Source organism: Acomys russatus, chromosome X (assembly GCF_903995435.1).
Source record: "Acomys russatus chromosome X, mAcoRus1.1, whole genome shotgun sequence".
Classification (NCBI taxonomy): domain Eukaryota; kingdom Metazoa; phylum Chordata; class Mammalia; order Rodentia; family Muridae; genus Acomys; species Acomys russatus.
The window spans coordinates 109610411-109682499 of record NC_067169.1 but is presented as its reverse complement, the minus strand read 5'-3'; the positions used below and the strand labels follow the sequence as shown (position 1 = coordinate 109682499).

General features: G+C 39.1%; 2 pseudogenes; both read left to right on the top strand.

Annotated features, from left to right (window-relative positions):
- Positions 1-34006: 34006 nt before the first annotated feature.
- On the top strand, positions 34007-35215 carry LOC127185049 (actin, cytoplasmic 2-like; annotated as a pseudogene).
- A 7810-nt stretch (positions 35216-43025) lies between these two features.
- Positions 43026-63687, top strand: LOC127185468 (40S ribosomal protein S17-like; annotated as a pseudogene).
- The last annotated feature ends 8402 nt before the right edge of the window (positions 63688-72089 follow it).

Below are 72089 nucleotides of genomic sequence, written 5' to 3'. Positions count from 1 at the left end.
GCATGAACATCTAGGTTAATTCCACTCCTTGGTTATTTTGGATTGTGCTGATACAATATAGGGCACAAATTTCTGGTTTTGTTTGGTTTTTGGTTTTGTTTTTTTAAGCGAATCTCACTATATAGTCCAGGCTGACCTCAAACTCCCAGTCCTCCTGCTTCTAACGTCTAAGTACTGCAGTTAGAAACTCACACCTCACTCTACCTGACTTACTTTCGCTTTTACATCTTCTAGATACATTACTAGAAGTGGTAACTGGATCACATAGCAATTCTAGTTTTAGTTTCTTGAGGGAATTCTGCACTGTTTTACACAATCATTGCACCATGTCTTACTACACAAATGATTTCAAGTGACAAAAATAAAGTTTTAGATAGTCACATGTGCCATTTCAGTGGCCTGGTTATTTAAACAAGTTCATGTGAATTAAGTCAAACTATCTTTTCATTCACATTAAATCAACTACTTCAGCAATTTAAAAGAAGCCAACCATTCTCCTGTACAAATTGTTACAGTGGCACTGTAGAGGCCCTTATGTCTGAGAACAATAATACAGATATAAGTACTTTAGAAACATGATTACATGCATACTTGACTAAGACATTCCCATATTGGGCCTTTTCTGGTGCCTATTGCTTTTCATGGTAATGTATACTCTAAAGGTAGTTTAGTTTACTAGTAGTTTTCTAATATCTCTATGTGCTAAAAGATCTAATTACATATTCATGGTCTCTATTACAGGAAGCATCACTAGTCACCTCCCAAATAACACCTTAAGAGATCTTAAGGACTGTATTTTTTAAATCCTAAGACACCAGTTTTGTGCAGGGTGATAGATATGAATCTATTTTCATTTTTCTACATGTAACCATCCAATTAGACCAGCACCATTTGTTGGAGATATTACTGTATGGATTTGGCTTCTTTGTCAAAAATCAAGGGTCCATAAGTATGTGAATTTATTTCTGGGTCTCTGATTTGATTCTACTGATCAATCCGCCTATGTCCATGCTAGTACCAGGCTGTTTTTATTATGTTGCTCTATAGTACAGCTTGAGATCCAGGATGGAGATTCCTCCAGTGTAGGCTCAATTTTCTTAACCAATATATTTTATTAACAACTTAGTAACTGAGCATACATCACTTATAACCTAACTAAAACAATAGGAAAAGAAGATTAAAGAACACAACACTTTCCTGGTAAGTGAAGACTTTCATGGGACATGCCCCTTGGGCTAGTGTCCAGATATAAGTGAGTATATACCATTTGACTCTTTCTGCTTCTGGGTTAACTCGCTCATTATGATCATTTCTAGTTCAATCCATTTGTCCACAAATTTCAGGAATTCCTTGTTTTTAATAGCTGAGTAGTATTCCATAGTGTAAATGTACCACAGTTTCTTTATCCATTCTTCTACTGATGGACACTTAGGCTGTTTCCATGTTCTGGCTATTATGAATAAGGTTGCTATAAACATGGTTGAGCAAAGGTTCTTGTGTGCTGGAGCATCTTCTGGGTATGTTCCAAGGAGTGGAATAGTTGGGTCTTAAGGAAGCCTTATTTCCAGTTTTCTGAGATAGCGCCAGATAGATTTCCAAAGTGGCTGTACTAGTTTGTATTCCCACCAGCAATGAAGGAATGGGAGGATATAAGGGATGGGAGAACAAATGAGATGTAATATGAATAAAGTAATAAAATATATTATAAAAAAAACAACACAACAACAAAACCGTAAGAATATCAGTTCTGAGGAGCGATTCTCCTGGTGTAATCAGCAGGATTTCTTCTGTTGGAACCTGGAGTAACCAGAACCTGGAACCTCAGCAGGAGCCAGAGCCCCTAAGTCTTCCCTCGAGTGATTCTCTCTAGGAGCATCTCAAAGTGGAGCCATGAACAGCCAAAACTATCCCAAGTCTCCAAAAAGCCCCACCTCCAGTTTTCGGCTCATTTATATATCTCCTCCCAGAGTCTGTTCATGGGATTTTTTCAGCTGACAACAATCAAGCTCCAGCAAGAGGTGGTTGATCTTCTAATGGATTAACATCACCTGTTCTCTCACAAAACCATTCCAATCCCACACTTGGGATCCTAAAAAAACAGGTTTATCTCTCCTTCATCCAGAAGATTTATTATTGTACAGGATTGTTTTAGCTATTCTGGATTTTTTGTTTCTTCATATGAAGTTGAGGGTTGATCTTTCAAGGTCAGTAAAAAATTGTGTGGGTATTTTGATGGGAATTGCAGTGAATCAGTAGATTGTCTTTGGCAACATGCCCATATTTACTACGTTGATTCTCCCAATCCACAAGCATGGGAGATCTTTCCATCTTCTGAAATCTTCTTCAAATTCTTTCTTCAGAGATTTGAAGTTTTTCCATATGAAACTTTCACTTTTTTGGTTAGAGTTACACCAAGATACTTTATATTGTTTGTGGCTATTGTAAAGGGTGTAGTTTTCCTAACTTCTTTCTCAGCCTGTTTTGTCATTTGTATACAGGAAGGCTACTAATTTTTTTTTAGGAGATTTTGTATCCAGCCATATTGCTAAAGGTGTTTATCAGCTGTAGGTGTTTCTTGATTAGATTTTGGGGTCACTTATGTATTCTATCATATCATTTGCGAAAAGTGGTATTTGACTTCTTCCTTTCCGATTTCTATCCCCTTGATCTCCTTTAGTTGTCTTATTGATCTAGCTAGGACTTCAAGTACTATATTAAAGAGATACAGAGAGAGTGGACAGGGTTGTCTTGTCCCTGATTTCAGTGGAATTGATTTAAGTTTCTCTACATTTAGTTTTATGTAGGCTATAGGCTTGCTGTATATAGCCTTTATTAAGTTTAGGTAAGTGCCTTGTATCCCTGCTCTCTCCAGGACGTTTAACATGAATAGGTGTTGGATTTTGTTGAATGCGTTTTCAACATCTAAGATGATCATTTTTTTTTTTTCAGTTTGTTTATATGATGAATTACATTGATGGATTTCTGTATAATAAACCACCCCTGCATGCCTGGGATGAAGCCAACTTGGTCATGGTGAATGATAGTTTTGATGTGTTCTTGAATTTGGTTTGTGAGTTTTATTTGAGTATTTTCGCATGAATGTTCATAAAAGAAATTGGCCTGAAATTCTCTTTCTTTTCTGAGTCTTTCTGTGGTTTAGGTACCAAGGTGACTGTGGCCTCATAGAATGATTTTGGTAATGTTCCTTCTGATTCTATTTTGTGGAGTAATTTGAAAAGAATTGGTATTAGCTCTTCTCTGAAGGTCTGATTCAATTCTGCACTGAATCCATCTGTTCCTGGGCTTTTTTGTTGTTGTTGGGATACTTTAGATGACTGCCTCTATTTCCTTGAGTGTTATAAGACTATTCAATTTGTTTACCTGATCGTAATTCAATTTTGATAGTTGATAGCTATCAAGAAAATTGTCCATTTTATTTAGGATTTCAAATTTTGTAGCATATAGGCTTTTGACATAAGACCTGATGATTCTTTGGATTTCCTCAGTGTCTGTCAGTACGTCTCCCTTTTCATTTCTGATTTTGTTGATTTGAATACTTTCTCTCTGCCTTTTAGTTAGTTTGGCTGAAAGTTTGGCGATCTTATTGATTTTCTCAATGAACCAGCTCTTTGTTGATTCTTTGAATTAATTTCTTTGCTTCTAATTTATTGATTTCTGCCCTGAGTTCCTGCCTCACAAATATGTCTATCAAATATATTGGGAAAGAAGGCTGAAGATGAAGCTCCAACATTATAGAGAGTTTTGGGTGACTACTCAGGTAGCAAAATGTCTCTGTCATCTTCGCATTTGTAAAGCTACTAACCTGCTCTCCCAGTACACTCAGGTAATCAACTTTATTCCTTCTCAACTCTCTGATGGAGTTGAAGACCAGGTAGTTTAGTTTTACAATGAAGCTTATCTGTTTAGGGATTAAGATGTTTTTAGGTCTAGATAGATGTTTTAAGTTGATACTGATGAGATATGGTAGTTATTGATTTACATTCAGAATTTCAGACACACCAAGATAGGAAAGATGTTTTCTTCAAGGCTGCCAAATACAAATAGCCAAAACACTAAGATGTGACCTCATGAAACTGAAAAGCTTCTGTAAGGCAAAGGACACTGTCAATAGAACAATACAAATAGCCAAAACACTAAGATGTGACCTCATGAAACTGAAAAGCTTCTGTAAGGCAAAGGACACTGTCAATAGAACAAAGCGACAGCCTACAGGCTGAGAAAAGATCTTCACCACCCCTACATCTGACCAAGGGCTAATATCCAAAATATATAAAGAACTCAAGAAATTAAACACCACCAAACCAAATAACTCAATTGAGAAATGGGGCTTGGAACTAAACAGAGAATTTTCAACAGAGGAATATCAAATGGCTGAGAAACACTTAAAGAAATGCTCAACACCCTTAGTCATCAGAGAAATACAAATCAAAATGACTCTGAGATTCCATCTTACTCCCATCAGAATGGCTAAATCAAAAACTCAAGTGACAGCACATGCTGCCGCTTTCTCAGAAAATTAGGAATAGTGCTACCCCAAGACCCAGCTATTCCACTCCTTGGCATATACTGAAAAGATGCTTTACCACACAACAAGGACATTTGCTCAGCTATGTTCATAGCAATCTTATTCATAATAGCCAGAATCTGGAAACAACCTAGATGTCCCTCAGTTGAAGAATAGATAAAGGAACTGGGGTACATTACACAATGGAATCCTACTCAGCTATTAAAACAAGGATATCTTGAAATTTGCAGGCAAATATATGGGACTAGAAATGATCATCCTGAGTGAGATAGCCCAGACCCAGAAAGACATTCATAGTATACACTTACTATAAGTAGATATTAACTCAACACAAATCTCTCGGAGGGTCTCCACTCAGTGGGGGATTGGGACAGATGCTGTGACTTGCTCTTGGACTCCAGGTGAGAGTGGTATAGAAGAATGGAGATATAGAAGGACCCAGAGGATCCAGGAGCCCCACAAGAAGATGATCAAGGCTGGATGATCTAGACCAAGGGAGGATCTGCACAAACTGCTGTACCAACTAAGGTCAATGCATGCAGTAAATGTGGAGTCCCTGTTCAGATTTAGCTAGCAGACAGCTCATTCTCTGAGGTTGTGAGGAGAGCAGGGACTGCCTCTGACATTAACTCTGTTGCCCCCAGTTTCATCACTTCCCCTTGGTGGGGAGGCCTGGCAGCACTCAGAAGAAGGGAAAGCAGGCTATCTAGATGAGACCTGATAGGCTGTGATCATATGTTGGGGAAGGAGGTCCATCTGCTTCTGTCAGAGCTCTAGGGGAAGGGAATAGAATGAAAGAAGGAGGAGAGAATGGGAAAATACAAGTGATGGGATAACAATTGATATGTAATCTGAATAAAGTATTAAAAATAAAAGCCTACAGCACACCAGACAAGGAGAGAGAGGGAAAAGGTCTATGGACCACATATAACCTTCAGCACACATTCCCAGTATCTCCTCCTACAGTTTCTACAACCACCCACATAGCACCACCACCAGAAGGGAGCTAAGCATTCTATACCTGAGCTTATGGAAGGAATTTCAGAATCAAACCATAACAATGAGCAGTTAGGGGATGAATATACCTCCTTGACATCAATCTCCCAAGCAATGTCAAGAATCACTCAAATTAAGGACAATCATAGAACTGGGGAAATAGCTAATGTGACCATCAGACATAGCAGAACAGATTTTCCTTGCATTAATTTCCCCTCCAAACAGCAGTAAACATATCATGTGCTGGATTTCATGGAAATGTAAAATGGTAGCACACATCTAAAAATTAAAACACTGTTGTGTTCACTCATATCCCATGACCATGTTTATTTGATTTGCTCTATGCATTTATAATCTGTTGCTTTAAGAGCTAAGAAAAATCTAATCGTGTTTGGTAATCATAGCTTTATTAGCAGGAACTCATGTGGTGTTGGATCAAACCGTCTCAACTTCATTCCACTTGCTCCTCATAGATACACCCTACAGAGGAGAGTCTTGAACCATCATAGGAGTTCAAGTCTTGATTCAATCATGGGTTTAGTTAACAACTGAGTGACTTTGGGCAAATTGCTTCCTTTGCAGGAGCCTTGATTTTCTTATTAGTAAAATCAGGATGTAATAATACATGTCTTGAGAGTTGTTATGAGAATAAAATAAATAAGATACTGTATGAAATGCAATTCAACATACAACCTGCTCTTAAAGACTTGATAAATGTAAGGTACCATTGTTAGTAGCAAAACAAACCTGTGCCTAAACACTATTTTTCTAATAGCAATGTAAGACTGAGAAAGATTAAATCAATTCCCAAGATCATACAGCTATTAAGTATCAGAACTGGTGTGTGTGTGTGTGTGTGTGTGTGTGTGTGTGTGTGTGTGTGTGCACATGTGTGTGTCTAGAAACAGACTTGCCTTGGGTGCAGACAAAATACATATTCAGGGATTTTTCATGGTCTGTTCCAAGTTAGAAATTCCTGGTCTTTTATGATCACTATATAACTTAACAAATTAGTACACGAGCTGTAAAAGCTTTAAAATGCTTTTTTCCCCTTTTCTCATAAAGGTTGCTGAGAAGTAGAAATAGAAATAAAAATTGAGTTGACTTTTTTGATCAGTTAGAGTACATAATTATCAAAATACCAAAAGCACTTTGTTACGAGAAAAACAGAGCAAATCCTAGCTACCTTATCACAAGTCAAGAAATATTTGCTACTATTTTTGAATAACAAAAGATATAGGCAGGGTGTTGGAAGCTTAATGTAAAGAATGTGACCTGTAGTAAAGACCCCTTGAGTTTCCTATTACTCTAGGCCATGGTGATTATTTGAATTTGCTTGCAAGCTCTTCATCTGCACAATTAGTTCCACTACCTCAGTACAAGAAATTGAGACCTAATCAAGGAGGTCAAGAGTTAGACAAGATACCCTATGAACATATGGGAGGAAGTTCCCCTCAGTCACAGTCATAGGGGAGAGGAGTAAGGGGAAAATGGGAGGGAGGGAGGAATGGGAGGATACAAGGATGGGGTAACCATTGAGATGTAATATGAATAAATTATATGTAGTTAGTTAGTTAGTTAGTTAGTTAGTTAGTTAGTTAGTTAGACAGACAAGAGTGAGCTCCAGAGGAAAGGATTCTATGTTAACTCCTGCTCTTAGGTGCATCATGGTGGACAGAAGCCATTGAACTGGCTACGAAGGGATGGCCCAGAAGAACAGAGAGGACAGAGTGAGAAAAGGCTTTGGGTAGATACACAGGTATTTCCAAAGCTGTGTGTACTAATGCAGAAGGCTGAAAAGCAGAAAGGGCACTAAACCCCCAGATGAATTAAGCGTAGTTGTTCAGCAAGGGCCGGGTGCCCACCAAAGGCCAACAGTTAGTTGAAGATGTAAGGCAAAATCCTTAGAAAGGGAGGAGTACCAGCAAAACCAACAAACCAACAGAAACATAAAACAAACAGAGCACAAAGCTGACCCAACAAGAAAGAAGGAGCGTGTAGTGCAAACAGAGATGACAGGAGCAGCAGCAAAGCACCTGAGCACAGCCTTCTGAAGCAACCACAGCAGTGAGGGTGGTTCTTCCACAGCACTGTGTGGTCCACACAGAGAGGGCGGGTGGTCCTCCTTTTCTAAGGAGCAGTGCCACATCCAGTCAGGTGCAAAATACCAGGGTAAGTATTGGGCCATGTATTTCTATCTTCATTAACAGAGAAATGCTATGCTGGTATGGTGATCAAGGGCCATCTCCAGCTGTGAATCTGGGTCCAGGGACTACTGGGAAGATCACGTGTAAGGAGAGCTATAAGCATGGAGCAAGTGTTCAAGTGGGGCAGGAATGCTGGAGGAATCCTGGGAGCTGTCCAAGAGCTATAGAAATCCTAAAGAATTCTATTGGGAGAAAGATATCAAGATATTAAGAAGAACCATATTTCTTGCAGACCTCAGAATGTCTAGGGAGATTTCTCAGTGGAGCTTTGTGTTAGAATGCATCAAAGGCCAGTGGTGACAAAGGCCAGCAGACTATCACTAACAAGGTAAGTGCTCAGTGACAACTGGGGAACACTTAACTACCATGTGTCAAGTAAACTACTTGACTCAGTTTTTCTTTTCTGCCCAAGTAACTTTAGCATGGTAAAAGACAAGAAAGGTGGTGAAATAAGCATCACTTGTTTATTCAGATACATACACTCTGCTAATTGTTTAATCTTTAGTCTACTTTGCAAAAGGTTTTCTTCTTAAGATGAAAAAAAATGACTGTATACACATCTTCTTGCCTCTTCCTCTTTATGTTACAAATACATAAAAAATTATGACAGCCTCAGAGAGGAAGTCACTAAATGATAACTTTACAGAAATTCAAAATCTAATTGATTCATTAATACTGACATGTTAATAAATTAATATTAAGTAAGCGTTTAGTATAGATCTCAGGTTACCATCAATGCATATTCTGTTACATTAATTTATAATCCATACTGTATCACCACTACAGATAGAAAGGGTAGCGAGCAGATGGCCTCATGTGCTGTGTGTGTGTGTGTGTGTGTGTGTGTGTGTATGTGTGTGTGTGTGTGTGTGTGTGTTTGCCCATTCTCATATACATTCATGCAGCAGATCCCATCTACATGTCAGCTACTCAAAGGGTCATACATATGCACACATATTGCCATATACAAATGCTCACAAAGTTGTGAACACATTCATGAAATTTTATCATCACACTCACATGTGTACTCAAACAAGTTAAAATATACACACCTTCTATACAGTCACATCTAAGAAGTACTGTGCAAAATGAACCACTTTTCTTCAAGGCACAGAATAACAATGTGAGCTGATGGCTGCTGACTCCACTGTACAGATGAAAACTCTGAAAGTCATGGTAGGACAGATCTTATTCAAGGTTACTTTGTTAATAAATGGAAGAATGTGTCTGATTCAGAAGTGTGCATAGTTGCTTTTAAAATTAGAAATAAAACAATTCACTGTATCTATAGCCTGTTATGGATTTCACTGATTATACCATTATTGTCATTAGCCAAACTGAACACATTTCTTTGAAATATTTCTTCATTTAGTTTTTAAACTATGCAGATATTGTAGAAAATTTAATCCACATGCTTGTGATTCATTTACACCAAAATCCTGCAAATACTATTTCTTAAGAGGTATTTGATGTCAGAAGAAGGCTTTTGAATTTTCCAGTGACATTCTTTAAGCTTTGTATTTTATTAAAAACAGGCAAAACTGTTGTTGCACATTTAGGGAAATTTGGGTTTGAGGGTTTTTTTTTTTTTTTTTTTTTTTTGGTACTCTTCTGGCATTTTGGAGATTGCTATTCATGTTCAATGATTTGAATCAAAATTAACTTGGTTCTTATAAGTCTCTACTGTTTGGAGTGCTGCAATTTTAGCCAATGACATAATTTCTTTTAAAATAATGACATGGTGATTTGTTATCTAGCAAGATTACTAAACTGACAATACAAGCATAAGCATTTAGGCTTTTCTAAAAGAAGTAATAATATTTCAGACCTCTACCATGTTAGTAGTAAATTCTTTGGAAATAAACTCTTCTGGGTATAGGGGTGAGAGGTCACATGTGACATGGATGGACATATTTTCTTGCAAATCCAAAGCTTCCAGAAACGTCACAAATGAGCTCTAAACAAACTCCTTCTGGCCTTCTGAGGATTAATAAGCACCAAATAGTCATCAGCAGTAAGTGTTAACAGCCTTGCTTCCTCTGTCCTCTCTTTTTTGGAAACATAAAAGATACAAATAAACTAATGACCACCAGTCTGAAACATAGAGGGCCCACTGGAAAGTGCTGGGGCAGCTGCCCTGAGATGGGAAACAGTTTACTTCTTCCAAGTGAGTCTGGCAATAAAGCTTATATATATATATTCTTTATATATTTGTGTATATATCCTTATATATACCTTCCTCTTCCCACACCCTCTCAGATGCTATTCTGTGCTCTTTTCCTCTCTCTCTCCCTCCCCCTACCTGTTTCTCTTCCTCATTCTATGCCTATAATATTTCAGCATTGCATAACCCCTCTTTCTTTAGTGTCTATTCCAGGCCATCAAGTAGAGGAGAATCTCGGTATTGTTAATGGCTACTGAAGGATAGATATTCAGATGGCTCTAAGAACTTTTATGTTACAGCTTCCAGTAAGCAATATGGTTCTCCATGACCCTGAACTGTAATAGACAGTGCTTTGAAAATGTTAGTCGAATTCCCCACAAAGTCCCCAGGACTTTTATGAAGATCAATCTGCCCACCTCAGCCACTTCACCCACCCATGTGCTCCAACTTTCACTGGCCCCGAATCCACAATGTTTCTCTTTCTTTCACTCATCTCCTTCAGCAGAAATCTTACCCCTCAAGACTCAGCACAAATACCACTTCTTCCACGAAGCCTTCTTTGATCTCCCCATCTGGAAATGATCGAACTCTCCTTTGAACACCATTGCCCTTTGTACTTCTCTGTTGGCACTTCTCCCATTCCACCTTATATTAGAATTGTAATCCTGCCTCAGATCCCCTGCTAGTCTGTGAACTCTTTGAGGGCACAGAGCAGATTTTATACACTTTGAGATGCCCCAACAATGCCTAGTTCTGCTTAGTTTACTGGTACTCAGTGTACATTTGTATGAATGAGTGAATCCAGGCTAGGTGCCATAGTATATGACATGAAAAGTTGGGAAAGCAAATGAAAGTGTGTCTTTACATGAAATACATGAAAGGATAAAGCCCTGGATTAAAAGGTAGCATGGGCTCATGACTGTTGCTTTGTCAGATATGTTATTATTAGTCTGAGAACTGCCTAAGGGCGAATATAAGCTAAACATGGTATAATTAGTATGCATATAGTTGTTATTAAACATAAAATAAAGCAACATACATTCATAAAACTAATTACATCCCCATGGCTTTTCAAATAACTATATCAACATTTTGGTGGATGACATTTAAGAGACTCAAAATACTCACTCAGCCTTGACAGAATTCATCCATCACCTCAACCTTGTTTGTCTCTAGAAATGTTCAGCGTCAGCTGGTTTGACCATTTCCATCCTCTTTGACCTCATCTCCCATGACTGCTACCTGGTGCCTTTGTAGTCAAAGCTGACTGACAATCAGCAATAAAACTACTCTTTCTAAACAGAGATTAAGACCATGTAAATATAGTCCTGCCCTCAAGCTGTATGCCTAAGTGTTAAACTTAAGGATCCCTGGGCTGCTAGATGATTCACATGAAAAGGGTCTTCCTAGGTTACTTCCAAATCACTTATTTGCTCCTGCTTTTTTTCCTACTGTGTGGAAGAATGTTTCAAAACAAATTAATTCAACCTCTATATGAGCTCAGCAGATTAAGTCATCCTGGACAAAGTGCATCCTGGGATCAGTATAAATCCGCAATAAGGATACAAAGTCCACAGAACTTCTAGACCTCTGGCTACTTCCATGTCAAGTGGTGACACTCTTTTTCATCCTGAAGCCTTGTTCCCTCTCACATTCCTGAATTCCACACTTCCTTATAGCTTTCCAGCTGGCACTGATCCAATACACTGCCCATCTTCCTTTTCCCTAGTAACTCTATTCAATTACATTTTTATTGTTTATTGAGACACAGTATGACCAAGACATGAATGCAGAGTTGAGAGGAAAACTTTTGAGAGTCAGTTTTCTCCTTCTATCGTGTGGGTTTGGGGAGATCAAGTTTATTTCATTTTATAGATGAGAAAACTAAGACCTAAGAATAAGTAATTTACCCAACATAAACTGTTACGAGTATTTTAGCACAGTTAAAAAGAAGAATTTCATTACAATAAAGAGTCCAATGCTGCCATTCCTAAAAACTACTTTTCCTTGAGTTCCCCATCACTGGCTAAACATGACCCGGAACATTTACTCTGCTTTAAGGCCTTTGCTTTCCTGATATCTGGTTACCTCTCTACCTTATTTTCCCCTAGCCGTAGCCCTGCTTATCCTTGTATGTGTTGATCTTCAAACGTCTCAAAACGCTTTTCTCCCTGGTGTCCTATGTCTTTCCCTGTTTCTCCATCTGTCACATTCTTTCTCCCGATAGCTTTGCGGCGTGATCTCACACTGCCTTCCCTGACTCAAATAGCATCTCCAAGATGGCACCAGTCTGCATAAAATCCTGTCATTCCAAACCAGTTGCAGGAACTTCTCATCCACACAAGCCACCTGATGGGTTTTTGTTGTTGTTGTTTTGTTTTGTTTTGTTTCTACCAATAGTCTTCTGGGTAACCTATTTAAGTGTGTTCTAGCTCAGAATTCTAGAAGATCAACTCCAGGGGAGCTGAAACTTTGTTATTATCCACTGTATTCCCAGCACCAAGAGAAATGGCAAGCACATGGTAGTACTTAGTATTTGTTGAATGAGTGCATTACATACAAGGATTCTGCTTACAATATGGACTTCAGAGAACAAGGTCACATAACTGTTTGAAATGAGGGAGATGAATGTGAATACATCCTTTGCTGTCTTTTATTGAACTCTTTCAAGTTTATATGCTAACCTCGAAGCAGGGTTTACTCCAGTGATTGACAATTAGCTTGATTTAGAGAAATCATAGCACTTGGCTCTTGTAAATCCTGACATGACACTTCATGCTCACTGGTAGAGAGCAGTTGTTCCATTCAGAGTGATTTCACAGACCACAGCATCATACCCAGCTTTTTCTTCCCAGGGGAAGCTACAGTGAATCTTTTCTCAAGTGAGAGCTGTTACCAGTTTAGACTTTCTCTTGAACTGTAACAGCCATGCTGGGGACTTCTATCAACCCCTGAGAGATGAGAACCTCCACTGAAGAATCCAGGCTGCATGGGGCTGGCTTGGAACAAACATACTAAGTACAAAGCCATCTGGCCTAGGGCTCCATGTTATCCCGAGGGACTTTCACCAGTAGAAAATCTTTACCAAACGTAATCTGGCTAGAATGTCACAGATTCCTAAAGAATTCCTAAAAACATGCCAATGGAAGTCCTAAATTCCTTAGCACTTAGGATAGGTCAAGCCCTGCATGTGAAGTTCACACTTCACACCAAGATGATACTTCATCTGCACAGGATTTGTTGTTGTTGCTGCTGCTGCTGCTGTTCATTTTGCAAAGTTAAAGACATCGTTTCCCCACTTTTATATGTGAAGAGAATCAAAAACATGTTACTGATGATCATATGGCCAGTGAGTGGCAACTGTGGTATTCATGGAAGACGTCGTGAGAAGTGGAAAGGTCCTCGTTTAGAGTAGGGCTCTAGAAGGGTTTGCTTTTTTATGCTTTATCATGTGGAACTTAAAGTGTCCTCTATAGATAGAGTGTTATTGTCGGCTTTGAGTTTCTTTTAGAGAAAGCAGATGACACGTCGTCACATAATGCTTGTACTCTGAGTGCCCAGCACAGTATCTGGCATGGAGTGAGTGCTCAGCAAATACTGTTGTCTGACTAACTACGTCAAACAAAGTTCCTAGAAATGCAGACACCCACAATTCATTTATCATGACATAATGTGGTTAAGGCCATAGCATAGATCAAAATCATCTTGCCCACATGCACTGGAGGGAAGAGTTGTGCTATAACAATTGTAATTCATAGGAAAATTACTTGAGCATAGTTAAAATCAGGCTAATTGTTCATTTAAAGCACTAAAGCATGAGTTCTGATAACCCCACTCAGCTTTTATCCTCTTGCCTCTTTTCTCTTATTATTTAAGGCTTTTAGTGACATGATCAGCCAGCCCGTGTTTTCAGCAGGCTCTCTTGTGGTGGTTGGAGTGCTGATTACAGGGCGGAAGCAAATGGGAGGCTGGGGGCCAGTTGAGGGGATGCTCACTGCTGTAGGGGAAGAGGGTGGTGAACAAGGGGTGATCATGAGACTGGACAGGAGGGAAGAGGTTAGAGAATAAGGATGATAGTGGAGCTTGAATTTAGTCACAGCTCTCAAGAAAGATCGGGAAAGGTTGGGAGGCATTTAAAAGGTGTTAGAACTACCAGCTATGCCTCAAAGGCTTTAAATGCAAGGTGTGAACAACAACAGACAGATTGGGAGCCAATAATCCCTTTTAGCAGAGAGTGGGGGTACAAGCCATGGTTTGGGTTTGGAGTATCTTCAGTTCATTGGGCCACTGTCTACTCAACATTTATAGATTAGAATTCATTAACAAACTCCCTTTCCCTCCTTGCTTGCAAGGATGCAGAGCCATTGGAAAGACTCAGCCTCAGCATATTTTGATGGTTTTCGCACATAAACGTCCTGAAGGCATGTTGGTCACAACAGCTTTTGCTCAGGGGAGAGAACTTTCTAAGCTGAGCTCCATGTTGTGGGACAGAGTTGGACGGAGAGGGTGCTGCTTTGTCCATTTAGGAAACGCTGCATCCCCATACCTCTCATCACACTCAGAGACAGACTACTCAGTAGTGATATCCTCCAATAATAGGGTACTTTGACACTAAAGTACTTATAAATAAGATTCTATATGAGCAATCAGTTGAAGAAGCAAATAAGATTCTGAGGAGAGCATTAGTCATCTCTGCATTTAATAGGACTTCCCCCAAGGCCGCATGTATGCAAGTGTAGAATTTTAAATAGGTTTTCTTTTTGTACACTTGAAAAATGACAAGACTATGTCTTGTTAAAACTAATGATTTTAGTCGTTCTTTCTAGATGAAAATTAACTTGGAAAGCAAAGGTCCTCAGGTGCTTGCCCTGCATGCTGAAAGAGTTCCCTTAACTTCAGCAACATCTGCTAGTGCATCTGGGGAGCTCAGCTTGGCCCAAAGGCTTTTGAAAGGCAACCAAAAAGGGTCTTGCAGTTCAGGTGCTTCTTCCTAGAAAGACTACACTTGGCTTGCCAAAGTCGACTCGGACTGGCATTCTGCATAATTCCAACTGAATAAATCATAAAGCCCGCTTTCTTTCTTTAGCATTGGTGGCTATTTCTTTGATATGAGGACCGAGAGCATATCGGCAGATGTTAAGAGTTACCTTTGTTTCATCTGTTGAATTGTAGCTTACTTCAAAAAAATCAAGAAGCTGTAATATACTCCTGCCTCTCTGACGAGAAATCCACCAGGGAGACCGTTTCCTCCTTTTCCCTCAATGACAGAAATGTGGGGGACTGTTAATAAAAGTTGGCAGCACTGAAATCCTGAAAATGACTTGAAAGGAGAATTTGCATGGGACACCGCCACCCAAACTCACTCCAGGTGTGGCCATCTCTCTTCAGCTCCTGGACTTCGAGGGGAGGGTCACAAGTCTCTGCTGCAATTCTTATGAGACATCTGGAAAAGGGGATGCCACTGTCTCCTTCGAGCACATCTTTGGGGCTGGGGGGCATATTGCTATACTTTCCCCAATTCCTAACTGTGAAGGTTAAGCAAGATCAAGCATCTAAACCGCATTGCTGTAACTTAGTCTATGTGGAGCAAAGCAGCAAGGTTTTTAGCCCCACAGACTCCCAGCCCTCCCTCATTAATCTGGCTAGTAAAGGTATGAAGGAAATGTCTTTAAAGTTTATCTACAGGAGAATACATTTCAGAAATAATTGTGGGTTCTGAGACACTGTTATAGCTCTAAAGAGGAACCCACTGTAGGTGAATGCATGGGAAAGATTAGCATTACAATCCTATCTGAGGAGCACTAAGGTACATTTCTTTAGACCTTATCCCAACTCAGTTTCAAAAGCCTGAGGGCATTGTTATGGCACTCCGTAAATAAATAGTCGAGTTTTTGTTTTGTTTTGTGTGTGTGTGTGTTTTTTTCATGGCCACTATAACCTTTGGACTACTAAAAACAATTACCTACTGGTTTTAAATTTATGCCAAATCTGCGTTCAAATGAATAATCCAACGTACTTGAGAACAAATGATGATGATGATGATGGTAATGATGATTATGCTAATAATCACCATCGTAATAATAATAGCTGCCATTACTAAGCAATTTACTATGTGCAAGGGACTGTATTAAGCTCTTTGCATGCATTTTTCTTATTTATGCTCCTAACAATACTGAGAAGTAGGTATATAATTATGCTTGTTGTAGAGATGAGAAAGGGAGACTCTAAAAGGTCTAACTAATTTGTTCAAGGTCCTATAACTAGTTGGTGGCTGAGTTAGCACTCAAAGCTCCCTCAGTGGTAGAATATGACCCTGGTATTTCTTGAGGCTCTAGATTCCATTCCTTGCACCAAAGTAGAAGCAAAACAAAATCTGCTGAATACAATTTCCAAGACCAGAGTAATTAATGGGCAAGTCATATCACCTGTATACTACATATGATAATGCAAATAGAAGAGTTTAATCAAAAACCTTCTATGTGTCAAGAACCTGAGTAGTTTATATGAAAATAACCCGACTATAAGCTCCTTTTCCAATTTCAATTGACTTAATTTCCCCTAAAGATGTATTTGTTCTTTTTTTCTTTTTTATTATATTTCTTTTTTTAACATACATTTATATTATTACACATATATACAATAAACTACCTACAGCAAAAAGAACCACAAAACATCAAAAAATTATATAAATGTTACATTTATATTGTTTTGACTATTTGTATTTGGCAACCTTGAAGAAAATGTTTTTCTTATCTTTGTGCATCTAAAATTCTGAATGTAAATCAATATCTATCATATCTCATCTCTATCAACTTAAAACATCTATCTAGACCTAAAAACAGCTTAAGCCCTAAACAAGTAAGCTTAATGTAAAATTAAACTATCTGGTCTTCAACCTCATCAGAGACTTGAGAAGGAATCAAATTAATTACCTGAGTGAACCGGAAGTGCAGGTTAGCAGCTTCCCAAATGAAAAAATGAGAGAGACAATTTACTGCCTGAATAGTCACACAAAACTCAAAGCTCTCTATAATGCTGGGGCATCATCTTCAGCCTTCTGGCCCAGTATATCTGACAAACATTTGTGAGGTAGGAAGTATTGAGGACTTGCTTACCCTCTATTTGTTCTTATATAAATGAACTATTCTAGAAGTTTGAAAATATGGCTCTTTTGCCTAAATTAATCAACAATCACAAAATATCAGAGGAATTAGTAAGAATGTATTGAACAGTGAGTGTTTCTTGAATTCAAAGTATAACAGAATCCCGTGGAATGCTTGCAAAAAACAGAAAACATGATAGGTGTTCAGCTCTAGAGTTCATGTATCTTTGGGTGGCCATGAGAATTACAATTCCTTTCTGTCACTTGTAGGAAGATGGGTTGAACTGAAGTTACCTTGTTAAAAAAAAAAAAGTGAACCAGATGTTTTTTTCTCTCAGAGGTAGAAATTTGATTTTAAAAACGACAACTGAAAATTTTTAGAAAAACTATGTAAGAAGTAATGATGGTGGCATTTAAGGGAAGGCAGTTGAGATAAAGGCTATGAAAGGCTATGATCAGAGGGCAATATATGTATGCATAGAAATGCCCCAGTAAACTCTATGCATACGGAAGGAAAACTGGCATGCACTATAGTCCTGATTAAAAATAGAGAAAAGAGTTGCTGTCATAGAAGTTAGTAGTGAAAGGTTGATGATTGGAGTCTGGGGAGAGTAAGGCAGAAGTTGGGATGGGGAAGGGTGATCAATGAACATGAAGTGGCTACAGATAATAATTATATGCTGAGCATTTCAAAGAATGTTCCTTCCTAACAAACTCCCAGGTGATGCTGTACTTTGGGGGCAAGAAACCACAGCTTGAGATCTCCTGGTGTGCTGTTAAGGGAGCCAGTGGAGAAAATCTTATCAGAGGCAACTAGTCAAAGGTATTGCTTTAGGGTCCAGGCCAGACTCCTTTACCAACTAGTAATGTGACCCTGGGGATGTCATCACCTCTTCAGAAGTATGGTTTCTTCTTCTTCTGCAACACAAAGAATCTAGATTTGATGATTGCTCACATTTTTATTTTTATCTTCTCAGTTCCTCTTTCTCATAAGTAAATAAACCACATAAATGTAGCTCATTTCAAATTCCAACATATGACTTTCATGGCTTGGGAATTTTATGCTATTCACAGTGACAACAAATAGCATAGGCATACACATTGTGTTAAGTAGATTAATCTAAAATACATTATCTTCAGTCTCTCAATATATTCATCAAAGTATGATATTAATAGTATATTGATTAGTAAAGCAACCTTCTAATATATTTATTTATCAAGTACCCACTACATAGTGGGTGCTATACCAGGTATTGAGATCCATTGGTAAACAGAATGGCAAGATTCCTATTCTCACAAAGGTTGTAGCCATACTATTGAAATGAAACCATCTTATTGTTATTTTTGTATTCTTAAATGTATTGATAATGCACATATTGTTATGTGCATGCAGATGAGAGTGGAAGGCATGTAGAAGTACAAGCCAGGGGACACTGCAGAGTCAGTTCCCTCTGTGAATCTTTATATGGGATCCAGGGATTCAGATCACCAGACTTTTGTTGCAAGTGCCTTTACCTGTTGAGCCATGTTACTGGCCCATGGAAATGCAAACATTTAGATAAAAATGAAAAAATTAACATTACTAGATGTCTAATATATATTCCTACTAAAATATATGATGTGCTTTCATTTTCTGATTAAACAAACAGATGCGTAAATCTTAAATATATGTCTGCATTCATTGATTACATCCAGAATTTGTGTAAGAGCAAATTTATACTAAGAAAGTACATTGTAAAGTAAATAGCTACTCAACATTATGCCTGCCTGCACTTGACAGGAAGTAAGCTACAAATTCATCCTATCTCCCTTTATTTTTACATAAAGATTCTAGAACCAAGTGTGATAGCTTATGCTTGTAATTACAGCAGCCTAGACACTGAGGCAGGAGGACTATCAGAAATTTGATGACAGCTTGAATTGTACGTTAAGTTCAAAGTCAGCCTGCACTGTTGAATAAGACCCTGTCTCAAAAAATAATTCCTGTCTTTAAAAAAGAATGCAAATATATTTATGCTTGTTTTCCCATATTACAGTCTTTTCATAAACTCATTTTGCATACAAATAGGGTTTATAACATACCATTAACCATTTTAGCACCTATCCTTTCCTATCTGAAAATGCAAAGTGTGCATAAAGTGTTTCACAATGCCCTTCTCTCTCTTCTGGACCGGTTTATTAAGCCATTTTACTCACAGACACAAGAGGACAATGCTATACTTCTACTTCCTCTCTGAAATATAAGTATTTATCCTATTGAATTCAGGGCATTATTTTGAGTGTTGAAATCTTATACTATGACGAATCATTATTTTTTAATCCAATATTATGGCACTGGCTTAGAATGGCTATCCAGCAAAATGGATCCATGGAACATTTTCTTTTAGAAAATAATTTTGCAAAGAAATGCGCAAACACAGTGAGCCTAACAAGCCCTCCGTCAGAAACAGCCATGCAGTGCTTTAGCTAATGCCTGGCAGTAAGGTTTCTTTCCACATGTGTGCCTACTGCCCAACTGGCTGTAATAAGGAAAGAGCCACGGTGGTGATTCTTCCTGCACTGGACTTGGCAGTTTCTGTGATTAGTATCCAGGGTTTTATTCCAACTGTGTTGGTGTTAAAAACTTCAAAGCAAATCCAAAGCCCAGTATTTAGGGGAATATATTTTAAAGAAATACTCACTAGCAATTAGCCTAAATGGTAATGAAAATCATCATATATTTTCAATGATGAAAGATCTCAGTAGGGGCTCCTAATGGATGACAGGTGCCAGGGTGAGAGGCGGCCAGTGGGAGGAGGGTAAAGCCTGTTTCACAGTCAGCTGGAGAGAACACAGCTCACCCTGAAAAACTGGACTTTGAACACAAACAGAGGCAGTCCAGTCTCGTCTATTTCATTCAGAAAGCTGCTGTTGAGAATTAAGTCATCCGAACCCTTCTGGGAAGAATGAACCGGCTACAGCAAGTTCATGGTCCCTTTTGCTCTCTTGGCATAGCTGCTGAGGGCCTTAACATTAACCACTAATAGATGGGGAATGAGCTTGGGGGAATCCGTGCATATTTCTTTTGAAAGGCTAGTATGATTACTCCTGGAACATTCCTTTCACTAGAACCTGAGTGCCATTTGGACTGGGCTAGAGGAATTTTTACTGATGTGTTCCAAGCATTTGAAATGGTGCCTTTCACACATGGTTGTTAAGAAATATTGAATGAATGAGCAAATGGATCTTATAATTGTAAGACTAATACTATAATCCTTTGTCTGGATCTCATCTTTTTTTTTTCAATTTTTCTTCTATGACAGTTCTTTCGAGAAGTACTCCCATGCCTGTCTGCCACACCAATACACTCCTTTACTCAATATTTTTGTTAGCATTATAGTTTATTGAGCTTATTAGGGTTGTAGAGAAACATGAAAATCGCTATCAACATCATACAATTTCTTTTTCGTTGTTATTATTTTTTTGATTGAGTCTAACTAGCTCAGGCGTCCTGGAACTCACAGAGATCTTCCTATCTATGTCTCTGCCCACCACCCCAGTGCTGAAATTAAAGGGGTCTGCCACAATCCCCAGCTAGTATAACAGTTCAAGACCTGTGGTACCTATGTATGTAGTAGGCATGCAAATAAGAAGCAGAACCTGGATAACACCTAGAAGCCTCCATCAGCCATCACTCCATCACAATACAAACAGCTGCCTGACTGCATAAACTGGGTTATCCTGTAGGTAAATCAATACTGTGCTACGTCCTCCTTATTATGGTTTCTATTGCGCAGTACTTTCTTCATATTGAGAGACGTGGCTTCATTCATCCACATTGCCATACAGTACTTGCATATATTGTCATTTATTTAGCGAATATGCTGTTAATAAGCAATTGTGCTATTTCTTTTTTTTTAATTGTGCTATTTCTATTCAGAAACAATATGAACAAGGTTGTTGTGAATATGTTTCTGCTTGTGATTTTGTATGAACACTAATTTTATTTTATTTTTAAGGTGCTATTTATTTATTTTATGTATGAATGCTCAATATGCATATACACCTATATGCCAGAAGAGGGCATCAGACTCCAGTATAGATGGTTGTGAACCATCATGTGGTTGCTGGGGATTGAACTCAGGACTGCTGGAGGAGCAGACAGTGCTCTTATCTGTTGAGCCATCTCTCTAGCCCCTGAACACTAATTTTAAATAATACTTAGGTTTTCCCCGTTTTAATAGTGGGCATGCAACTTATTCTTTGCAATTTTTCTACTCGTGTCTTTTACATGTTAAGAAGGATTAGTCTGGCCAGTTACCATAAATTCAGTTCTTCCAGCAGGAATTAACCCTGTAATTATACCAGACTGAAAAAGACTAGCTAGTTCTTGCTATATGGTCACAACTCATTCAATAAGCACTCATATTTTTTAAGGAGTCGAGTATTCATGCAACCAGAATGTTGTTGGTTATCTAAGTATGTCAATGTTTGGCACCACACACATGTTATTGGCTAAAGCATTGTGTTATCTGGGTGGCAACACATGGATGATTCTGAGTTAAGCTGCTACTGCTACTACTACACATTAAAATATAGGTCAATGAAGGGATAATGAGCTGGTTCACAGTGTAAAGGCGACTGCCCTGATACGAAGCTTGACAACCTGAGTTTAATCCCTGGAACCTACATGGTGAAAGGAAATAACAGATTCCCACAGGTTGTCCTCTGGCCTCCACATGTGTGTCATGGGGCATTTGTAGACACATGCGCATAGATAGATAGCTGTATAGATGAAATTTTCTTAACTTATTTTAAATGTACAGTTTGGCAGCATTAAGTACATTCCCAGTTATACAATCATCCTCCCAAACTGAAACTGGATACCTAAAATGTCTTATGTACCCAGTCCATTTGCTCCAGCCTCTGGTAATCACTACTCACGTTTTTGTCTCTGAATTTGACTACTCTCTGAAACTCATAAAAGTCATCCTGTGCTTATCATTTTGTACCTAGCATAGTTCACTTAGCATAATGCCTTCAAGGCTCATCCATAATGTTCCATATGGCTAGTTTTCCTTCCCCTTTAAAGCTGAATAATATCATATTGCATATTTGTATGTCACTGTTTTATCCATTTGCTTGGTTTCCATCCTTTACTGATTATAAATGCTGCTGCTATCAAGATGATAATATAGTCATTTTCATGTTCAAAGGGCCACTGTGGTTATTGTATGAAATTAGACAGTAAATAAGAGTTGAAGCTGGAGGCCAGTTAGGAGACTACATTAAAAAATCATGATTGTATGGTAGAAAGTGACAATTCACCAAGAAAAAGGTAGCAATCTGAAAAAAAAAAAAAAAAAAAAAAGAAGCAGACAGTTTCCAGTGCTTTATTTCTTCCCAGACTAGCATCTGGCATTATGCAATTCATGTCTCTCAACTTTATGTGGAATTTCAGTGGTGTGTTCTCAGTGTGTCCCCTAAAGTTCATATATTGAGAACTTAATCTCATATGGAACCATAGTGAGATATGGGTCCTAGTGGACACTTTTTAGGTCATAAAGTTCATGCCCTTATCAATGGATTGATGTTTCCATAGGAATATTTTGCAGTAAACAGATTCACTCTTTTTTTTTTTCTTTTGCCATATTCCTCTCTGCTGTGATAGTTTCCCTGGAAAGGCTATTTCTACTCATCTTAGGTGGAAAGCAATAGCAGACCAAAAACCTATTCCATTCAGGTTCAGTTTGATAAAGTAATGAGATTTATTAGAGTTGCTTAAAGAAATATGGATGATTCTGGCAGTTACAACACCATAAAGCCCACCCAAGCATGGGTGACAAGTCACAGAAAGCTGCATCTCTGCCATTCCCTGCAAGTTCAACTATTCCACTAAAGAGCATCCTTTGCCTGCAGTGATTACTTCCTGCTTATTTAACCTCAGGGAAGGGCCTCTTGAGTCTTATGAGTTTCATGTGTTTCCTGCATCTTTTAAGTGTCTTGTTTGTTTCAAGTTTCATGATGCTCATGAACCTATCCCCTCTGTCTAGGAGAAAATCTTTCAATCAAGGACAAACAGCTACATATACAACACTCTGCCCAAGAAGAGAAAATAATTCAATGTATCATCTTGGAAGCAGGCAGTGAGGGCTGTAACCTACTACACTTACTTTTGAGATGGGGTTTCTTTGTGTAGCCCTGGCTGCCCTGAAACTCACTTTGTAGACCAGGCTGGCCTTGAACTCAGAGATCCATCTGCTTCTGCCTTCTGAGTGATTGGATTAGGGGAATGTACCACCACTGCCAGGGTACACCTTCTTATCCTCCAAAAATGAGAATAAATTTTTATCCTTCATAAATTACTCAGTCTCTGCTATTATATAATAATAACTTATAAACACACACACACACACACACACAGAGAGAGAGAGAGAGAGAGAGAGAGAGAGAGAGAGAGTCTGAAAGTGTCCATTCACAAAGAGCAACTTTAATGTCATGAAAGGTGCCTAGTGAGTATCAAGTGCATTGTGATGGCTATATCTAGAATTAACTAAATCCCAAATGATTGAACATATCTGTGAGGGATATTTTTCCTAATTAAAATTTTTGAATTAGAAGATCTACTTCTAATCTGTATCTTTGAGGTAAGAAGATCCACCGTTAATCTGGGCCACACTTTCTGCTGACAGCCTATAGAAAGGACATGAAAGAAGGAAGCTTGTTCTCTCTGCCTGCTTGCTCTTGCTCTGAATAGCAAATCCATTTTTTTCACTGGGATTAGAGCCCACTTCTTAGGAATTCCAGCATATACTGAAAACCAGCTGAGACATCCAGCCTCACAGACTAAACAACTAACAGGTTCTTAGACCTTCTATTGATAGACAGCCATTGTTGGACTAGCTGGCCCATAGCCTATAATCCATTCTAATAAATTCCATAGATAGATAGATAGATAGATAGATAGATAGATAGATAGATAATAAGAAAGGGCTCATGACCTGTGAGTCATGACCATTTGGGGGTAAAATGACCCTTTCACAGGGATAGACTAAGATCATCAGGAAACACAGATATTTCTGGGTGTGGTGATGCAAACCTTTAATCCCAGTGCTCAGGGGAGGGGGATAGAGGCAAGTAGATCTCTGTGGGTTTGAGGCCAGCCTGGTCTACAAAGCAAGTACCAGGACAGTCAGAGATCCACAGAGAAACTCTGCCCTAAAAATCAAAAAAAAAAAAAAAAAAAAAAAAAAAAAAAAAAAAAAAAAAAAAGAAAGAAAAGAAAAAAGAAAGAAAGAAAACACAGAGATTACATTATGATTCATAACAGTAGCAAAATTATAGTAATGAACAACAATATGAACAAAAATAATTTTATGGTTGGGAGTCAGCACATTAGGAACAGTATTAAAGCATCACAGCATTAGGAAGGTTGAGAACCACTGCTCTAGAGAAACAGAACTTAAAGAATGAATATCTCTATGACGATAGATAGATAGATAGATAGATAGATAGATAGATAGATAGATAGATAGATCATGGATCATAGATAAATATATTATAAATAGATAGACAGACAGATAGACTCCTTCTGTGCATTCTGTTCCTAGAGAACCATGACTAACACACAAACCTACATTAAGTAGATTCGGCATTTCATGCTTTTTGATTTCTCAGATGACCTTACTGGGGTATGCTGTCTGCTTTCTGGCTACTGTGACTGTGGGTATTTTTCTTTCCCTTACCACAAGTTCGTTAGAGCACTGTTCCCTTCCAATAATCACTTGATAAATGCTGTAGACTGATGATGGCTGAGAAAGTTTGTATCTTAGATAATAGGAAAACTGGTCCAGAATGAGGCATTTATACGTGCGTAGCTTTATGTTTTGTTTCTCTTCTTTCAGGGACCTCCTGTGTTATTACTAGCCTTCCCAATTTTCAGAGAAAACTAGTATGCCATATGACTACACACAGTTGAGGTTATTCGTGTAGACCGTTAACTACCAGTAAGAAATACCTGATTAGGCCATTCATGCTGATCCTACAACAGAGAAGCCACAAGATGGGAACTCTCTTTCTCATCAATTCTGCTCATAACCATACTGCAAAAAGATGTGCAATATTTTGAAAACATCAACTGCCTGGCATCTGTTTTAAGAAAGCTCATAAGCACATCCACAATGACAAAAGTCTTGTGTTATTTTCTTTCTTTTCTTGCCAAAACAATACATTATAAAATATAGACTATTAGGGTGGGGTCACATTAAGCTACAAGTACATGTAAACATTATAAGATCAAGAAGGGGCCCAGAGATGAAGAAAACAGGAAGACTAACAGATGTGGAGATGAGCTTAGAACACCCACTTATTATTATAGTTACCACTGCAAACTTCACAGAGGTTACGCATGCAAAGAATTTCCTAGAGTGGGGTTTACATGTTGGTGTCTGTGTCATATAAGGAACATAGCACAGGAAATTTGGAATTGGAATAACTCTACTGATAAAGCGACTTCTGAGAGCTAACTCTTGAGACATCTATCAGCCATCATATAACTTATCCAGTCTTCATCTACTGGTAAATTGTGCTTGGTAGATACTGTTATGCCTTGTACTGTGTTAATATCTGACATGTAACAAATATAATCACCAAGCATCCCTATGACATAGATATTGTTTTTGTTACCAATCTAGAGATGAGAAAAGCTGAAGTTTGGGACCTGGTAGAGTTAATAATATTTAAGCCCAGTTTTGTCTGAGGCCAAAACTGGTGACCTTAAATACCATATAATAAACACAGCATGGGAAAGCAACAGCAGAAATCCAGGGTCTAAACTAAGGACCCAGAAAACTAGAACTGAATGTCAGCAACACTGAAGCACTATGAGTAATTCAGAGAGCTCCAAGGAACTTTGTGAGAGGCCGCACTCACATTCGCCATTACAAGATGGCGCTGACATCCTGTGTCCCAAACTGGTAAACAAGTAATCTGCGCATGTGCGAAGGAACTTTCCACTTGTTGTGCTCTGCCTCTCCCGTGGCGTCATATCGCCTGATGAGTAACAGCCAATCAGGGACTGACACATCCTAAGCGGAGAACAGTTTCCTATATAAGGGATGGGTTTCTGCTGTTTGGGGTCTCCATTTTTACTTGTCGTAAGCTTATGCTCTCCCTCTTAAGACGCATTAAAGCTTTACTGCAGAAGGATCCTCTGTGTGCAGCGTAGTTCTTGCTGGCGAGACGGTAACGCGAGTCACAGAACTTGGTTCCTAAAGAACATAATCCTTACAGCAGCCAACTGAGAGCTCAACACAGGAGTGCTACTAGGGAAGCACTAGATAGCCTGAGATGGTGAACCTTCAATAGCAGGAGCAAGGCACTCCTTAGTGGAGCAATTAATGGATTGAGGCCACTGGTGTTATGCTCACAGAGAAACTGTGGGGGGGGGGGCGGGAAGCTGGTAACTTCGCTATTATACAGACAACCATAGCCATTCACCCATTTGTCACCTGACAGAATGTGAAGAGGCTACAAATTGGGTGAAGATTCAAAGAATACTGCTACCAAGAGAAAGGGGTTGACTGTCTAACTCCTTACCGTTACAATGTATCCACGGCTTTAAAAGGAAAAAGTACCTGGCAGGTAGTAGCTATTCAATAAATGCCTGCTGGATTCAGGTTGTTAAGAATGAATCAATGCCACAGGCCAGGATGCTATGCTGAACTACATAGTTGATGTCTTCACGTTTTAGATATACAGAATCTGACCTCTTGATCTCCTCTGTTGCAATGTTGTTTACCATGGGCCAGAAGCCAGGCAAAAGGACCAGAGAGACACAAGTTGTGAGAGAGATGGCTCAGTGCACTTGCTAGTCTTTCAGAGGACCCAGGTTCAAATTCCATCACCCACACGGTGATTCATAACCATCTATAACTCCAGTCCCTAGGGATCCAGTGTTGGCCTCTTTGGTCATCAAACACACATGCATAGCATAGGCATATATGCAGGGAAGACACTAATATACATAAAATAAGTAATTAAATAAAATTGAAAACGGCGGGATTTGGGCTTCTGTCAGTTAGCTGGAAGAATATGACCAAAAGCTGTAAGAATTTTTCCATGCCATCTCAATCAGTGTATTGATGGAGCTTCTCTAAGTGTGACACCCTGCATGAGAACTAGTTAGAGAAGAGCCCGCCAACTGACAGAAGGCATACAGCATAAGATAGAAGCAAGAGATAAAAGTTTGGTTCAAAATCTTTAATTTGAAATTATTTTATTTTTTATTTCTGTATGTGGCTGATTTGTCTGAATGTATGCATATATATCCATTGCATGCCTGGTGCAATAGAGGCCAGGAGAGGGTAGGGGATACCCTAGGAGTTGCAGGTGATTTTAAGCACCTACATGAATACTTGGAATGGGTTCTCTGAAGGTGTAGCCAGTTATCTTAATTGCTGAGTCTCAGTCCCAAAATGTTGAAACTTTAAGATTATTACTATAGCCTAACACTGCCTGCTCTAACTAATAATAGCCTACTTTTCAGAAAAGATAATCTTTACAGCAGGTTCCCATTGGCAAGAGTCATGGGAAGTCATTCCTGATTACCTGCGATCCGTAGTCCATTCTGGTTAATACTGCCCACCTCTACATTTACACCACGGTTCCTGGTTTCTTGTTGATCAGCTCTTCCCTCTGTGTAATTCATTTTCCCCCTGATTTCATCCAAATTGTATTATAGCTACTAAAAATGGTGTTAAGTATTATCCTTAGAGTTTTTCCAGATTTTACTGATGATTTTGTAATGACAAATAGAAAGAATATTTTTTGAGCCAGGGTCTCATGTGTCCCAAGCTGGTTGTGATTCACTATGTAGCTAACCATGACCTCAAACTTCTAATCCTCCTGCCTCCATCTCCTATGTTCTGTGATTCCAGGCATGTTCCTATCCACACCTAGTTTGTAGGATGCTAGAGAAGGAACCCAGGACTTCAATAATATTCCATATGCAACTGAGCCTATCCTCAGCCCCCAGAGCAGTAGTTGAAGCATTAAATAAGCAATAGCATAAGTTTCCTTAATATAGCCTCTCTCAAAGGATGTTAATGCTCAGAGTAAATGTTTGGGAAGAGTCTAGACTCTTCAGCATCACTGTGAACACACTTAACGATCAACCCTCCTATAAGTGACATTTGTCAGTGCCTAACTCATCATGTCTACAAAACACAGGGAGTGTTTGATTATATTGTGGGTAGACATATCTACTGAAACTATAAGAGCTACCATAACACAGTCGAAGCTACAAAGTACTTCTTCAATCAGATCTGGCTGATAAACAGGGAGTAGCAGAAATCATCCAAGCCAGATGAGGAGAAGCTAAGAAGGGTATTGTGGTGTTTTGAATGAGAATGGCCCCAATAGGCTCTTGAATACTTAGCCCCACCCCCACCCTCCCCCCACTCGCAGTTGGTAAAAGTGTTTGGGAAGGATTAGGAGGTGTGACCTTGTTGGAGGAAATGTGTTACTGGGGATGGACTTTGAGGTTTCAAAAGCCCTCACCATTCCCAGTTAGCTAGCTCTGTCTCTTGGTTGTGTCTCAAGGTGTGAGCTCCCAGCTACTGCTCCAGTGCCATGCCTGTCTGCCTGCTGCCCTGCTCACCCTAACTCTTAATTCTCTGAAACTCTAAGCCCTAAAGAAATGTTTTCTACTATAAATTGCCTTGGTTATGGTTTCTTGGCACAGCAAAAGAAAAGTAACTAAGTCAAGTATCGATCAGACAATAAAGAATATTTTCATCACTTGGGAGGACAGCAAGGACAATTTTCTGAAAAACTGAGTATTTCTGGGCCACCTAGTCTATAACAGTTAAGTCCCAAGTATATTTGAGATAATGTTTTGTTGAGCCTTCCTAACAGTCTTACAAGGGAGATGTTAAGATTCTGTAGAGATTAAAATATCGACACTATGGTTCGAAAGCTTTGTGAAATTTGCCAGGGTTTCCTTGGCTTATCGGTTTGCTGGGCTGAGATTCATGCCTAATTCCCCCTGTTCTCAGAATCCATGATCTTTGCTCCCTCCACTGGGCAGACCATAGGGTCTTTGCCTTAGGAACATACACTTATACAGTAAAGAGGGACTGTGTTAACATTTGTCCCAAATAGCTAGCTCAATTGTTGCCCAAGGCAGTGTGGAGGAATAAAAAGAGATGCTCTGTCAGCTGAGGGTGTGGGAGGAGATGTGATGAGGAAGAGATTCAGGAGCAGACCCTGGAACTTAGTCATTCTCATGAATCACTAAAGGTGCAGAGAAGGTACTGGGTCACTGGTGGGTTGAATCCATCCTCAACAAAGGAAGCAGTGCCATATGGGAATTTTCAGAAGACGTTTCAAATGAAAAACAAACACCTCTTCAAAAAAATGTCTATATTACATTTGCTGATAGTTCTGTTTCAGAAGTTCAGAGAGCTGACCTCCAAAGGAAAGGACAACAGACCCAAACAAAAAAACCAAAGGCATTGCTAATCAGCCATCTGCACTGATGGGATAGGAAAATAAATGAAAGCAAAGCAAAACAAAACACAACAAAAACGCCTTAAACAAAAACGTCTTCTTTTGAGACAGGAGGAAAACTCTGGCTTCCCAAAGCCATGTCCATGTTTTCCGTATTTATGCTATGATGTGACTGGGACCTCATGCCCTGATAGGGGGTGGGGGCGTTCCGTTTCATGCTTTGTGATTTAATCTGTCTCCATCACTTCCCAGAGTCTGACAGGAATCAGCTTAAAATGCCAGAGCTTGACTTCAGCCAAGTGACGCCCACCTCCCAAGCCACAACATCATGGTGTAGCCTCCTCACAGGCAAGGAAACAGTCAATAAGGAAATACCATAGTTAGGTTCTTTGCAACTTGCTGGAAGTGTGGCTGGCGCTTCATTTCCTGATCGCTCAGGTGGAAATTGTAAAAACAATTAAGAGCTATGACTAATCACCAAATCAAAGCAGGTTGCCCGACTCATTTGCAATTGCGCACTGAATTCTGTGTGCCAACAAACAAAGACTTGGGGAGTTTATTATTTAAACCAATTAAAAGCTCCAGGCAAAGTGAGGAGTCAATTTGTGGCCACGTGGTGGGAGAACAGAAGTTGGAGGAGCCTGAGGAATTTTGGGAGCAGAGCCATATGGCCAAAATCGAAATGAAGCACCCAGAATCACTAGCAATGTCTGCATAGAAAGCAATTTCAGACTAAAACGCATCACCTAGAAAAAACAGACTTGTGCACTGCACATGCGTCCACCCTACCCTCCCTGCACTCCAGCTGCTCTGCAACGCCGGTAGTCCTAGCCAACAGTAAAAGAAAAATCAAACTGACTAAAATCTGAACCCTGTTCAGCAAGAGACATGGCTAAATTTCCTGTCCAGCATTTGGGCTTTTATGTATTTTAGGGCTACCTAGAGAGTTCTTAAAGGCCCAGATGATGAAAATCGGCTGCCCTGCCCTTCTTCCCAAATGAGGTGCACAGTCCATCTGGAGAGGGCACTCGCACACTCGAAGGAAGCTGTGGGCCATAAAATGGAAAGTAAAGAATTAAAAACTGGAGTCATTTGGTAGCAGTTATAAAAAATAAATAAATAAGGTAGCACAATACGGGCAGTTACTTCAGCAAATTAGCTTTACAGAATGGATGTTACAGAACAAGCCTTCGCTTTTTTACATACCCATGAGATAGTTTTTCTTTCTTTTTCCTTTTTCTTTCTTTGTTCTTTCTGAGAGAGAGAGAGAGAGAGAGAGAGAGAGAGAGAGAGAGACAGAGAGTCAGAGCGTCTAGCGCATTCCAGGCTGACCTCAGACTTGCTATGGAAGTAAAGATGACCTTGAACTTTTACTCCTCTGGCTCCAGCTCCTATATGCTCCGATTCCAGGTGTGCACCTCCACGGCCAGTTTATGAGATGCTGAGGCTGGAACCCAGGCCTTCTTGCATGCTAGGCAAGCACTCTAGCAGTGGCTCTACAGAAGCAGCTCTTCCATCGGGCAGTTCTTACTCTCATTTTTCTTCTGGCCTGTGAGTTGCTTATGGATCATTGTCTTCCAAGCATCCACTCTCCTCCACCCCAGCATTTTCTAGAAGTCTAATTATGCTTGTGCTTTCAGGGACCTGGTTTCATCTCCCTCCTAGTTCCCACCAAAGCAATCACTTTCAGCACCCCTTTATAGAAGAAGGAAGAAAACTTGTACCAGTATCTGGCTGACAAACACTGAAGCTAAGTCAGATGGCAGTAGCTGTCTACTGCCATGCTGTCAATTAAAAGTAAGGCCCTAAGAGTAAGTCATTTTATACATGTACAGTCAGAATGGTTCATGGCATGCCAACAGATAAATTAAGTCAAATGAATATACTTTAAAAAGATAGAATCACATTCCTAAAAATGTCTGGCTCTATCAATAATTCTAATATTATTAAGGCGTACTTGATAGTGTAATCACTACGTGGCTCTAGTATTCTACTATTTGAACTTGAACTCTACAGGGTTCAAATAGAACGATTCCTACTAGATTCCCTACCAGTTGTTCTCCTTAAACTGTCATTTTGTCCCACATTGGGCATCTAGTCTTGATCTCATTTCATTTCTACAAGTTGGCAGCAGCATCACAAGCTAACATTTCAGATGTTATTCAGATTAGACCAACCTTGAGTATTTAGGTTAAAAAAGAAAAGAAAAGGACCATAATAAGGGTCTGCAGAATGGCTCAGCAGGCTAAGGTACTTGCTGCCAACTCTGACATTCTGAGTTCAATTCCCATGCCCCACATGGATGCACTCAGTGGAGTGCACAAGTGTGTGTGTGGACATGAAGGAACACACACAATTAACTAATTAATTAATGGACTAGAGCTAAGAAAACTATAACAAGCTAAAAAGCACAAAAAATGCTAGATCTGTGAGCTCAAAGTTTTACTCTTCTTAGGTGGGGCTAAGAAGTCCTTTTAAATGAGCTTCTTGGCTCTCCAATGAAACTTATCAGGTATGCTAAAGATTATCAGGTATGCTAAAGATTTAAATCATATGATAAACTGGGTATAAACTGTAAATGTTCCTTTGGTAAGTCAATATGACTGGGAATAGTATGTCTCAGGCACTAACTGAAGCATTTTGAGTAGATTTCAAGAGATGATAAAGAAATATGGTCCTGTCTGAAGACATCCCGTGAAGTATAAGCAGATGCAGGTTTTGGAGCAGCTCTGAATCTGCTTAAGAGCATCAAGAACTTGGCCTAATTCCAAAGATGGAGTACCAACTGGCCACCTAGGGCTTTCAAGTATGATAGGCATTACAACTGCCAAACAAGATGTAGTTCTTCTCCAAAAGACATGGGTATACCTGAGGAATACAAAACCTAGTCCCTTTGAAATTAGACACTACCATGTCACTTGATTCAGCCAATGATGGGAGAAGGAAATATTATATTAACTTCTAACCAGAAGCATTTCTTTTTCTGATTTCCCAGAGTTCTCTTGCCTTGAGCTTTTATTTCTTTTTTATTTAAATTTCTCATATAATATATGTTGATTAGTTTGCCCTCCCCCAATCCCAACTCATCTTAGATCCTCCTCATCTCCTTACCCACTCAACTTTATACCTTTCCCATTTCCTCTCTTCCACTCTCTGTCTCCTTCCCTCTCTCTCACTCTCTTAAAAAAAATACAAAATGAAAATAACTGACAAACATGAAAAGTCAAAATAAGCAAAAGACTAATAAGTCAAAACATGCCAAAACTAAAGTAAAATGATACAAAAGTAGAATCTGTTTTGTGTTGGTCAACAACTTTTGAGTATGTGTCCTGTTTTAGAGTGCAGTTGAACACACTTGACTGGAGAAAAAACTGATTTTCCCTTTTTGAGAAGGTATCAGTTACAGATAGCTTCTTGGTTAAAAGTAACACCCTGTGTACATTTTACCCTTTCAGTGCCTCATCTGGCTTGAACCTGTGAAGGTCTTGTATATGCAGAGAGTCTTGTGAGTCCATGTATGCATCATACCTATTATGTCAGGAAGACACTGTTTTGTTAGTGTCATCCACACTACCTCTGGCTCTTACACTCTTTCCAAGAAGCCTCCTTTTTCACATAGAACCCTGAGCCCTGAGGGGAAGGGATTGATAAAGCCATTTCTCTTAGAACTGGGTGCTCTAAAGTATTTCACTCTCTGCACACTGTCCAGCTGTGGAACGCTGTGCTAATCCCTGTCTACCACAAGAAGAAACTTCTCTAATGAGGGTTGAGCAAGGATCTGATCGATGACCGATATGTCATTAGGAGTCATTTTATTGTTGTGCTCCTTTAGCAGAATAATAGCATTAGGTTTTTCCCTAGGCCCATGGCCTATCTAGTCTCTGACTCTTCCACCTTGACATAGTCAGGTGTGAGCCCCAAAGTGATCAGCCCTGAAATCTTATACATTTAACTAATATTATATGTACTGTGCATTGGGCATGCTTATCAGATCAAAGGCTTTTCTCATGGAATCACTGGGGTCATTTAAGTAATAAAATCATGTCATCCGATTGAATATTTTTTTACTTGTATCACTCTATTTTCCCTCTTCTCTTATTGCTCTAGCTAACACATTGAGCACTATAAACAAGAAGGGAGTGAGTGGGCAGTGAGCACCCTTGTCTCATTTTTGTACATTTTATAAGAAAAGCTCCTACTCTTTAGTCATTTAGTGCAAAGCTGGACACAAGTCGGTCCTACAGAGCCTTTGTTATTCTCCTATTCCTAGTTGCTTCAGGGCTTTCATCAGGAGGGGGTGTTGGACTTTGCCAAAGGCCTTTTGCTTTGCATCTATTGAGGTAATCATGTGATTCCTGTTCTACTTACATGCTGAGTTGCATGTGTTAATTTTCATATGTCAAAACATCATCGTCTCACACTTTGCCGCCGCCTCACCATGCTTGTCTTTCTGCTGCTCCGTCGCCCCATCCTTCGTTGATCACAATGGAAGAAGAAATCAAATCGCTGTGCTCATCATTGATGATGGATGTGGCATGTGCAAAGCTGGCTTTGCTGGCGACTCGATGCCCCCAGGGCCGTGTTTCCTTCCATCGTTCGTTGCCCCTGACACCAGAGCTTCATGGGCCAGAAAGATTCCTACGGGGGTGATGAGGCCCAGAGCAAGCGAGGTATCCTGACCCTGCAGTACTCATCGAGCATGGCATTGCCACCAACTGGGATGACATGGAGAAGATAAGGCACCACACCTTCTACAGTGAACTATGTGTGACCCCTGAGGAGCACCTGGTGTGTCTGACCGAGGCCCCTGTGAACTCCAAAGCCAACAGAGAGAAGATGACACAGATAATATTTGAAACCTTTAGTACCCTGTCCATGTACATAACCATTCAGGCGGTGCTATCCTTGTATGCATCTGGGAGCACCACTGGCATTGTCATGGATTCTGGTGATGGGGTCACACCTACAGTGCCCAATCTATGAGGGCTACGCCCTTATCCATGCCATCTTGTGTCTGAATCTGGCTGGCTGGGACCTAAAGGACTACATCATGAAGATCCTGATTGAGTGGGGCTACAGCTTTACCACCACGGCTGAGCGGGAAATTCTGCGTGGCATTAAGGAGAAGCTTGCTATGTGGCCCTACATTTTGAGTAAAAATGGCTACTGCTGTATCCTCCTCCTTCTTGGAAAAGAGCTATGAGTTGCCTGATGTGCAGGGGATCACCATCAGCGATTCTGGTGTCCAGAGGCGCTCTTCCAGCCTTCCTTCCTGGGCATGGAGTCATGTGACATCCATAAGACTACCTTCAACTCCATCATGAAGAGTGATATGGACATCCTCAAGGATCTGTATGCCGTCACAGTGCTGACTGGTGGCACCACCATGTATCCAGGCATTGCTGACAAGATGCTGACAAGCTCACCACCCTAGCACCCAGCACAACGAAGAATAAGATCAATGGTCTTCCTGAGTGCAAGTACTCAGTCTGGATTGGTGGCTTCATCTTGGTCTCCCTGTCCACCTTCCAGCAGATGGGGATCAGCAAGCAGGAGTATGACAAGTTGGGCCCCTCCATCGTCCACCACAAATGCTTCTAGATGGACTGAGCAGGTGCCAGGCATCTGCTGCATGAGCTGATTCTGAAGTTCAGATTTGCCCTGGCAAATGTACACACCTCATGCTAGCCTCATGAAATTGAAATAATCCCTTGAAAAGAAATTTTTTCTTGAAGCTTGTATCCAATATCCACACTGGATTGTAGAACTCGTTGCTGATTTTGACCTTGTATTCAAGTTAACTGTTCCCTTGGTATATGTTTAATACCCTGTGCCTATCTTGATGTAGCCATTAGTCCATGTGGCTCAGTCACTTGGTGGCTGAGGAGAGCACGCTGTGGAAGAGAAATCCCCAGCGTAGTGAATCAGTGTGAGCAGCAGGTAGTGATCTGTGCAGGGTATGAACCAACAGCTGACTTCCAAGATTTCTTGAGGCTGGCAAGAGTTACTGATCCAGTTACCAATTCCATCTTGTCGGTGTAACAGGGTGGGAAAATCCGAGCCTTAAGACCATTCTGGTTTTTTCCCCTTCCTGATGCCCATGGGTTGTTACTTGCCTTTAGTTGGGGAAGTTTGCATTGGCACCTGTAAATGTATCATCCTTTTAATTTATGTAAGGTTTTTTTGTACTCAATTCTTTAAGAAATGACAAATTTTGGTTTCCTACTTTTCAGTGAGAACATTAGGCCCCAGTAACAAGTCATTGTATAAAGAAAAATAAAAGTGCTGCAGTAAATGAAAACAAAACAAAACAAAACATCACTGTATTCATAGAATGAAATCAACTTGACAATAGAGTATGCTGTCTTTAGTCTGTTCTTGAATTCAGTTTGCAAGTATTTTATGGAGAATTTTTATGTCTATGTTCAGTAGCCAAATTGGTGTGTAGTTTTCTTTCTTCCCGTGCCCTTATCTGGTTTTGTTATCAGTATAGCACTAGTTTTGTTTTAAGTTGGGTTTTGTTCCTTCTCCTTCTGTTTTATGAGACAGTTTTAGGAGTGTTGGTGTTAGCACTTCCTTAAAAGTCTGTTAGAATTCAGCAGTCAATCTGTCTGGTCCTGGTCTTTACTTCGTTGAGAAACTTTTATTACTGCTTCCATCTCCTTGTTTACTACAGATCTTTACAGTTGTTTATATCCTTTTATTAAATTTTGTGGGTCATATGCATCTAGGAACTTATCCATTTCTTCTATATTCTCCAGGATTTTTTGAATATAAACTTTCAATATATTCCTTAATGAGCCTTTGGATTTTATTAGTATCTGCTGCAATGTCACCCTTTCATCTTTGCTTCCATTAACCTGAATCTTCTTTCTTTGGATTAGTTTGACCAGAATGCTGCCAAACGTTCTTGTAAAGAACTAGATATTAAGTTTGCTGATTCTATATGTTATTTTAACCTCTACTACATTAATTTCTGTCCTGATATTTATTATTTCCTCAACCTAGGGTTTTGAGGTTTGATTTGTTCTTATTTGTCCAAGAGTTGAGTTAGAACTATAAACTTGCCATTTATTGAAGAATTGAATTGTGCTAAATCATGAGTACATTGTGTAGATAAGCAATATTGAACAGTATAAAGCACACACTGACCAACCAGTCAACCATTCATAACCTCCAAGAGTGCCCAGGCCTGGTGATGCATACTGTCAGTCTCAACCTAAAGGAAACCCTAAAGAGAGCAACATCTTAGCTCAAACCCCAAGTGATTCTTTTACATTCTCTATGACCTTGTATTATAAAAATTCAGCAAACAGAAAAGCATATCTTATGGCTGATTTAGCTCAGATCAGTATTAAGATGGATTCCATAATCTTCTTTTTTTTTAACTCGATCTGAAAAATACTCCAGAAAAATGGACTTGCTGCATGCAGTTCCCTTTTTATGTTTTTCCAAGTCAAAGTCTGCCTAGAAGCAGAAATGTCCACTATTATTTACCTGAAATTCTTTTTTAAATTTATTCTTCTCTCATATAATACATCCTGACTGCAGTTCCCCCCTCTCCATTCCTCCTAGCCACTCTCCCTCTCCTCCCCCCTAGACCTACTCCTCTTTAATTTCCCTTCCCATAGCAGCATGCCTCCCAGAGATATCAATCAAGCACAGCATAACAAGATGCAGTGAGAAACATTTTTTTCTTTCTCAACAACTGAAATAATTTTTAATGCAGTTCCACATATCAAAACAAAGGTCTTGCCCATGCCAGGAAATCCTCTATTACTTATCTGCACCCTCAGGCCTAGAACCATATTTTCAGTATTGCCTTGGCTACAAGGAAGCTCAAAACTAAATTTCACATAAGTTATTGAGTTTTTAAGAGAGACTCACTCATGAAGTCAAATCACCTCCACAATGTGACTCTCCCTGTAAGGCCCAGTCCTAAGAGCTTGCAGGTTTGCTCCCATCTCTCTACAGTCTTCAGAAGAAAGCTGGCTGTCATGCTATTCGAGAGTGTTGGGATGGTCTTCAGAGATATAAGTATATTGTTTATCAGGCTGAAGTTATAGAGAGTTAGACTATAAATTCAAAAGTAATCCAGTCGTGTTTATTCTTGTAACATCAGACTATGACAGGAAAAGTCAATAAGGCAGAGTAGGTAACACAATGCAAAGGAAGATTTACCCTGATTTTTAAAAAAATATCTATGTTCATAGATGAACTTGACATTTTTAGGAGATCACAAAATCTCCACAAATGGAAGGGATAGAGGCAAAATATACATATAGTGAACACATAAGCTCAATGGCTTTCTAAACCTCAAGAGCTTCTAAACCTGTGTTTCTCAAGTTAAGAAATGCTATAAAAATGCAGAGCACAAGTGACCAAATGGTACCCAGGCCCAACTGGTACACCTGAGGTTCAGGTAGCAGAGCATACCATTGTAAGAGCCCTAGGAATAGGAAGTTTGCTGTATTGTTGTGTCTCCTAGAAATGTCAGAGAAGCTACACCATGACATCTCATGTATTGAGGAATGTATGTGTGTGTGAATAAATTCCATGTATATATATTTAAAGATGTGGAGGGTATGAATTTGAGAAGGAGTATATTAGAAGGGTTGGAGGTGAGGGAAATGGTAAAATGACAGTTTAATGTTTCTAAGTGTAAAAATGGTATCTCAATCTCCGTGCTATTAATATTTACAACAGATAATTCTTTATTGAGAGTAAGGGGGCTTCTGTGTCTATATAATGTATGACTTTTATTAATGTCTGCTGCACACACTCCAAGGTGTCAAAAAATATATCCTTAGACTCTGGCCAGTTTTATTTCCTGTTATTTGGAAATTTGATACATGTATACAATATATTTAGAAAATATCTTCCCTTCCTTATTCTCCAATTACTCACAGGTACACATCCTATATCATCTTTTTTATTATTTTAAATTTTCAAAGTCAAAATTGCCATTCATTGGAAAGCATTGAATTGGGATACTCTTCCCCCACAGTCCATCAGCCATAACAATAATCCCAGGACTTACCAACAATATGCCTTAGTAGGTAAAGGTATCTATTGACAAGACTGAAGGCCTGAGTTTGAGAACCCCTCAGGCACCCCCCATAATGGAAGGAGGTAACTGACTCCTGAAAGTTTATTGCCATACTTGTGTCAAGACGTGTGGGCATGTGTGCTTGTGCACACTCACACTCATGCACCAGTGGGCACACACACACACACACACACAGAGTAAATAAATGTAAAATAAATAAGTAAAATGTACTCATATGTAAAAGATAGTAATCATAATAGTTGTCATTACTGTAAATCTACTATGTGTTAGCGGTTATCTGTGCACAGTCTCATTTTATCCTCACCACTGCCTTGCTAGGGATCATTTCCCATGGATACAGAGATGGAAGGAAAGCCTGAAGAGGCCACAAATACTATGTAGTAAAAAAAAAATTAGCTAAGAAACAAAGCCAGAGATACAAGTCTCTTACTCTATGCAGTGATAAAGTATTCAAGCAGGATCAACAGCCCACAGGGTACCGTCAATCTTGGTTCTGCCCATCAAGCAAGTCATGGTTGGCACTTTCGAAGGGTTGGGGTTCTAATGTAAATTTCTGAAGCTCAAAAGACACACCTATTTTTTCTTCCATATGGATCTGTTCAGTGGCTGCTGGACCATTTATACCTTCTCCCACTTGGGTGCCAACAGAAGCGAGAGGGTGAGACATCTGGAGCCAATGAAGTACAGCGATTGCACCAAAGGGAAATACCAAAGCAGTGGCAATCAATGAAAGGGGGGGGGGAAGTGTCAATGCTGGGCAGGCCACACAGCTACCACAGTGAGCAACAGAAGAAACAGCCTGGCGACTGCTTGAGTACTTCTCTGGTATGACCCTGGTCTGCTTCACTGAGCAGAAAATATTTTGTAACCAGTTTGAGTTTTCTCAAGGCACTTTGGCGTTTTCTGACTTCATGTCATGAAGGACTAGGTAAATCAGTTTTGGGTGGTTGTTCTTGTTGTTGTTGTTGTTCTTGTTCTTGTTGCTGCTGCTTCTATTGTTGTTATTTGGTCTGGTTGGGTTGGGTTGGTTTTTTTTTTCAATGATGCTCATGAAAAGTAAATATCACAGGAACTCCTCATGTGCTCAAACTTGGATTTTACACAGAGAAATTGATGTGTGAACCAGTGTTGCTATTTAATGTGGCTTCTATCAAAGTGTTCATAAAACCTGGAGCTGCAGCTGGCCCCCATTAGGTAGTTTCTTGGTGAAAGTTTTCCAAGGAAAACTTTTTTTTTTAACAACTTCATAAAGCCAGGCACAGAAGGGCAGTGCAGCAACTGGCTGAACGACATGGGATTTTTTATCTTTGGCTGAAATGTTAAGTGGGAGTGGGGGGCTTTTTCTGTCTATTTCTGGCAGAAAAACTGGAAGGCAGTTTTAAAAAAAACTCCATTTTGGGTCTTGCGTGACTTCAGTCATTTCTGCATGAATTCAACCTTCTATAGACTAGGCATTGTGCCAAATGCTGGGAAAACCAAAAAATAAAGAGCATGGGTCAAAACAAAAACAACTACTTCAAGGCAGTCTGTGGTGAGCGGTTCAACAATAGCACTTGTAAAGCTATCTAGAAACATGCTGGTTGCCAAGTAGGTGCTCAGGAAATGTGTATCCTTTTTCTACTCCATATTTAAGGAAATAAGAATGATTCAATAATATGGTCATCAACTTTTCAAAGCTCTAACAGATGACCTGAAATAGTCAACTTTATAACACAAAGGTTCCTCTTGGCTCGCAGATGTAAAGCTTTTCGTCCTTTTGGTTTGCTGTATTTCTTTGGACCTGCTGAGATACATTGTGGAGAAAGCACATGGCAGAACAAAACTGCCCACTTCACGATTGGGAGGTTAGAGAAATAAGAGGGAGCAAGTGAAGGGACTGTCATTCCATTCAGCACCAAGCTGCCAATAAACAGAAAACCTCCCACTTTTGACAGATTTCACCTGATCCCAACAGCACCAAGCTGAGGACCAATCTTCTAACACTGACTTTTGATGGATACTAGCGATCTAGACACAGCAGAGGATAATCACATATTTATTCTACAAAACAACCAGGAACCTCACATTAAAGGTTATATTTGTTGCCAATTTGAGAGCATGTCAGTTTGAAAGGTCAGTTGTCAGATAAACAACCAGATGACTATATCAGTTCTAAAAATAACAACACTGTATACGTGTGTGTGTGTACTCTGCTCTCAAAAGACTTCAGCTGAGGAAATCTTATACATACATTGAGAAAGAGACATTCCCATCCAACACACTCTCTTCCTTTGGGTTAGCTACAGAGCTGTGTCAGGATTAGCCATTCAACTAAACAACACTTTTATTCAACCAGCACAAGTAAGAGCAGTGCCTGTAAGGCACCAAGGACAAACTGAAGTACTACACCACTGAACTCCAACTTAAGGAAACAGTGAAGTTATTGGGCTTACATACCATGGCTGACAGGTTACTTACAGGAGTGAGGGTGACTACAAACCAGCTGCACCAACAAAACCTCTCACCCCAGCATGAATGACAGCTTCCCCCATAGCTGAAAATATGAAGTCTCCCCCTTTGGTTAACCTTACACATACTATACACTCCAGAATTTCTGCCTCAGTTGCACCTAAGAGCAAGAGCCTGGGTGCAATTAAGGCAGAATCACCTTCAAACGGCAGGAGTGGCTGGAATCTCAGGAGAGGATCCGAGAACCCTCCCACTCCCACTTCAGTGAAGAAGCATCAGCAGTTAGTAAGAGCAATCTCTGAAATCTTCTGCAAGTGTTCTGATGAAGATGATGGCTGGCAAAGATCTCTAAAAGCATCGCAACTGAAGAAGTAGGAACCACTTCTTTTGGATGGACAAGAAATGAACCTGGTTAGTAGAAACACTGTTCAGAGGATTTGTGGGAGATTAAAATCACAGTACAGAGCAGGCAGTGGTGACACACTCCTTTAATCCCAGCACTCTGGAGGCAGAGTAGGAAGATCTCTGAGTTAGAGGCCAGCTTGGTCTACAGAGCAAGTTCTAGGACAGCTGGGGATTACACATAGAAACCTTGTATTGAAAAACAAATCTGTGGATCACAGTCAATGGCACAATCTGAAAGTGTTCATAATTCAAGCTAAAATGTCATGAGCAGCCAGATTTATTCTACTAGGTGATCTGAGTACTTTAGCATCAGATCCCTAAACCCATAGCAAAGAGTTCTGAGAGTTGGTAACCTTTGCAATACACCTCCAAGTTCCATCATCCTCATCTTTACAAATGAACAAATTGAAGTTCAGAACTATTATGGAAGCACCTCAGAGTCATGTACCTTGGTAAAGTTGTAAGGGAGTGATTCCAACTCCAGTCTTTTGACTCTGATGTTCAATACGATAAATTCAAAGAACCAGTAAGGCTTTAACGGAAGATAAAATTAGCATCTTGGCACTCTCCTTTTAGCAACACAACTAATTAAAAGGCTAGGAAAAGGTGACAGTTCAACAGCTTTGCCTTCTTGTGGCTCATATCCAGCTATGACACTTTCTCCTCCTGGCCTTATCTTGGGCTCTCTACTGAATGGACTGACTGGCTTGTCTGGTACCATGTAGACATAGTGTATATGTCATAGGTAGAAGGAACCTCTCCCCAAATTTGCAAATGCAATAAACATGACTTTAAACTTAAGGAAATCCAAAACACATGGCTCTCATAAAAATGGCATGGGAGAAATTAACAACAGGTTATCAGAGAGTCACAACTAGCCTCTATCATAAAAAACAAAAACAAAAAACAAAAACTGAAGGATATTGTAATGACACAAACTACAGGGGGGAAAGGTAGAAGGTACATAGCTACCTGGTGAGTAAGCAGAGCTTCACAAGCTCTTTAAAATGCCTCATCATTAAACCATGCACTGGGTTTTCAGGCTAATCTGCTTCACATGTTATTAGTAATATGTATATTAAAATGAATCAATCAGCTAATTACTTTAGGGATGGGGAAATTAGTAGCTTACACTCTCGGGTGAGGGTTTTATTTATTTAACTGGTAAGATGAAGATCCTAATGCAGGCCTTTACTACTCAGGGACTGAGTCATGCAAGAGCTTCCTGTGTGATAGCCCTTACTGTGTAGTATACAGCGTTGAGGCTGCTTTTGTATGTGAGGACTCAGCCAAATACACACAGAAAGAAAGAAAGAAAGAAAGAAAGAAAGAAAGAAAGAAATACGGCTTTGAACATGCTGCCAAGCGTCACTACCTAAATCCAATCCCTGGGACTGACATGATAGAAAGAAAGAAGCAACTCCTTCAAGTTGTTCTCTGACCTCCACACACATAGACACACACACACACACTAAAATTTTTTAATGTTAAAAATTGCTCTTGAAAGTGTATAAACTTTTTCTTCTTGTAATCATTCTCTAACGCATGCGTTCTGCCTATGTCCTTGATGTCGTGTTAGATCCTAGAGTCCTGTAGAGATGGGGCTGCAGCTGCAGCTTAGTGGCAAAGTGCCAACCACTGACCTCACAGGTGCAAAGCCCTGGGTTCTCACAGGAGCACTGAAATCAATCGATCAATCAGCCAAATATAAACAGAGTACACTGGAAGATGAAGGTAAGTAATGCCATTTTATATAATGGACTGGAGCAGCTACAGATTTGAGCTTCTACTCAGTGAGGGAAAGAGACCTGAAACCAGAAAGTTCCCCCATAGGCCAGGGCCCAACAGTATAGTGTGTCTTGATCAGAATTCCCTGATGCTAGAATTCAATCTACAATCCTAGAAAGCAAATGACATCCAGCCACCCAGACGTAAGAGGACATGTTCATAGTATTAGTCCCACATATGTTCAGAAGCTCACAATGGCCCCCGGAGTAAGTGTCTCCACTGATGGCTGATATTGCAAACTCTGCTCCCTCCCTTTCGCCAATCTCTTTCTCATATTCACAGGCATTGACCCTCTGTCCCAACCAGGAAGGCTTGCTTCCACATGGATCCCCTCGACTCAGGCTGCTTGCTGCTGGCTTCACTCTTGCTTCAGGCTGTGCCTCTCAAGGGAAATCCTTCCCCTTGCTTCTTCCCATCAATATCCACTTCTGGCTCAGGCTCCATTTTCTCTAACTGGTCTTTCATGACTGTTCTAGCTGCATTCATCTTCTCTTGTAAAGGCCAGCAGCATTTCTCATTTGTGTCTCTGTGTTTAGCAAGCAGGAAGGTGAGCAGTTTTACAGATGGCTCCTTTTGGTAAATAAACTCAGTTCCCTGAAGGACCATTTACAAAGCAGTGCTCGCTTCTGGGACTTATGGTGGCACTAACAAATAGCATGTTACTCACTAAGTACATTCCTTTAAAAATAGAGCTAACAACTAAAGGTATTTTTAAAAGCTGGTGAGGCATAGCACAGCTATGTATGTCATATTTGGGATAACCGGGTTTGTTTCCCTTCACATTTTTTGTTTTTGTATTTTCCATTTCTTTCATGTTCTGAGGATTCCTGGGGACAGTAACACTTGTAAAATTAGGTTGAAAACAGACGTGACAACATGAATACAATCTATGCATTTGCTGATCACGGCTGGATATTTCCCAATCTGCTCACACATGGAGCACAGACCTAATTTACCCAACTCAACTTAACCCTCTGGTAACACAGACGCATCATAGGTGCCTTTGACCCAGATCAGCACTGAGGACTGATCTAGACATATGCTAATTAAGATTTCATTAATGACAAAAATACCCTGCCTTTGAGGGATGCCTTGGTGAAACAGGAGGGAGATTAAAAAGACAATTACATTTCTTAAATCGCCTCTGTTGTTCTCTATGAAATATTTTAAGGCTGATTTGGTTCAATTCCACCTTTCAAAAACTCTCACTTGGGGGAAAATGGGAATATGAAAATAATCACTTCTCAAAGCAACTTTAAGCTGTTCTAACAGAGACTCGGCATGAGCAAAGCAGCTAATGTCTTCAGCCATGCTGTCTGGCTTCTCCCCTCTGTAGTACCTAAATCATTTAAAGTGATGAAAGGAAAATAGACTCAAATTGTACCTACACACAAAAGCTCATCAGAAATTTAGAAAATCATGTCCAACACTTATGAGCAGATTACCAACCTGCATTTGATCGCAGTCCAACATCTGTGACTTTTACTACCAATTGTGGCCTCTGCTTCAGTGTCATATAACCATGTAGAGTTGCTAGAGTGTGCTGGGGAAGCATAATCACCCAGCAGCTGGACATCATTCCAATGATGGCAATGTTTTTCAGCTCAATGACATTCGCTGTCATTGGCAATGGGTATTTATTTACTTACCTCTATTAATTTGGGTTTCTTTCACCCTAAAAAAAGAAGGTCTCGAGCTCCGAATGCTTAGCTAGACAAGCAACTGCTCAAAGAAGTGCAGAGTAACAGGCTTGTTGGTCTCTGTGGCAGGCCACACATAATCACCACCGAATAGAAAATTACACCTGCCAGCCTCATCTTCTATAATTGATTCCACCACTAACAATGTCAGTGGCAATCTACACTTCGAGGCCTCAGTGTGAGAAAATACTCATACATGGCTAAACATCTTGGTGACTTAATTGCCTGTCATACTGCCAAGCCTCCTGTGTTCTACCAATTTCCACAGCAACAGACTGGAAGAGATAAGGACCATTTAATAACCAAAAGTGAATTGATAACCTTGACTTCCTTCCACAGACTTTTTGAGAAATTTGTAGCATCGTAATTCGAAATAAACACTCACAGAACCCAGAGGTGAAGGAGAAACCTAAAAGATAATTTTTTTTGCATTAAAACTAGATATATGAGCCAGGACTGGTGGCACATACCTGTAATCCCAGCTCTCGGGAGGCAGAGGCAAGCAGATCTCTGTGAGTTCAAGGCCAGCCTGGTCTACAAAGTGACTCCAGGACAGCCAGGGTTGTTACACAAAGAAACCCTGTCTCAAAACACCAAAACCAAAATAAAATGTATCCTCTGAACTTTCATTTTTAAAATATTCTAATTATGATTATGAACAAAGAGGAAAAATTCATACTTGAACATACAGAAAAAAGCACTGGAAATCTATTGAACACTGGAAATTTCTTGAGTGGTCTGGAGGGAAGAACAGTGGAAATGTGGAGGCCACAACACTAGAGACCAATGCGCATCCATAAATCCTTGGAATAAAGATAGAAAGTAGGGGCTAGTGTTGTAATTAATAAGTAATTATTTCCAGTAATTAATAAGATGATAAAATTATGTAATAATATTATGGTCTCAAAATACAAGAGATAAAACTTTTAAATAATACAGTGACTAGTTGAAAGTTGACAAGAAGCCCACAGAGTCACCAAACTTTTCTTAAGAGTAAATAAATTTGCTCTCTTTTGCAGACAAAAGAACTCCCACATCCAATCATTCATTTCTGTTTAATAAGTTAGGATGTTTGAGAGCCAGTTCTCAAAGCCCATTCATTTATTAATACATCTAATTATTCTCTCATTCAACATATGTGTGAGTACTGTCTATGGACAGATGCTATAATAGGTGACATGACACAGTGGAAGACAGTGAACTTCATGAATATGATACTGACTCAGACTCTAGTGATTAAGGAAGGTTTTCCTGAGGTCATGAGCTGAGTCTTGTCGTATGAGTGGAGTGTGTTAGCCACCTTTGTGAAGGGCTTGGCACCTGTCACAGATCAAGCAGTGGGATAACAGCAGATTTTACTTAAGAAGAAAGAAGAAACTAGACCCCAGAGAGTTTCAATGTGATACTGAAGATTAGATGCTTACCTGCAGAATACTGAAGAAGCAGTATAGAAGTGGGTTTGGGCATAAGTTTTTAAAGTGCTTTAGGGACACAAGATATGAGGCTCATCTAACCACAGTGTTAAGAATAAGTGTTAAGAGCCAGATACTATGGTAAGTGTCACAAGCCAGATTCACAAAGACAAATACTGAGTGGGTTTGATCATATATATAAAAATCTAGATTTTAAAAAATGAAAATAACCTAGGGGAGGGGAATAGGGTGAAAGCAGGAGTGAGGGAGGAATGGGAGAATACAAGTGATGGAATAACAATTTAGTTGTAATCTGAATAAATTAATAAAATTAAAATTAAAAATTAAAAAAGAATACTAAAAAAATGAAAATAAAAGCTAGACATGGTGACACATATATTTAACACCAGCACTTGAATGCAAAGGCAGTTAGATCTCTGTGAGTTCAAGGCCAGTATGGTCTATATATTGAGTCTAGGAAAGCCAGGGATATATAAAGAGTGACCCTCTCTCAAAAAGAGAAAAAAGAAAGATAGCAAAGGAGGAAGGAAGGAAAGGGAAAAGAGAAGGAGCTTTTTTGGCAAGCAAAAGTTGACCAGAAGGAAGAAGAAATAGTGATTAATCAATATGATAAAAGATGTATAATATACATCTGTGAATATATCACAACAAAATCAATTAGCATAATTAATATATACTAATAAAAACTTTTAAATAGAAAATAGTAAAATATGGAAGTGTACTTCCACAAGAGTCTGATGGGTTTTGTTTATTTGTTTGTTCTGGTGAATTACCCTTTCCTCGACTTAAGAATCTCACTCTGTGGTTTTTTTTTTGGTTTTTTTTTATTCTTGTTAGATCTCAATGGTTATCCCATCCCTTGTATCCTCCCATTCCTCCCTCCCCCCCCCCATTTTCCCATTATTCCCCTCCCCTATGACTGTTCCTGAGGGGAATTACCTCCCCCTGTATATGCTCATAGGGTATCAAGTCTCTTCTTGGCAACCTGCTGTCCTTCCTCTGAGTGCCACCAGGTCTCCCCCTCCAGGGGACATGGTCAAATGTGAGGCACCAGAGTACGTGAGAAAGTCATATCCCACTCTCCACTCAACTGTGGAGAATATTCTGACCATTGGCTAGATCTGGGTAGGGGTTTAAAGTTTACCACCTGTATTGTCCTTGGCTGGTGCCTTAGTTTGAGCGGGACCCCTGGGCCCAAATCTGTAGTGTGCTCTTTCATAGTTTTACACCAGCTTCTTTGCTGGTGTCACTTTTTTTCTGTCACATCTGTTGATTCTTCCTTTTTCCACTACTACCAGCATGTCATGGGCTATTTTTGTTCTGTAACCTTTCCCCTGATTTTCTGGAAGACTCTATAGAATTGATGCAGCTTCTTTCTAAAATGCTTAGTAGACGCTGGGGGGAGGATAAAATAACAATGTTCATGTTTTTTTTTTTATACAGTGCTACTCAGATTATCTTTTTTCTCTTCCTCCTTCTGTTCTTCCTCCTTATCCTTTTTCTTTCTTCTGTTCCACCACTTTCTCTTCTTTCTTCTTCTTGGTGATGATGTAAATGCAAGCTCTGCAGTGCTCTTTCACTGAGCTCCACATCCAGTCCTCTCCCTTTCTTGAATGAGTTTTTATAGTGTGCAGCTTTGAAAATTTTTAGTGATTTGCTTAAGTTGTTAAATGTGTTAAACGTTTTCATCCCATTCTTGTATTAGCACTTGACTATCTCTAGAATATGTCGTCTCTGACTACTTATATTGCCTATTTGTCCATCTGATTAATTGGGCTCGTTAGAGCTCTACAATTTTTTATTAACGATATCCAAAAGCCAGCCCCGACTCCAATTGTTGTCCTTATTGCTAGTTCTCCTTTCTTTGGCATCTCCACTTAATCTTTATTACATCCAATTTTTTTCACTTGTGCTTAATTTGTTCTTCTCTTTCCAGAATCTTAAATGTGAAGCTGAGGTCAACTTGAAATATTTCTTCTTTTGTAATTATGAATAGTTAGCACTGTAAATTACTCTCTAACTACAATCCCACTATGTTGCATTTTCATTTAATTGAAACTACTTACTATTTTTTCCCCTTTGGATTTTTTTCTTTGACCTTTGGGTCACATAGAAATATGTTACCTGGGTTTCAATTTTGTAGATTTTTTTCCCCTGTAACATTTTATAGCTGTTTCTTATTTTAATCCCATCATAGATAGTATACTTTATATGATTTGAGTAATTTTGATTTACAAAGACTTATTTTATATTTCAAATTCGATGAATAGTTTGCTTAAAGCTTTCTGCATACTTAAAAGAATGCATTTCTGCTGCTGTTGGATAAAGAGTTTTGTGAATATCACTGAAATTGAAGTGTTTCATACTGCTTTCCAATATTTTATACTATTGAGAAGGAATAACTACAAATGTAGATTATTCTATTCCCCCTTCTAGTTTTATCATGATTTTCTCTATGGACATAGAAACTGTTTTTAATAAATTCATTTACATACAATTTTTATGTTCCTTGATTAAATAGCCCACTTTTCAGAAAACTGTCTTTTTTACTTATAATTGTTTGCTGTTAAAAATCCAATTAACATGGGGCTGAAGAGATAGCTCAGCAGTCGAGAGCATTTGCATCTGTTACGCAGAAGCCCTGTTCAGATCCCAGCACCCACATGGCAGTGCTTGTGGTTTACTATCTACTCTAATGGCTTAGTAGCTATATTCTAGCTTATTGGGTATATTGTTGTTGGTTCCTTATTTTGTTTGTTTGTTTTTTGTTTGTTTGTTTATTTGGCTTGGTTTTTCAAGACAGGATATCTGTGTAGCCCTAGATATCCTGGAACTGGCTCTGCAGACCAGGCTAGCCTCAAACTAAGAGTTCCACCTACCTCCCAAGAGGTGAGATTAAAGGTCTGGAGACCACCACCTGCCTCTAGTTTTAATGCCACTGCAGACAGAGAATATATTTTCTATTATGTAAGTATTTTTTTGTTTATTGAGACTTATTTTTGTCTGAAATTTGATGAATACTTAGATATAAGCTCTTTTTTTTAATAAAAGATAATTTATTCAGGTTAATCCAAGGTCCATGTTCCAAATGATTCTAAGTTTTATAGTAACAGATCAAAAATAATTATAAATCAAGACATTTTAAAATATATTAGTAAGAAACATCAAGTATGCCATTTTTAGTTAATAGTCACAATGCTATTTTCATGGGAGCTTTGTTAGAGATGATCATATATCTAGTTAATTTACAGTGTACCTTCAAAGAATATTAGATTACCTTAGGCATTGTATTTATATGTACCCCATTCAAACCCGGTGCTTGTCTTCCCATTTATATAATCAAAGTTTATGTTTTTATTATGTAATTGACTTCTATATATGTTTTGAAGGATTTAGCATTTATGATTTATGTATGTGTGAGAGACAAAGAGACCGAGAGAATGAGAGGGCATGCCATAGTCTTCATGTAGAAGTCAGAGGACAACCTGCTGCAGTTGGTTCTGTTTCCCCCTTGTTGAGGCAGGATCCCCCCTGTTTGGCTACTGTGTTTTATCTTCCAAGTGAGCAGGCCGACCCGCACCTAGACTCTTCTCCTGTCTACACCTTTTACTTCACAATAGAAACTGTGGGATTACAGATGCTTGCTACTACATCTGATTCTTTACATGGCTTCCAAGGATCGAACTCTGGTCATCAGGTGTGTGTAGCAAGTACCTTTACCCACAGACCCATCTCCCTTGGCTCCACATGTGTTAGAAACCTCACCGCACATTATTATCTTTTGTCTTTAGTCTACTATATTTTATATAGATTTAGTTATGTTTATTTGTTTATTTATTCATTAATTCTTATTTGTGTGTGTGTGTGTGTGTGTGTGTGTGTGTGTGTGTGTGTGTGTGTGTGTGTGTGTGTCTGCATGGTTCCTGTGCAGAGGTCAGAGAACAATCTGAGGAATGCATGCAGCCCTCAGATATTAAACTTAAGTTGTGAGTTTATACTCATATTTGCCACACAGTTATAATAGCAGTATTTTGTTTGTTCTTTTGTGTAAATGTAGATTCTATCTGATATTTCTTCCCCACACCCTAGACCCCAGACCCCAGACCCCAGACCCCCAGACCCTGACACATGAAATATTTTCTAAATTTATTGTCCTGTTCATGTGCTGGTACGCTCTTTTACAACCTTTATAGGTATGATAAGATTGCTATTTCATCTTCATTTTTAAAATATGTTTTGATGGATATGTAGTATAGATTTGTATTCTAGATTCCAATTTGATTTCCTTTCTTTAGCATGTTATAATTTTGATGTCACCCATATTTTTCTCTTTCCTCTGGATAATTTTAGAAATTTTTTTTCTTCACCACTTGTTTTGAAAGTTTTGATTGTGATATGCCTTAAGATGATTTTAATTGCTTATTTTTTTTTAACTTGAATTTAGGATTTGCTTATCTTACTGTTTCTTCAGATGTCTAAACACTTGTATCCACTATGGAAATGTCTTACAAGAACCTCAACAAATCTTTTTGATATAACAGTACTAACTATACTTTACAGACAACTAAATTAAAGCTTGGAGTTTGTTTGGGAATCTTTTCCTACTCCCCACTTTTTTAAAAATTATTTTTATTAATTTATTCTTGTTACATCTCAATGTTTATCCCATCCCTTGTATCCTCCCATTCTTCCCTGCCCCCCCCCCCATTTTCCCATTATTCCCCTCCCCTATGACTGTTCCTGAGGGGAATTACCTCCCCCTGTATATGTTCATAGGGTATCAAGTCTCTTCTTGGCAACCTGCTGTCCTTCCTCTGAGTGCCACTAGGTCTCCCCCTCGAGGGGACATGGTCAAATGTGAGGCACCAGAGTACATGAGAAAGTCATATCCCACTCTCCACTGAACTGTGGAGAATGTTCTGACCATTGGCTGGATCTAGGTAGGGGTTTAAAGTTTACCACCTGTATTGTCCTTGGCTGGTGCCTTAGTTTGAGCGGGACCCCTGGGCCCAAATCTGCCTATCATAATGTTCTACTTGTAGGTTTCTAGGACCCTTTGGATCCTTCTACTTTGCTATTCTCCCATGCTTCTCTCATTTAGAGTCCCAATAGGATGCCCTCCCCTCTGTCCCAGTTTCCTGGTAAGTGAAGGCTTTCGTGGGACATGCCCCTTGGGCTAGTATGCAGATATAAGTGAATATATACCATTTGACTCTTTCTGCTTCTGGGTTAACTCACTCATTATGATCACGTCTAGCTCAATCCATTTATCCACAAATTTCGGGAATTCCTTGTTTTTAATAGCTGAGTCGTATTCCATAGTGTATATGTACCACAGTTTCTTTATCCATTCTTCTACTGATGGACACTTAGGCTGTTTCCATGTTCTGGCTATTATGAATAAGGCTGCTATGAACATGGTTGAGCAAAATTTTTTATTGTGTGCTGGAGCATCTTCTGGGTATATTCCAAGGAGTGGAATAGCTGGGTCTTGAGGAAGCCCTATTCCCATTTTTCTGAGATAGCACCAGATAGATTTCCAAAGTGGCTGTACTAGTTTGCATTCCCACCAGCAATGAAGGAGTGTTCCTCTCTCCCCACATCCTCGACACCATGTGGTGTCACTTGAGTTTTTGATCTTAGCCATTCTGATGGGTGTAAGATGGAATCTCAGAGTTGTTTTGATTTGCATTTCCCTGATGACTAAAGAGGTTGAGCATTTCTTTAAGTGTTTCTCAGCCATTTGATATTCCTCTGTTGAGAATTCTCTGTTTAGTTCCAAGCCCCATTTCTCAATTGGGTTATTTGGTTTGGTGGTATTTAATTTCTTGAGTTCTTTATATATTTTGGATATTAGACCTTTGTCAGATGTAGGGTTGGTGAAGATCTTTTCCCAGTCTGTAGGCTGTCGCTTTGTTCTCTTGACAGTGTCTCCTGACTTACAGAAGCTTCTCAGCCTCATGAGGTCCCATTTATTAATGGTTGACATTAAGGCCTGGGCCGTTGGTGTTCTATTCAGGAAGTTGTCTCCTGTGCCAATATGGTCCAGGCTCTTCCCCACTTTTTCCTCTAAGTGATTTAGTGTCTCTGGTTTTATGTTGAGGTCTTTAATCCACTTGGATTTGAGTTTTGTGCAAGGTGACAAATATGGGTCCAGTTGCATTTTTTTACACACAGACCTTCAGTTAAACCAGCACCATTTGTTGAAGATGCTATCCTTTTTCCATTGAATGGATTTGGCTTCTTTGTCAAAAATCAAGTGACCATATGTGTGTGGATTCATATCTGGGTCTTCGATTCGATTCCACTGATCAACCAGCCTGTTGCTGTGCCAGTACCATGCTGTTTTAATTACTATTGATTTATAGTACAGTTTGAGATCAGGCATGGAGATTCCTCTGGAGCACCTTTTATTGTACAAGATTGTTTTAGCTATTCTGGGTTTTTTGTTTTTCCATATGAAGTTCAGAATTGAACTTTCAATGTCTTTAAAAAATTGTGTAGGTATTTTGATAGGGATTACATTGAATCTGTAGATTGCTTTTGGTAGGATGGCCATTTTTACTATGTTAATTCTCCCGATCCATGAGCAAGGAAGATCATTCCATCTTCTCAGGTCATCTTCAATCTCTTTCTTCAGAGTTTTGAAATTTTTTTCCAACAAGTCCTTCACTTGCTTAGTTAGGGTAACTCCTAGATATTTTATATTGCTTGTGGCTAATGTGACGGGTGTGGCTTTCCTCATTTCTTCCTCTGCAAGCTTGTCATTTGTGTATAGGAAGGCTACAGACTTTTTTTGAGTTAATTTTGTATCCAGCCAATTTGCTGAAGGTGTTTATCAGGTGTAGGAATTCTCTGGTGGAATTTTGAGGGTCACTTATGTACACTATCATATCATCTGCAAGTAGGGATAATTTGACTTCCTCTTTTCCCATTTGGATACCCTTGATCTCCTTTTGTTTTCTTATTGCTCTGGCTAGAACTCCCAGTACTATATTGAAGCTACTCCCCACTTTTTAATAGCCTATTTAGATATTAATTCATCAGTGGATTCATTCAATAGAGCGTGCATGATCCAATCACCTCTCAAGAAGCTGCCAGCTAAGCCAGGTGCAATTGTGGATGCCTTTAATTTCAGCACTCAGGAAGAGTATATGGTTGTCTCTCTGAGCATAACACAGTGACTTCCAGGCAGCCAGGCCCACATAGGGAGACCATCTGTCAGCAACACAAACAAAAAGCACCCATCAGCCAGCAATCACACCTTTAATATATGACACTCCCCAGGGCCGGTTTAGAGTTGAGCCGTAACAGCCGTCATTATCCTACTCTTCCTGCTATACTTTCAATGTCTTCTCCTAAATCCATACAGTAGAAGCTTACTCCTAATGTCACAGTGCTGGCAAGTGAGGCCTAATAGGAAACATTATGTCATCAGACTCCATCATCACCAGCTGGACTGATGCCTCTATAAGAAAGGCTAGCGTGTAAAAACATTTCTCTTTCCTGTTGTTTGGGTGAATGAGGACACAGAGTTCAAGACACCATTTTGGAAGCAGAATTATCAAGCTATAGCCTGTTATTAACCTGATCCTAGATTTCTCCACTTCCAGAGCCACTAAGAACAAATTTGTGTTTTTCATGGGTTATCCGTGTCAGGAATTCCTTCTAGAAACACAAAATGGATCAGTATTATTGGTGTGATTGATCAGATTCCTGGATACTGATTAGATTTGACTTTTGGGTAGGTAAGATCTTTAGAAAGTTAATAAGCAAAATCCTAACAGGAACAAAAAATTCAGTGCTCTGATATTGCTCCCCAAAGCTGCTTGGACCTGGCAGAATGTATCAGTTGAAAGGTAAAAGTTCTGAGGTGTGGTTTTATATGAGAGAAAAATCAGTTAGATAAAAAGAAAACAAATCTCTAAACCAGTGCTTCTCTACCTTCCTAAAACCCTTGACTATGGTCCCTCATATTGTGGTGACCCCTAACCATAAAACTATTTTCATTGCTACTTCATAACTGTAATTTTGCTACTGTTATAAATCTTAATGTGAATATCTGATATGCAGGATATCTGATATGCAACCCCTGTGGAAGTTGCAACTCATAGGTTGAGAACCACTGTTCCAGACTGTTCCATCAATGGTCACTTGAGTTTTACATTGAGATTTAAAGTTTCTCAGGCAGGCATAGTGGCCTTTGTGATATCCAGGCCAGCCTGGTCTATATAACCCTGAGGACAGCCAGAGCTACAAAAAAGATATTCTGTCTAAAAAATAAAATAAAGTTCAAAACTCAACTCATACTAAAATATAAATATTATTGGTTTTCTAGCTTTGTGCTGCATCTAGATGTCTCTTGGGACCTTATGAAGAGCAAAAAGCCGTTCACTGTTTCTTCTCAGACAACACTCATAAAACCAGACATCAAAGATATGAACTAGGGAGAACAAAACTAACATTGCTTGTTACTAGCATTTCATCTATGTCCTTGGTCCTTTTTTTTTTTTTTTTTTTTTTTTTCATTTGGTTTCTGTAGATCTTCTGGTTTCGGGGTCTGTGGATTTCAGATTTCTAATCTTCTTCTCCATTTAGCTGTCCTTATCCTGCTGCTTCTGGCTCTGTGCCTGTGTGCCTTATCTGGCTCATGCCTCTTGATTGGTTCTAAAGTTTTTATCTACAGGCTTCTACTGTGCCTTTCCTAATCACATCTGACCCACAGATTTATTCTTGCCTTTATTATCTCTATTCACCATTACTCCGAATTCACTAGCAGCTTATAGAGAGTTGTAAATTTGAGTCACCTCTCCCTATGTGGCCCAGTTTAGTAATTAGCCTATTCCTGTATTATCTTTTACCCTGTATTTCCAGTCTAATTCCAATCTTATCTGGCCCTTGTTCTTCACGTTGATGTCCAAAACTTTTTGGAAATTCTTCCAGTTCAGATTATACTAGACCAAACATAGTCTGAAAGTACCACATTCCTGAAACCAAGGTCAGATACTTGATGTTCGTTTTATCACAGAGAAAATAAAGGATATGCACTTAATTTCTTAAGGAGTGTATACTTTTCTGAAAACTTTACATACTCTTCAGCTAGAACTGTCACATCTTCAGTCAACACTCTTGTGTGGCCTGGGAGAACAGTAGGAACAAAGAATGAGTGTTGAGTTTAGCCGAAGGACCCCTCACAATGCATGCTTACCTTCCAGCTTATCAGCTTTTACCATAGCTTCCTCCATAGCTTCCTGGGAAATGGTTAAAGTTGCCTGCTAAACTCTGCTAGAATCCTAGTGGTCTCCTTTAAAGCACTAGCTCTTTCATGTGACCTGTGAAGACCTCAGCAAACTGGAAAGGCTGAGACAAGAAGCGCTGGGTTTTAGCTTCTTGTAGGGAGATTGCTGTAATTTCAAGGCCAGCCTGGTGTACAAAATGAGTCCAGAACAGCCAAGGCTACACAGAGAAACCCTGGCTTAAAAAAAAGGAAGGAAAGAAGGAAGGAAGAAATAAAGAAAAGAAAAGAAAATCATCCACACCCAGAATGGCAAGGATGTCCTGGAGGGATCTGAAATCCTGCAAGGATTTTTCATCACCGTTCAGGCAACATCATATGCTCATTGCCAACAATATTGGGATCCATATTAAGTGAGGTGGAATCCAAAGGAACCACAACTGGAAAGATCCCCAACTCAGCAGTAGCCCAAGACACAGCACAGCAGTAGCATCCAAACAGGCAAAGGTAGTTTCAGAGGCAATTGAGTCATAAGGAGGCACATATAGATAAGCCTGCACAGAGGTGATAGATCCCTTCTTGATGGTGGTGATTCTTGCCTGTATTGTGCCCATATCAATGACTAGGATAGGGTAGTAGTGAGCAGAAGAAGGGATTCTTCCCAGTAAGGCAGACATGTCTGAGTCAGCCTGGGTGAAGTGAAAGATGTGTTTAATAAATAGCAGAATATCTTTTTCTTTAATTAATTAAATAATAAATAAATAAATAAATAAATAAATAATTTTACATCCCAACCTCAGTTTCTCCTCCCTCCTCTCCTCCTGTCCCTCCCTCATCCCTCCTTTTCCTCCCCATCCATCCATTTCTCTTCAGAAAAGGACAGCCCTTCTGTGTATATCAAGCAACCATGGTTTATCAAGTTGCAGAAAGACTAGGCATCTTCCCTCCTATTAAGGCTAGACAAGGCAGCCCATCAGGAGGAAAGGGTTCCAGAGGAAGGTAACAGAGGCAGAAAGAGCCCCGCTCTCACTATTGGGAGTCCTACCTGAAGACCAAACACAATTGCAAAAGCAGTACCTAGTCCTAGCTGCCATCTCTCCAGCCCTGAAGATACAACTTGATATGCTGTTGAGAGCATATATCTTAAAACATGTCTAAGTGACATCAGTCTGCACTATCATTTCTGTAGAGATAATACAATAGAATAATAGTTGGCATCTATTACAAATGCAACTGAGAATGCATACACTAAAGCCACTCTTTAAATTCCACCAGGACCAATTTGTATGTGAGGGACTCCTGTTCATGGAAAATGCCTCTTGAGACCTGAGTAAGAGACTTGAATTCCCTATACCAGATTGTTCAAAGTATCGGAACATCCTGTTTTTTCAATATTAAAGAAGTATGATGTTGATTGTGATTATTTCATTATAAACAATTATTTCCATTATCATCACACCAAAAGGGGGTACCAAAGGATCTCCTAGATATCCTAAAATCTATACCTCATCAGTGAAATGAATAGATACATTTACTTTCTAGTTAGCCAGAAGACAGATGTTGCCTTTAGTGAAATTTCTGGAATAAGAATCAAATGATTTTACAACAATGGGACTGTGTATGTTCTGGCTTACAATGTAATACTTATTAAAGGAGAAAATATAGTTCTTTTTTCATATTATCATTATGTGAGCCCTGAAGGAAGGAACAAAACTGATTAATGACAAGCATAAATATTAGGAAATCATTCTGTAAGCAAGCCACACATTCTAATTGTCCAGTTACCAAATAGTTCACAAATAAGATTTTGCTTTGTATTACTGCTTGTATGGTAGCAAATAGTGTTATCTAGCTCATTGAGGAAAGGGTAATTACTCTTCCAGCCTATGCCTTTGAAGCAATGTCTCTTAATCAAGCCTGGTAAGGCTCATCTTGCTGTTGTGCTTGCTTGGGTCTCCTGTCTCTGTCTTCTGGGCCTATAATAACAGGTGAGCCACCATGCCCACCCAGCGTTTTACATGGGTTCTGAGGAGTTGAACTCCAGTTCTCTTGTTGGCATACCAAGCACTTTAGTTGATCAGCAGCACCTCCTCATCTTAGTTAGTTTTTTTTTAATTATTATTCATTGCTGTAAAGAGGCACCAAGACCACAGCCACTCTTATAAAAGGAAACATTTAATTAGGGCTGTTTTACACTTTCAGAGGTTTAGTCCTTTATCATGAAGGCGAGAAGCATGGCAGTGTGCAGGCATACATAGTGCTGGAGAAGGGGCTGAGAGTTCTACATCTTTCTCAATGGTAGCAGAAGGAGATTGTAAGACACACTGGGCCTAGCTTGAGCATAGGAGACCTCAAAACCCACCCCCCGCAGTGACACACTTTCTCCAACAATGTCACACCTACTTCAACAAGGCTACACCTCCTAAAAGTGTCACTCCCTATGGGCCAAGCATTCAAACGCATCAGTCTATGGTAGTCATGCCTATTCAAACCACCACACACACCTAGACCATATTTAAATTCCAACCTTGAAAACAGAACGAAAAATATTGGTACTATTCTACAATTTTGTCTTCTCAGTGTTAGATCCCAAATTAGATTCAGTCCAATTCCTCAGTAGTTCTGACTTTGGGGTTGTGATTAAGTACACACACTCAAGCCAGCTCATCTGTGTTTAAAACGCCAAACCTGGCATTTAATCAGGCTATTTAAATGTTCTATGTCTTATTTTGCTTGTTGGGGACTGTAATTGTAATTGTACAGCATGCCTATTTCAAAAGTGTGAATCTTAAATGGGTTAAATGTTTTGGAAAGTCCTTAACACATGTTAATCAAAGAAGGAAAAAATGAGAACATATAACCAAAAACCGAACACCAACTGAAATTTTTACTGTCAAACAAAAATATCAGTCTGTCATAGATGTAATGTGCAATGGATTCCAGGTAGATGAACAAACATAGGATGGGATTTTTTGTTTTGTTTTGTTTTTCAAGACAGGGTCTCTCTGTGTAGCCTTGGCTGTCCTGGACTCAATTTGTAGACCAGGCTGGCCTTCAACTCACAAAGATCCACTTGCATCTGCCTCCCTGAGTGCTGGGATTAAAGGTGTGTGCCACCACATCTAGCTTGGGAAGGGACTTTGAATGCCCAAATTGCAAATCATCTCAATCACACATTAAGTATGCTATATATGGGAGCTGGAGAGATGGCACAGTGGTTAAGAACATTGAGTAATTTTCTGAAGGACCTGGTTTCAATGCCCAGTGCCCATATGGCGGCTCATAATTGTCTGTAAATCCAAGATCTGATACTCTCACACACTCATACATGCAGATAAAACACCTATGCACATAAAAAATTTTAAAAAATAATCCTACATATAATGCTGAATGGTTGGTTGGAGTTCTCTGAACAAACTGGTTAGCACTGTGTATGTGTGTTGTGGTTCTGTTTTCCTAGGTTTTATGTCTGAAGTCTATGCTTCAGAATTTATGACATCTTGTTATCATGCATCTAGTTGAACATGCTGTGTTTTCAGTATACTAGATATACCCAATAGGGTCCTTAAAACATTACCCAGTACTTCATAATGCTAATTATGATAGTTGCATCAAAGCTACTAAACATGGCTATATTTTACTCATAAACTTATTCAGTTATCTGGCAATGTTTTGATGACTGTGAGTGATATTTCCAAAAGCACTCCTGTCTCTAGTTCAGGGCTTACAAAAGAAAGATGCAAATGACTGCTTTGTGTTGATATTCAAAGTGCTGTTGTCAAGAACCTTAAAAGAAGCAGCCAAAATATTAACTTGAAGCATAGGGCCAAGAACAGAGAGTGGTGCCCCCAGATTAGATCTAATACTGAAGGGCATCTGCCTTCTCCTAGGGTCATGTACAATTGGAATGCTAGTGTTAGACTCAGAATCGGAACTCAAAAGGAGAATTTTCACTTCAATTGTCTCTTACCAATAGTGCGCTCAGCCAATCATCTTGATCATGATAAATTTGATTTTAGAATGCTTCTGATCCTCAATTCTAGCAGTCATTTTATTGTGGCTGGGGATTGGGCAGGCTATTGATATGTAGCGTAGGCTAGACTTGAACTTGCAACCTGTTGTAGTTCTGGGATTATAGGCATGTATCAAAATGCTTGGCTTAAACTCTTGGCCTTCATTTATTTCTTTATTTTGATATTTTAAAGATACATAGCTTGTGAGTGACACTTAAGGCTTTAAGCTGAGGAGTAGATTCACTAATGTACCTTTTGTTCTTTCCTCCTTACATATTTCCATATTCCTCTTTCTTTCTTATCAACCCCTGTCTCCAAATCTAAGAATGGAAGATAAAGGAAAAGAGAGACATCCCTGAGCCCAACCTTGTTTTCCCTCTAAATAAGACCAATAATAATTTATAACCAACTCCCATTAAAAATAACCCTCTATAGCCCAAGAAAGCAAACAAAAACCTACCCAACTCCCCTTAAAAAATGGGGCATCATTCTTTTATGGTTTCTTCTGGCTACTTTGTGATGAATAATACCTTTGTAGGGGCCCGATAAGTTTAATTTTAGATACAATGGTATTGAATTAAAATATAATATTATTCTTCACACACAGTGTATATATATATATATGTGTGTGTGTATATATATATATATATATATATATTTCTATTCTAATATGAGGTATTGTACCTATATAACTCAATTATAATACAAGGTTTACTTTCAATTCTTTGAAAGTGCTATTGCAAGCTGTTTGGGATGAGTAAGTTATACAAGTTAATTGTTAGTTGATTAAATCATGGTGATATCAATTAGTAGTCAGTCTACTTTTATCACAAGAATATACATCTTAGGTGCAACAGATAGATATGATTCTATAGAAAGATAAGGTAAAGTAGTTAAACAAGATCTTCAAAGACCTCAGAGACATGCAGAATATGGAATTTAAAGATTTTTTTTTATTATTTTAAAGATTCACTGACAATGGGACAGGTTAACTCCTGGCAACACCCAGCCTACCTCAAAAAGGATGATGAGCATCAAAGAACCTCCTTATGGAGATGGCTTCAAATGCAGCAAACAAGCCACTGGGCAAAATGTCCTCGTTTCTACCACAGACAAAATTCTGCCTTATAAAGGGCAAGCTTGAATGCAGGCAGAGTAGAAGGCCAGACTCTGCCAAGACAGGGTAAGCAAGTCCTCAATAGTTCCTGCCTCACAAATACGTCTGTCAGATATACTGGGCCAGAAGGCTGAAGATGATGCGCCAACATTATAGAGAGTGTTAGGTGACTATTCAGGTGACAAACTGTCTCTGTCATCTTCTCATTTGGAAAGCTACTAACCTGCACTCCCTGTATACTCAGGAAATTAATTTTATTCCTTCTCAAGTCTCTCATGAGGTTGAAGACCAGATAGTTTAGTCTTATATTTAAGCTTAGTTGTTTAGGAGTTAAGATGTTTTTAGGTCTAGATAGATGTTTTAAGTTGATAATAATGAGATATGATAGATATTGATTTATATTCAGAATTTTAGATGCACCAAGGTAGCAAAGATGTTTTCTTTAAGGCAGCCAAATACAAATAGCCAAAACACTAAGAATGTAACATTTATATAATTCCTGATTGTTTCATGGTTCTTCTTGCTGTAGGTAATTTAATGTATATATGTGTAATGATATAAATGTATATGTAAAAATGAAAAAATATTTAATAAAAAATATATAGTTTGCAGTGGCTAACCTGAAACTCCTGCCTCAATTTCCAAAGTATGATATTGCAAAGCATGAATCACAAAACCAGGCCTTAAATTCTTAGATTTTCATTCCAAATTTGGAATTTAATATAATTCCTTAATGCTATGATTGTTTACAAGTTTGAAATATATTAATATCTTTTTTCCACTTGGATATATACCCTGGTTCACAGTACCTTTTGTACCATAAATTAATTGGAATAAGGTGGCCCTCTTCCTGTGGTGTCAGAGTTCAGACTCTCCCTTAGCTTATATTAAAATAATTCAGCATAAAGACTTTTCTTTAAATTTGCAGACTATTTTGGCTATTGTCTCTTTCATGTTAGATTCCTATCTAATGAAAGGAATGGAGCAGAAATAAAAGTATGGGTTTGACGAAGATGAGTGAAGCATATTCCTGTTGCTTGCTCTGGGCTTTCTCTGTTGAATCACTCTCTCCCTCGGTCTGGAAGAAGCCAAAGCAGAATAGAGAGTCAAGGCTTCCTGTGAACAGCCATTTCTGTGTGGCTTCTTGGAAATGGACTGTCTAGTCTCAGTCACATCTTCAACTCACATGTTGCCTATGAATCTGTGCGTAACCACACATGCCACATCTATATGAGATGGGCAAAAGCTAACACATTTTGCAAACGTAAAACAAACCTGCATATATGACCAAGAAACTAGAGAGAGAGAGAGAGAGAGAGAGAGAGAGAGAGAGAGAGAGAGAGAGAGAGAGCAACAACAACAAAATACTGTTGGGCTAAGGCCTAGCATACGTGAGAAGCTGTGTTCAAACCCCAAGAAAAATCATTTCCTTAAAAAAAGAACAAAAGAAAGAAAGAGAGAAAGAAAGAAAGAAAGAAAAGTTTGATGTAATGATGGGAGCCTTTACTTCCAGCATTTGCAAGGCAGAAATCAGCCTTATCCAAACAGTGAGTTCCAGCGGCCGAGGGCTATACAGTGAGGAGGAAGAAGAGAGAGGAAAAGACCAGAAAACACTTCTAAATTCATCATATTTCATTAGTCAAATGCCAGAAAAGAAAAAAATCTTTAAAGCAACTAGAAAAAAAGCCAGTATTTCAGATATAAGGTTAAGAGCCTCTCATGAGAAATTACAGTAGACATTGGATAACATATTCAAATGCGGGTGTAAGGCAGTGCAGGAGAGCACTCAATCTAGGAGGGAAAACTATCCTCAATAATGAAGGGTAAATTTAGAACCCACTACAATAAGCAAAATTCCAAGAAGCCGCCATTAAGGAAATGATGACAAATAGTTTCTCCCTGAAACTTGGTTACATTGAGAAGACTTCAATACAGAAAAAGTAATGTAAAAAGCTGAGAATTATTATTTTTCTCCTCTGAACTACTTTAGCAAACACATAATTTTTACAGTGAAAATTGTAATGCATTGGGAGACTTATAATGTGTGCATGTCATTCAACAATATCACTGGAGTAGAAAGGAAGCCAGGTTATAATGAACAATAGGAAAGTATACTACTGTAAGGTTTCTATATTTTATATGAAATAATTTGTTATTAAATCTCAATGGGTTGGTTTATATAAGGAATTTATGAAGAACCCTAGAGGAAAAAAAAAGAAAAATAAAACTGCTGCAAAGAAAATTTCATTAATATTGAGTTTAAAACAAAAAAATATACTTAATATAAAAAGAAAAAATATGAGTGAAAAATAGCAAATTTCAGATATCCATATGAATAAGTACAAAGGCACAACTCTCATAACTAACAACAGTTTGTCAAATTGTCAGGATTTGCCAAAGGAAAAAATTTATAACGACAAAAAGTTAGATAGATAAATGGATGATAGATAGATAGATAGATCTAGATAGATAAAATATCACTAAGAAGGGGAGAAATTAAATAAAAAACACTGCTGTTTTCTGTAGTCTATAGTTACACAGTCTTAAAACTTAGTGGCCTCCTCTTTTACTAAGACCCGCCAGCGTGGACCTGGTTCGCACCAAGACTGGGAAGAAGGAGGCCTGGGTTATCATTGAGAAGTACTACATGTGTCTGGGTAGTGACTTCCACACCAACAAGCACGTGTGCAAGGAGATCGCCATTATCCCCAGCAAGAAATTCCGCCACAAGATAGCGAGCTATGCCTACATCTGAGGAAGCAGATTCAGAGAGGCCCTGTGAGAGGTGTCTTTATCAAGTTGCAGGAATGGTAATTATGTTCCCGGTGTCTCAGCCCTAGACCAGGAGATCACTGAGGTATATCCTGACACCAAGGAAACGCTGAGGCTTCTGGACTTTGGCAATTTCTTCAACCTGCAGGTCACTCAGCCTACAGTTGAGATGAATTTCAAATCAACGCACAGAGATGCTTAAATCTGTTCTGTCATAGTTTCAATAAACATGAAAACAAGAAAAAAAATTTGATGGCCCAATATGCTGAAGTTCCAAATAGATAATCAGACTAAAAGTATAAAGTAGAAAGCTGGAAAATAAACCATGATATTATACATAGGAAAGCTGGACTCAGAGGAAGGTAAAAAGATGGGTCTTGTACTGATCTTACAATGGACTAGGATTCAGTTCCCAATAATCCCAGTTGCAGGGGATCTGGCTCCCTCTTCTAACTTCCTCAGGAACCTGTACTTATATGCATATACTCTCCTACACAGACACAAAGATATACACAAAATATTGCTTCTACAAAAGTTAATAAAAATAAATCTTTTTTAAAAAAGCTGGATTGACTACATTAATACAATTGTAGATAAAATTTAAGGAAAAGAACACTGATAAAGCCAAAGGCAGAAATGTTATAACAACAAACGAGTTAATTCATTAAGAATATATAAAAATTGTAAATTTGCACAAGTTTAAAATTCAACAGAATGTCTGAGCAGCAGTATGAGAAAACATTTTTAGGTGAAAATATATTTTATCTTATAACCATGGCAGTGGTTGTATTTGTCAAAATTTGTCAGTTGTTCACTTAAAATTGATTATTAAGTGTTGATTTATAGAATGTGTACTTTAGTGAAAAGTAATGAAAAGAAAAAGAAGTATAGAGCTAATTATATAATATATACATTAAGTAAGTCTTAAATATACACCCTAGGGACAGTTAGTTTTCATTTAAAGTGTCCTAATCAGAAACCCACACTCCAGGGAAGATTAGTGAGTGTTTGAAGGGCTCTAATCAGGAATCCACACCCCTTACATGACTATAGCAAGTGCTTTTAAAATCTTCTCCAAATATGCACCCGAGTGTTCATTATTTAACATAAGGGCTATTAGAAATAATTTAACAATTTTATGAGAAAAATTAATTATATTCAGAGAAATTGAACAGGTACATCACTCTGACCCGAGCAAAGTACAAGAATCCAACACTTATGTCAGTGAAACACCTATGAAGTACACCTGGAATATATTTGTTCACCATTAAACACACACACACACACACTTGAAGTTGGCAGGGGTAAGTGTTAGGGGGGTACTGGGAGAATTGGAAATAATAATAGGGGGTTGGTTGGTCATATTTCATGGTGTACATGTATGAAACTCTAATGAATAAAAAAATTTTGAACCAATGTCTGACCCACCCCATGGGAGAGAGTTAACCCCTGACACTATTAATGATACTCTGCTGTGCTTGCAGACAGGAACCTAGCATAGCTGTCCTCTGAGAGACTCCACGCAGCAGCTAATGGAAACAGATGTGGAGACCCACAACCAAATATTAAGCAGAGTTCTAGGGGAGCCTTTTGGAAGATTTTGGGGGGAAGGATTGGGGAAAAGAGGGGCTCAATGACACCACAAGAAGACTTAAAGAGTCAACTAACCTGGATCCATGGGGGCTGCTCACAGAGATCAAGCCACCAACCAACAAGCATGCACGGGCTGGACCTAGGCCCCCTACACATATGTAGCAAATGTGCAGCTAGTTCTTCATGTGATTCCCCTAACAACAGGAGTAGAGGCTGCTTCTGACTCTGTTGACTGCCTCTGGATTCCTTTCCCATAGCTAGGCTGCCTTGTCTGGACTCCATGGGAGACCATGTTCTTAGTCCTGCTGCAAGTTGATGTACCAGGATGAGTTGGGAAATTGGGAAAGGGGTGTGAGAGGGTGGGATTGGGAGGAAAGTAGAGAGGAGGCTGGGATCAGCCTGTAAAGTGATTTAAATGAATAAATTAATGGAAAAAAGAAATTGGAAAGGAGAATTCTCTGACTTAGAATTTTTCTCAGAGAACATGCATAGCATACACAAAACTCTTGTCCAACCCCAACACCAAAAATAGCAAAGACAAAAAATAATCTTTCATTGTTTCAATAAGAAAATTGCCAACTTACATGACCAGTACCACCACAATATTGCTAACAGCCTCACTGGAATGACCCTTTCATGCAGAACTTATTGTAGTGTATGAAAGGGTATTGTGTTGTTTTCTCTGCCTAATTCCTGGTAAATACCTAGTTTTGTGGCCAAAATTCAGGCTGGCAGTTGCTATCAATATAAGAGTAGTGACATTGTTAGAGAAAAGCATTCTCCCGGCATCTCTGCTTGTTGAGATGTATTGTGATGGTGAATGGTGAGATGAGTTCCAGGAAGGTCACAGTGGTACTGGTGCAGGGTATTTGATCTCATTGTGAACCTCCCGAGATTGTGATCTGTAGAAACCTGTTTTTTGTTTGATGTGCTTCAACCCTAACACAAACTTTTAATCCAAGAACTTTCTGTACATAGGATTTAATAAAGTTAACCCTAGGTCAAGAGGTGGAGCAAGAAACCAGCTGACAGGGATTAAGTAGATAGGAGAGACTTTGAGAGAAGGGTATTTAAGAGTGTGGAGAAGAAGGAGCTCTTTAGCTTCTTGGCTTTTAACTCTTGGTTTTTTCCTCCTACATCTTCAGCTGAGCAGGCTCTTTGACTTTTGGCTTTTCCTTCTGGAACATGAGCTGAGTAGGAACGTCATCTGGGTGGTGCTTTCTCTGCCTCTCTGAGCTAGCAAGTTTTCACCCCAGCATCTGGATCCTGAGCTTTCATTGGTAAAACTGAATGATTTGGAATTTTCATTAATTATAACAAGTTTTGGCACCCAATGTTATGTAAAAGGAACTTTTATTTGCCTGTTTCAATTCTTGTCTCGGATTACTGCCTCTCTCTGCTAACCTAGGTCTAGTCCTGGAAGCTTCTATCCTCCATACAATCTAACCTAGGCCTAGAAGGTTTTTAGCCTCTGAGACTTACTGCTTAATAACCTAACATTTTCTAGTTCTTTATGAACTCTGCTGGATGGTTCAACTCAGCTGTTCTGGCTCAAACTCTTCTCCAAGCTGACTTATCCAATCTGGCTTTCTCTTGGCCTCTAAATTGTTCTGCTTGGCCTCAAACTAACTCCAACAATCTGCTCTAATCTTCTGTCTCCTTATCATTCTCTGGCTTCTTCTGTCTTCATCTGTGTCTAGCTTGATCTTTTATTCAACCTCTATTACTGTCCTGGTAAAACTACTCTCTCCTCTATTCTCCTTCTTCTTCTTCTTCTTCTTCTTCTTCTTCTTCTTCTTCTTCTTCTTCTTCTTCTTCTTCCTTCTTCTTCTCTTCTCTCTCTCTCTCTCTCTCTCTCTCTCTCTCTCTCTCTCTCTCTCTCACTCTCTCTTTCTCCATTGCTCCTTAAGTCCTTAAGTAGCTTCCCTTTCTTCTCTGTTCTCCTGAAAGTTGGGCATATCCTATTCTGGCAAATCTTTCTCTGATTCACCACCTTTTCTACCACTCAGTTAGGCATCACTTTCAAAGATGGGTGCTTCCTTCTACATACTAACTTTAACCTCGTTGTTTGGGATGAAAGAAGTGTACCACCGTACCTGGGCCTAAACTTTTCTTTACCTGAAACTTGCTCTATATTAGGCTGGCCTTGAACTCAGATCTGCTTGCCTCTGTCTCCTGGATTAAAGGCGTATTTGTATTCCAGCCAGGTCATGCAGACCTAGAAGGTCTTTGTATTCGATCTCTTGCCAGAACAGCCATGTTCTGAGTTAAAATTCCTATAGGACTTTCCCCTTTCTGTTTAAGCTAAAAATTGTACACAGTGTAACTTTTACAATAGAAACAATTCTCAATCCCATGAATTTAGCAGTCTGAATGTTCTTATGAAGGTCTATGCAGCCATTGATGTCCTGATCATCTGTCCTTCAACAACAGTCCATTTCAGCATCAAGGTTTTCCAGTCTGCAGTCTGATGAACTGTGTGTCTCTTTTCAGCTCGTTTGTTACACTGTCTCCATGCAGGGAGATCTGCTGTCTGAGTCATCTGCAGCGCTTTCTTCCACTTCCTTGAGCCATGCCTTTCATTTGAAGGCTTCTCTTATTCGGATTGGATCTTTATCGATTTTGATGTAACCCATAGTCTTTCTTCCCCTATGGAAATATGCACAAAACCTCTTCACCAACATAACATTATTCCCTGAGTTCTGTTCTGATGTTAAAGTATCTTTAAAGTGTGCAGGTTGATCTGATTCAGTAGTTCTTTTCCTCCATCCAGTGTCTTTCAGCTATCTTATACCCCTTTCTATTTATCAAGATACAATTTGATTTTTAGGAATCCATACATAAAGTAGACATTTATGCACTCTCATTCCATGCCCAGCTCCATGCCAGTGAGCTGGGCTCCATTCCAGTGAACCAGGCTTCTTATCCATTATCAATGGGCTGTCTATCTTGATCCTCAATTTCATTAGGTACCATAGGTTTACAATTAAGCATTTTCTGTTCTCTTAGTTACTCTATCTCTTGTCTCTCAAGCCTTTGTTAAAAATTATCATAGCTATTTTTTTGTTGTGCAGATATTTTTTCAACCTTTTTTGAGAGTAGAAATATAAAAGTTGCAATTGACAGTACAGAGAGATTTTCTCTAGTGTTCATAATTGTGATGAGTACTGCAATGGCTTTCTCAAGTAATGTTTCTATACCCTCAATGTTTCTATCTCCTACCCTTGTTCTCAAGGGATCTGAAATAGAGTTTCGCATTTTTAATGCAGGGACAGCCTGTCTATATAATTAAAATTGTCTTTTGTGGTGGCTTGCTGTGATTTACTGTCTCAGAGGCTCCTGCATTGTCATTCCTTGCTCTGGGATTGAGGCTCCCACTGCTCCAAGGTCTCCCGAGTCTCTCTGAGCAACCAGCTGAACTCAAAGAACTGAATCTTTCTTTGGCGATGATCCCATGAGAATTTCTCCTCTGCAGCTTTCTGTCAAATGTCTCCTGTCCTCTGTGACAATTCTGTCAGATGTCCTCTGCTCCTGCAATATTTGTGGGCTTTCTTCTTCTTCAATTACATTGGGTTTTCTTCCCAACTATGTTGAGCATCCTATGTAAAAGGGACTTTTATTCTGTTTTAGTGACATTGTTAGAGAAAAAACATATTCTTCCTGGCATCTCTGCTTGTTGAAATGTAATATGATGGTGAATGGTGAAATGAGTTCCAGGAAAGTCACAGTAGTTCTGATGTTGTCCAGAAGATTTTTTGCATTCTTTCTTTGATGCTACAACTCAAGAAAACTAGATAAGATGTTTACATTCAGGAATGTTTTTATTCTTAAGCTTTCAACTTAGTATCCCAGACTTTCTCTGTAAAAACTTGTTTTCTTCTCTGTTCATCTTATAAGAGCAGGCCACATAGGGAGTTTCGGGGAACAATTAATACTGAGACTTTTAGATGCATTCCAACGATTGTAATATTAAACTCTGCATGAAATCCTTCTGAACAGCATGCTTACAAGCAATAATGTGGAAGCATAACTTCCCAGAAGACATGGATTTCTCTTGATCATGTTTGCATGTGAGTCAAATTTTATTAGAACACAGACTCATTCATTATGTATTGCTAGGGCTGCTTTTATATTGTAATGACAGATGTGAATAGTTCAGACACAAATCCTATGGACTGGAATGCTAAAAGTATTATAAACTAGACCCTTCCAAGAAATTTGCTGACCCATGCATTAGAATAGGATTCTCTGCCTAAATCAGTAATTCCCCCAAATGGCTACATAACAATCACCATTAATTCCTATTTTCTCTTTGTCTTCTTGAGACAAGATCTCACTATATAACCCATCCTGGTCTGAGATTTGTGATTCCCCCACTTCAGCCTTTTGAAGTGGTGGGCTTACAGGTATGTACTGCCGAGCCTAGTAATTTCCACTTGTGTATTTTCCAATTTCTCTCTTTCAGATTCCTTTTCTGCCTCTTGCTGCTATTATTTGTTATAGAATAACCTTTATTTCCTTTCTCTCCTCTTTTCTTTTTCAAAATGTGTGCATATGAAAACTCAGAGGAAAGTTTTCAGTGTTGTTTTTTTTTTCCTTCTACCATCTGGATTCTGGACAGATGTAAAGCACACTTACTGAGCCATTTCACCTGCTCCTATTTTTTTTTAATACTTTGTCTGTTTTCTCTAAGGCCCTCCCTCCCCTCTCTCTTTCTCTTTTCCTGACTGCTGCTTACCATGTTCCATCCCTTGATGGTCATGGACTCACCTTTTAAACTGTAAGCACACCACTCATTAAATGCTTTCTTTTGCAAGTTGCCTTAGTCATAATGTATCTTCACAGCAATAGAAAAGTAACTAAGACACAAACCAACAGTGGATAACAATTTCCCTATGCCTAAATCCTTGCCTATATTTGCTATCACTTGTTTTCATAGTGGCAGCCATTCTGACTGAGGTGAAATGATACCATAATGTAATATAATCTGCATTTCTCTGATGGCTAAGAGTGTTAAACACTTTGAAAAGTATTTTATAAACAATTTTAATTCTTTTTTGAGATGTCTCTGTTCCGTTCTAAGCCTCATTTTTTATTGAGTTGTTTGTTTTCTTGATTTTTAGGTTTTAGAGATATTTGTATGCTGTAGCCTTTAATCTTCTGTCAGCTATATAGCTGACAAATAGTTTTCTTCCATTCTCTGGCAGTTTCCTTTGCTCTGAAAAACCTTTTTCCTTTCATGGGGACTCATTTGTCAATTGTTATTATCAGCTCCTGAGCAACCAGAGTCCTACTCTTGAAATCCTTCCTAACACATGTTAGAATGTGCTGCCCACTGTTTCCTGCAGCGATCTCAGAGTTTCAGGCCTTACATTGAGGCACTTAATCTTTTCATAGTTGATGTCTATCCAGGATGAGGGATAAATATCTGGTTTTACTCTTCTACATGGAAATTTAGATAACCAATTTTCCAGAACCATTTGTTGGTGATATTGTCTCTTCTATAATGTATATTTTCGGCATCTTTGTCAACAATTAGACAGCTTATGCCTGGCATGGTAGTGCGTGCCTTTAGTATCAGCATTCATACAGGAGGCAGAAGCACAAAGACCTCTGTAAGTTCAAGGCCAGCCAGAGCTACACGTAAAATCCTGTCAGGAAAAAAAAAGATGAAGTGGCAGGAATGTCATTGATCTACATGTCTGTTTTTGGATCAACACCATACTGTTTTTATTAATATGGATCCATAATACAACTTAAAATCAAGTATAATGAGACCTCCTTCAGCGTGCTTTTTAGTCAAGATTGCTTTGGCTACCCAGAGTCCTTCATTATTTCTGCATGAATTTTAAAAGTGTTTTTCTTTCTGTTTAGAAAATGGTCTTGGAATTTTTATTGAAATTGCCTTAGATCTATAGATTACTTCCAATAGGATGGTGCATTGGTTACGTACTATTGCTATGAGGAAACACCACAACCAAAAGCAAGTTAAGGAGGGAAAGATTTATTTTGCTTACGCTTCCACATCACTGTTCATCCTTGAAGGCAGTCAGGGCAGGAACTCAAAACAGGGCAGGAACCTTGAAGCAGGAGCTGATGCAAAGGACACAGAGGGATGCTGCTTCCTGGCTTGTTCCTCATGGCTTGAGAAGCCTGCTTTCCTGTAGAATCCAGGACCACCACCTACAATGGTCTGGGCCTTCACACATCAAACGTTAATTAAGTAAGTAAATGCCTTACTGGCAGGAGTGGTGGCAAACGCATTTAATCCCAGGAGGCAAAGGCTGGAATCTCTGTGAGTTCAAGGCCAGCCTGGTATACAAAGTGAGTCCAGGACAGGCAGGGCTCTGTTATGCAGAGAAACCCTATCTTAAAAAAGCAAAAAAAAAAAAAAAAATGTCTTACATTGGATCTTATGGAAGCATTTTCTCAATTGAAGTTCCCTCAACTCAGACGACTCTAGCTTACGTTAAGTTGACATAAACACTAGCCAGCACAGAAGAGTTTACTTGTGCTTATCAGTCTAGATGGATAAGAGTCCATCACGGCAGAGTGGGGAAGCATGGTGTCTGGAGCAGGAACCTGAGGGCTCACATCTTGAAACACATGTGCAGGAAGCAGAAAGAACAGACTTGAAATGGCACAAGTCTTGACATTTCCAAAGACTGTTTCTACTTAGAACCCTTCTCCAGAAAAGCCATACCTCCTCAGACTTCCCAAATAGCACAAGTTTTAAGTGTTCAAGACTATAGAGGACATCTGATTCAAAACACCACAGATGGCCATTTTCACAATATTAATTCCTCCAATCTGTAGGCATGGAAAGCTTTCCATCTTCTAGTCTTCCTAAAGTTCTTTCTTCAGTGTGTTTAAGTTTATTATAGGAATAGTTTGTTTCCTTGCTTAAGTTTATTCCAAACTATTTTATGTGGGGTGTGTGTGTGTATGTGTGTGTGTGTGAGTGTGTGTGTGTGTGTGTGTGTGCGTGCGTGTGTTGGAACTAGAAAAAGA